Source organism: Primulina huaijiensis, chromosome 9 (assembly GCF_012295235.1).
Source record: "Primulina huaijiensis isolate GDHJ02 chromosome 9, ASM1229523v2, whole genome shotgun sequence".
Taxonomy (NCBI): domain Eukaryota; kingdom Viridiplantae; phylum Streptophyta; class Magnoliopsida; order Lamiales; family Gesneriaceae; genus Primulina; species Primulina huaijiensis.
Genome location: NC_133314.1, coordinates 3,957,977 through 4,030,065, shown reverse-complemented (window position 1 = coordinate 4,030,065; position 72,089 = coordinate 3,957,977). Strand labels below are relative to the sequence as shown.

Here is a 72,089-nt window from a genome sequence, read left to right as displayed (position 1 = left end):
TCAACAAATTCTACTTTTCTTTGCATTATATTTTGTTTAGTCTTTTGCATTGTTTGATAACACAAAACAAATTTAAAAGACCACTATGCATTGAGGTAAATTCTGAACTATATATTGTAAGTATGAATTTTTTTGGTAAGCATCAACGGCTTTGATCGGTATCGATATTTGTTAATCTTGATATTTGAATCTAATTCAACTTCAAAAACTAGCTTAAGATGAGAGAATTGTCCAAATCCATATATGCAATTTTCAGGCATTTTATCCAATCAATGTGAGACAACTAACATACATTCCTCACGCTCAGTAATGAATATCTGGAGCGTGATATTTACAAGTGGCCCAACTATGAGCAATACGAGTGGCTCAACTATGAGTAGTTTAACACATAACGATGAAACTTGGGTTCTAATACCGTGATAAGATTTAGACTTGGACCTAACTCAACATCAAAATCTAGCCCAAAAGCGAGCATTGTCTAAATCCATATATGCAACTTTCGAAAATTTTATCTAATCTATGTGAGACAACTAACAATATTCAACAACAAAATAAAGTGGCAATGAAAAAAATAGAGCAAAAAGTCTACTTTTTTGCCAAATAAAAATAATTTCCGAGACCAACCGATTAAAATATCAAACGGGTTTACTTTTGCTCAAGCTCAAATGCGAGATCCGCTCCTATGATACCAAATTAAATGTTTATTATTTAATTCCCAGTTTCACATTCTTGACTCTTTAATCCTGTGACAAAGATAAGCCCATGACACTTGAGATGGACTCACAACTAATGGACCAACAAAGAGAAGGATAATTGACAAAAAAATCCAGCCCAAATACTGACATGGATGAAGAATGCCTAATTCTTTCTCATCATTCGAGTTTTGCTCCCAGGATTTTGGCAGTGACTCAAAGAATGCCTAATTCTTTCTCATCAGTTTACAAGAAGATGAGAAGGTCGCTTGAGACTAGCATATGCTATGTTAACGTTGTTTTTCATTTGTAAGGACATGAAGATGTCAATTCATACATATGAGTGGTGATATGATGATGCACTGAACAACTTTCCAGAGGACTATCTAAGTGGTTCTCATTTATCGAGTGGAATAGTCCGCGTTTAATAGTTCGTGGTTTCACATATTTCCGAACAGGGACTAAGAAAATTGTATTTTTAGTTATATAATTTACATGTTTTTAATTTCCTATCTCCTTGTCATTTCGACGTTCTTTGTTCACTTATTTTGTATTTTCTTTCAATTTTATTTTTTCACCTGAGTGTTTACTTGACACCGAACAATTACGATGTGGCGTCGAAAAATTATAACTTTGACATCGGACATTGAAAAACATTGATAATATTTACAATGACACGTTCGCACTCGAGATGAAATATAACTAAAATTAATGAAAAAAATTTTAATTAATAGACGAACACTGTGAATTGACCGACTACATTGCCCAAATGAAAACCGTGTGAAAGGACCCAAAAAACAACCAGAAGGAGTGAATTGGTGACTAGCAGGTTTTGTACGGTTCCATTACCACACAATTTCGAATCGGTCCAATCATATCTGGTAACATCTCGACTCATATCCTAGACCTACCAACATTTTCTATAAACAGAGAACCAAAATTGGAAACATCTTCCCATTTTGTGGTTGGCTTTCAGTTCCCAAAATTAGAAATTGGAGCCAACATCATAAATTTTAATAAGTTTTAAGATTTTAATTAGTTGTACATACACAAATGAATTTATATTCCTGATTTACAAAAGTTAGTTTTGGTTCCTTCTTATTTCCCTTTTAATAAGGAAAAAAAAACATACTCATAATCTTTAATAATATATTTCATCGAGTAGGTTTAACCAAGTGCTGTCAAGTCCGAGTACTTCCAGCTATATTTTTCGGTAGCAACCACGCTACAACTAAGGCAACATTCTTCCCAATTGTGTAATCCTGTTCGAGCCAAGAAGTATCAAAGAAAATTGGGTCACATTAGAGTTACGATCGAGCCTACCTCGAGCAGCCATGTTCATGCAGCAACTAGCTAACATTTTAAGGCGTTATTCTACCGATAGATCAAGTACAAATGCCAACTCGAGGTTCTGTTAGAATCTCATCTGAGTTTTGTCCAAGTTCTACTAAGGTTTCCTCCAAGTTTCGATCAAGTTGCAAACTGCATGTTTGGACCAAGGGTAAGTAGGCTTATATATGTTTTAAAATAATATTTATATATAAAACTTTGATCGATTACTGTATTTTTTTTCTCAGTTTGTATTACACATTTTTTGTTATGCAACATTTGCTAAGTTTCATTCCGATTTGATCCGTCCATTTTGATAAAAAAAAATTTCATTCCAATGTGATACACCCATATGTCACGATCGACGGTTAGATATGTCGCAACTATTTCTGAACATTGAATGATTTACAGACGTATGGAAATCCAAAAATTCCTTTCACCCTCATCCTTTTGAGTATTCTTTTGCTGATTTGTGGTGTATCAAAATAGAGCAAAGTATTGTCGAAGTTCGGTCCAAGGAATTCGAGCCACGATCGAACCATGTTTGAGCCACTAGAAGCCCCTTGTGTAGGGTCATTTGCAACCAACTCTCTTCTCACGCTTTGACACAAGAAACTGTAATTGAGATTAAATAATATGTATGTGTTAAAATTTGATTGATTACTATATGTTTTACCTCATTTTGTATTACTGCATGTTTTTTATGCACATTTTTCTAAGTTCCGTTCCGATTTGATATGTCTGTTTTTCCCAGTTTGATACATTCTTTTCATCTGTACGTGTTAAATTTGATTGATTACTATATGTTTCACCTCATTTTGTATTACTGCATGTTTTTTTATGCACATTTTACTAATTTCCGTTCCGATTTGATATGTTTGTTTTTCCCAGTTTGATACATTATTTTCATCTTAATAAGATACATTGTTTGCCATGAGGGAAAGCCCCATCGGAAGCCCGTATGTTGGAAAAATAAATCCACTTGGTTTCAGACTTGGTACAAAGGCCCAGATGAAGTCCGTTTACATGAAAAGTCCCCAGAGAGAACCAAGACTAGGATAGCCCATGGTCATTATGATAAGATTTGCCTTCAATGTTATATGTGGTTCTGTTCTTATAAGATTCCATTCTGATAAGATTGTGTTCTATTTTGATCTGAATTTCTAATATGATAGTAATTAAGTTTTGAATTATTTCTACTATGTTTCAACTTCTGTTTTGCAATATAACCCTTTTAAAGTTATGTATATGTATAATATGTTGTTCTGGTATTAGATCGACCCCTCACTTTCTAAGTGTTTCTCAAAACACTCACCCTTCTTACTTTTCTCCCAATATAAGAACAAAGAACAAGTGGAAGAGGAAGAATAAAATCATTTTTGGGTTGGTGAAGAAATCCAGAAGGTGAAGATTAAGTCCTCTAGTTTAGGTTTCACTTGAAATTCGCTTCCGCATTTTGTACGTGAAGACAGATTGTGCAATCTTTTGGTTAAGAATTCTAAAAACAATTATATGTTATGAAATAGACTGATTTTGGCTATTTGCTACGAAGCTTATTGTTTTCGATGTATTTTGTTAAACAATGTCGGATGTCAATACGCTTCTTTCTCGGGGCGTGACATTTCATAAAAGAACATCGTTTTTACACAACTTAAATAATGCGAAGTTGTTCTTCCAAAGGAAATGTATAGAATGCGAAAGCGATTACAAATAAGTTATGAATCTTGGAGCGAGAAACCAGATCTTCCTATCTCTGGATTTCTTTACCAGGCCAGAAACTGATCTTGTTCCTCTCTTCCACCTGTTCTCCGCTTTTATCTGGTGAGAGAAGTAAGAGGGTATTTTTTGTGAAATACTCAGCAAGTGGATATCGATTGAATACCAAAATAACAAATTATGTATATACATATCTTTAAGAGAATTATGTAGCAAAATAGAAGTCGAAACAAAGTAGAAAAAATTCGGAACATAGCTCATATCAGACCAGCCAAACCACAATGGAACAAAATCATATCATAACATAATATTATTAGAACCGAATTTTATCATAACATAACCATATATAGGCAAATCTTATGACCATGGGCTATCCTGATTTTGGACTCTTTCTGGGGTCTTTTCCTGTAAACGGGATCTCTCTAGGGCTTTTTCCAGCATTCAGGCACCATCTGGGGCCTTTTCCTATAGAAAGACTCCATCTGAATCTTTTTCCTCACAGACTTTCCCTCACATCAAATGGATGTAACACGTTGGGAACAAAAGAACTTATCGAATTGGAATAAAACATACGGATCGAATCGATATGGAACTTAGCAAAGATGCATAACAAAACATGAAGTAATACAAAATGAGGTAAAACATAAAGTAATCGATCAAATTTTAACACATAAATATTATTTTAAACATATATAACCTCACTAGCCCTTAGTTCAAACGTGCGGTTCAAACATGGTTTAAACTTGGTCGAAACCTTGGCAGAACAGTACCTCAAGTTGGTATTTGGACGTGATCTGTGGGAAGAGTAAGGTCTTAAAATGTTAGCTAGTTTCTGTACGAACTCGGCTAGAAACAAACAAACACGACTGTTCGTGGTAGGCTCGATCGTAACTCGAATGTGAACCGATTTTCTTGGACCTTCTTGGCTCAAACAGGATTGCACAACCTGGTATAATGTTGCCTTGGTTGTTGTGTGATTGTTGTCAAAAAATACAGCTGGAAGTACTCGGACCTGGCAGCAATTGGTGCTCAATTTTTTTGCGGTGAGTCTATGGAGGATTTTTAGTGTGATATTCCACATCACAAGGTGCCTTATTTATAGGGCAAGGAATGGCCACAGAGCTGCCCCATTAACTCGATTATTTGGCCTCCAAAGCTTCCAAGTCTGATTGTCAAATTTCAGCCCTAACCAAATGTCATCTTGGTGTAATAAAAGACCACTTCTTGCACCATAATTGTGTCAAATTGTTATCTTCTCTCCAAGTTGCAACTTTCGCCTTCTTCGAACAACATGAATATGGCTTCTTTGGGACACAATTATGAAGCTAGAAGTAGCCTTTTAGTAAACCAAGATGACCTTTGGATGGGTATGAAATTTGACTATCATACTTGAAATCTTTGGAGGCCAAGTAATCGAGTAAACATGGAAGTTGTACAACCATTCTTTTCCCGATATATAAAGCACCTTGTCCTTTAGAATATCAACTAAAAAGCCACCATAGACCCACCAAAAAAAATCGAGCATCAAGTGCTACCAAAAAAAATCGAGCATCAGTGGCTTCTTTGGGCCAAGATCAGGATAGCTCGGGGTCATAATATTTGCCTATATATTGTTCTATTCTGATAAGATTTTGTCCTAATGAGATTTTTTTTCTGATATAATGTGGTTCCGGTGTGATTTAAATATCTAGTCTAATATGAGCTATGTTCTGAATCTCCGTTTCGACTTCTGTGTTGCGAAATAATTCTCCTAAACATGTGTATATGTATAATATGTTATTATGGTATTCAATCGACACTCACTTGCTTATTGTTTCACAAAACACTCGCACTCATTACCGCGTAACCCAAACATGCGTTACGACCGCGATGTGCGACTTGGTTGGGATTTTACGCCTACATCTTCTAATATTAAAGTTGTACACCTTTATCTGACCACTCTGCGAGACCATTACCTAAATAATATGATTAACGATCACAAAATAGAAGAGGACGTTTCACAATATTCTCGTTGTGTAACATTAATGATCATTGGTGGTTGTATGTTTTCGGATTTCGAAGGTTCTGCTGTGAAACTTATGTATTTGTAGATTATTGAGGACATTGAAAGGGTGAATACGTACAATTGGGGTTCTGCTGTGTTGGCATACCTTTATAGAGAGTTGTGCAACATATCCAGCTGTGGTACCTTCTAATGTATCAAGCTGTCACCTATAGATGCAAATTGCAAACAATTTACCGGAAGACATATTCTATTTATATAAATATATTCATTTTTTGTATTAAATATAGATGACATAATGCATTATGTCACAGACACGCCCTGGTCATATGCAGCCTCCACCGATGTGGACACAAAGTGAGGGTGAGCCTAGACCTTCAACTTCAAATATTACATACACTACTCCGCTTGTGGTTTCAAGCTTTCCATCATATGGTTATGGTTGCCAGTATTACACAGTTTTATAAAATGACTTTTGACCCTTTATGAATGAGAGTCGCCCTACATTAAATATATCGCCCATGCAATTTCAAGAATATTCAGAAACACAAAGATATGAGATTGGTGGGAACATGGCTGATATCAGTACATCTGCAACACAAACACGTACATAGGGAAATGATGAGGAGATGTTAGGTTGTGGACATAGAGTTATTATAAGATCTTCGTGTGGCGCCGTGGGGCATCGTTGCCATCATCATTGACAAATTGTTTCTAACTGCAAAATATCTTTTTGCGTGTTATTGTATCTTATTTTAATTTTTTTTATTTCAATATTATGTATCTGAGGCAAGATTTGATTAGATATTACTCGTATCATTATAGTTATCAGTTTTTTTTTATCGTTGGTCATAATTGAAGTTAAATGTCTACGATTTTTAACAAGTAACCCTAACTTTATATTCAAAATAGTATATGCAATCCATTAGTCACTTATTCAAAAAACATGTACTTTTTTATTACTTTAAATTATTATTACTTTATATAAAAAAACTATAGTTTTCAAATTGTAAAAAAAAAAACTTATATGAGAAATGTTGGGATAATTTTTGTAATAATGAAACATAACCATAATCAATAAATTATCAACATATGTATTTGTCATCATAACTCGATCTTCTCACGTTCACCTACATGCAATGGAGAACAATTATTTAGAAATATATAACTTTTTTTAAAAAATAATTAATTAAATCAATCACTTCAAACTTTATCAAGTAAAAACATTATACAATATGTCATTGTAGATCTTTTATCTCTCACGTTGTCTCTCCTTTGATGATGCTTAGTCCATCTCATTTCTTATGTGCATCTTGCTATCTCTACCAGCCTGCCTCATTTCTCGACGAACAGTATTGTATTGTAATTGGAATGTAGGTTCATCCCAATATTGTTCATTATGAACACGGTAAAATCTTTCATCATATGTGTTCACAAATTCGCTCCTTATAAACCATGGTTGTACTAGCTATGCAGGATATAATCCAAACAAGTTTGCTGCACAAATAACATGTGAAAGAGGAATTCCAAATATTCTCAATTTGTCACATGTGCAACCACGTGTAGAAATATTAACGACTTATATGTGATGTTGACGACCTGGTATTGCTCATGTCACAACGGATGTTGTTTGATCCATTTGGTCAAATTTTGCAACTCGATGTTCGATCGATTGACCACATCAAATTTTGAGTAAGCAAAATCAGACCATGGTTGATTTTTTCATCATTTTTTGACTTCTTGTTCGGCGTTGAATGAAATAGTGCACGCATCGTTCTAAGTTCAACTCCACTATTGCAGTTATAGTGAGACGTCGAGCCCCCGTCAATACACCATTAATACACTCGGACATGTTCATCGTCATTGTCCCTCGTCTCCATCTACCATCATGAGGCAATGACCATTTTTCTTTCTGGATGTTTGACAAATAAGCGAAAGCTGCTGCATTTTTTGTTTTTATTGCTTCCATTGTGGCATTAAAGTTTCCAATTGGTGTTACGTCTCTGCTTCCTAACATAAGTCCTTCAGATGAATGTTTTTGAATTTTTTGTCGAAATTAGAGCACACATGCCTCAAACAAAAACGATAGACACCACGAAAAGGTTTGAAGTCAGAGAGATCTTACGCTTCACTTGTTATACCCGCATGTCTATCAAATATAAGACACACCTCTCTGCAACCTATTGTAACACGTCGTGCAACAATACTTAGGAATCAATGCCAAGACTCATAATTTTCTTCATCAATAAGCACAAATGTTAGAGGCAAAACATGGTTATAGGCATCAAAAGTTATTGCTATGAGTAGTTTGTGCTTATATTTGGTGTACATATGGTACCATCTACACTGATTATATTGTGACAATGTCGAAAACCATCTGTACATGGTTTAAAGGCCCCAAATACAAAGTTCAAAATTTTAAGTAAATGATCGTACAGTCGAAAGTGCTTCCACTCTATAATTCCTAGTTTTACTTTGACAGAGCACCCATATATTTAGGAAGCAAAGATACAGAGCTTTCCCATGTGCCATAAACGATCTCCATTGCGTGTTTCAAACTCTGTCATTCCTTTGCATAAGGTATATCATCTCGTATTTGATTTAATGCTCTCTTGCACATACTTGATCTCGTATACATAATCACAATGCACGATTCCCAAAAATATGTTGGCTATCATGTTGACGTCAAGGTTGTGGTGATATATACCCACTTAGCTAGATATGCATGTGTGATCATCACCATACTTTGTAATCATGAAAATAGCATAATTTTTTGTTTTAATGATGTTCGAATTCCCCACCTACAATTGCCACCATCGGACCATTTCTTGAATTTGACCTTCCAAATTGTTGGGGAACTTTGGACAATGATATATATTCACGCCTCAAAACTCGAAATGAAAAATCCTTCCACGGAATCAATTAAATCATTTTTGCTCTTAAAAAACATTTTCAAAGCGAGCTCTGGCCCATCAAGAATGTAAAAATTTGTTCGTGATGCAGAAGGAAGACCAAATGAATCTGAAATTTGTTCGTCATATACTTCATTGAAAAATTGAGGAATTTCATGTAATTTTTTCTCCAGTGCATTAGGAAAGTTCTATGTAAGTGTTGATCCGGAGATCGGGACACATGACAATGTACCTTCATTTGCCTTGTCAACATGTTCATCAACTTCTCCATCAATTGATGGAGCATCCAAATCATCATCACTACTCATGACATGACGACAACTGTCCCCAAACAAATCCTCTTGCTCAGGCATGAATTATGTAATTGGGGCAGAAATATTTACAGCCTTAGTAGAACTAATCGAAAGGTCTAACATTTGTGGCATATTTTACATGACCTGGTGAATTTAAATCTCATTGATGTGTTCTATTCGACCACCATGGAACATCAACTTCTAAGGAAAGCGTGATATGATGATGTCAACCCCTTGAAGTAATCTCATTTTCGTGTTCTATTTGTCTCTCATGCATTATCTTCTTTGATGGGAGACGTGATATGGTGATCCCAAGGCCCAGTGTTGATACCAGAATATGTCTGAGTTGAATGTTCGTCAATGTGATATGTAGAAGGTCCTGCTTAATTTAAACCTATTATTTCCAAACCTTGCGTTATTACTGGCATGACTACCTCAAAATCGCACTTATGTTTTGTGACACTGGCGATGGTTCAACATACAAATACAAGAAATCCAGTATGGGCAAATCAAACATAAATTGTAGACTATCATGATCTGTTATATATACATGCTCTTCAATATACAAGACAATGCACTGTAAGAATATTTCGTTGATAATTTGATGTAGAATTTCGATGGGTTGATCCGTAGCATACAATGCACATATTTCACCAATTGGGAAAATGTAATAGACCGTGGAATTTTCATAGGCCTAGTTGTGGGGATATTATATCCAACCCTCTCATCTTCAATTATGACATAGCCACCTACGTAGAATAAGACTCTCACAATATCCATGTCTGGAGGAAAAACTAAGATATAATCTCATACAATCATAAAATGTTTTATTGTAAGTTTATTACAAATATATCATTTTAAAATATATATTTTATATTGGATTAAATTTCAATAATCATTTTATAATATTTTTATAATTATTTTATTACAATAAGTAATTTCAAATAAATTTAATAAATTAATATATTTTAAATAAAAAATTATATTTGTATTTATAATAATAAAAATACATTATAACTTATAATATAAAATTAATTTTTTTAACTTGTGTAATTATAATTTTTAGAGATATTAATTTTTTATATCAATTATTTTAAGAGTGAGAGTATTAATAAATTTACTAAACAAAATAAAACATAATGAATCGCCAAACATTGTCAATTTACAATATAAAGAGATATTTTTTAAAATAACCTTCTATAGAACCTCTTAATCAAACTTGACCTTAAAAATAAGTTAATTATTAAATTAGCATTCTAAGTATGTTAAATTGCAAACATATCCTTGCATAAAAAATATGTTAATTAGCATTTTTACTTTCTTTGTACTATTTTGCATGAAATAAATCTAAATTAGAAGATTATAGGTTTGACCAAATTTATAGCGTAATTATACACTATTTCATACTAAACATTTATACAAAGATTTTACAAAAGTGATTAAATATTTTAATATGTCATATGTACTAAGTACACTAATATTAACTCATCTGCATATTAAATACAATTTTGTATATTAAAATAATATAATTATATTTAAATACTAACACTGAAAAATATTTTAAAAAGCACAAACTTCTGTTTATTATTAGTTGTCTTATTATTATTACTATTATTATTTTATATCATGATTATTATTAAAAATATAATATTTAACAAAATTATAATTATTATATAATGCAAGCCAACAACATTATAATTTTATTAATACAACTATTATTAAAATAACTATTATTATTGTTATACCACAATTACAAAAAAAAAAATAATTACTGAAATTACCTTTTCAAAAGTCCTAAGTAAACAACGAACAATATTAAAACTTGAAATAAAAAAAAATTATTATCAAAAATATTACAAAAACAAAATAATTTCAATATTCAAAAAAAATATAATAAGTACCTTACATAAAATTAAAAAAATAAACTACGAAGAAAAAGAAATGATGAAACAATAAAAATTTAGAAGCTGCTTGTTGTTTGAAGAAATGTTAAAACAATTTTCTCCGTAATTCTGAATTACATATAATAATATTAAAAAAAATCAAAACAGATAATTAAAAATAAAAGTATTTCAATACAACGAATTAAGCTCCGCAATTTATATCACAAAAGTCATGCTGGTAATGTCTTCGCAATTTATAGTACAAAAACCATGTTGTGGATACGATCCGTTGCAGACTACCACGGATTCAAAAGGTTTCTTTTTTAAATAAAAATTATATTTTATTTTAATATAAATAAATAAATATTGTTGAATCCAGTAAAATCGGTGTTAGCTTATACTGGATTCTTACACATTCATAAATGTTTTCAAATTGCTATATTTTTATATATTGAATTTTCAATCATCTTTTAAATCAAATTTAAAAAGTTTTAGAACAAACTAAGAATTATCGAAAAAGATAATTTTTAGCTTGGCAATATTGTTTACCATGATTTAATTAGTTCCATCATATCATCAAATAATATTTGCATGATCGTAAATTTTTCTTCGCTTTAATTAATATATATTGTCCAATATGTTATAGTATTGTTTTCAAAGCTATGAGCGCATGCAGGCATTTACTCAAAACAGACGTAAAATTTATGTCATATGTTTAGTTTTCCGTATATTAATTTAGAGCATTTTACAAAGTTAATATAATGATATTTAATTGCTTGATAATTTAAGATCAGTTAACATATTATTGATGGACAAAAAATAATCGTCAGCATTATTGTGAAACTGATAAACAAATCCTTTCTCTTCCACATGAGAAGAAACCACCCAGCTATTCTGTGTCATCCAGCCGATGAATCTTCGTGCTTCAGATGACGGGACGAGTAAGAATCGTGAGCCAACGACTGCAACAAATATACAAAACTGAAGAACAAGAAAATAAAGAATACCAGATGGACCATGAACTAAGCTTAAGCAGCATAGGATTACTCGACATTGATCCGGCCAAAGAGTACACAGAAAACAGTGTTTAAAACATAAACTGAAACCAAGATGGGAACCAAGCACTCGGGTTCCTAGATATAAGAAACTAGAATAGTGTGCAACTACAAGCAAAACCGTAAATTAATCTCAATTTTTATATTGAACTACTACTGTTTCTTTTTAATATAAAAATGAATATTCATATTTGGCAAGATAATTAATCAAATAATTGAATTTAATTAATTCGATTACCTCACAAATCATAGTTTATGTTTTTTCACTTGATCATTAGGATTGAAATAAAGAAATTACGCTCAAATAGGTTGGAAAAACAACTGGAACTGAAAAGGTATTCTCCAACTAAGAATTTGACGAACTGAAACAGCTTAAAACCATGTTTCAAGTGCATCACAGAGGAAATTTTTGAAAAATCTATATGATACGATCATACTCTGTATGTTTGGCATCCATAATTACTAAAGAAGCAAGATACATTGACAATTTGACATGTATGAGTAATTTGGAATCTAGATGCTGAATGATATGGCTTATTGGCGTGAGATACTAAGGTGTTTGCAAATGTTTTAAAAATGTGAATATGGATTTTTCTTTTATAAATTTTTGCAAATTTGTAAAGGAAAAATTCATAATCATTCTTTTTTGAGCATTTACAAACACTACCTAAAACTAATATTCTACAATTAGAACAATTCATATATCATAGAATGTGCGTTTTAAAACTATTAAATATTAATGAAATAAATATCCGAGAATTTATAAAGAAAATAAATTCATACTAGATTGTCTTTCCCTGTGTGCTCTCTGCTCAATACTCGTACAAGGGTGCCTTAGACTTTAACATCGTCATGGCACACACTTCTAGAATGGCAGCAAGGTACAGTCCATTGCACCTTGAGACTCTATTAGTTATAAATCTAAGAGGTGTTCCATACCAAAAAGCTTGCTTATTGGATGATGTAACCTTTTGAATTTATAAATCACTCTTTATTAGTTTAATATATCAATTTGGAAAATTGTAACATTGCTGACCACTTGAAAAACCGACCACGGCAACTCATTCTAGACGACTTTCACTCACCTTTTCTGATGGTAACCCTTTTCTAGGTCATCTCTTCCGCTACGACGACTCTCAACGAGAAAATCAATGTTAAGTTATAAACGATGGAACACATTTTGGATTTATAAGTCACTCTTTGTTAGTTTAATATATCAATGTGAGACGATTGTAACAGACTCTTGGCATGTACGAGCTCCCGATAGATCCATGATTAACAAATAACGAGAAAATCAGAACTTAAATACCTGTTCGTGGGCCCGGAAATACATGAATGGCGTGTATTGGAGAAAGTTAGAAACCCTAGATGTATAAATATCAGCATACCTGCAGTTTGACAAGTAACTAATTTAGTGGGTACACAGCATATACGGTCTTTCTAACTACTACCATATAAAACCAAATGACACATACTTCTCAATTTGCCTCATTAAGTGACTTTTGTCCCACAGACCTGCTCTTGATAGATAACCCCACCTGAAATTAGATAAGAGTCATTGGTTCAAAACCTGAGTGCAAAATTTGAGACAATAGACATACATCCCTTCAACTTAAAGGCATTGGCAAGCTTGCACGGAGACAGAGACAGAACAAGCAAGATACAACATCTTGGGCAACTTCACCAAGGTTAGTCCAGATCGATTCATGTTTTAGATACTACATGCCAATATCAGAATGGTAAACCAATTCCTAAGTACGTTCAGTGTTCCAGTAAAACAAATTGTGGTTTGAACAGAGAGAGGTAGTAGTTACAAGCTTTAGAACACCTTTTATTAAAGAGCTCCCCATCCCCTTCCAGCATTGGACCGATTTTATCATCCAGTCTTTGCATAACAATGAGTAGCTTCTGAATGCTTTCAGTTAGGTCTTTGTCGTCCATATGAGTGGCAGCGAGAGTCTGACGCGAAAAAAACATTCTATTGTTAAAGTTGCAGACATATTACTCAGGAGAGAAGGCATGTGCATGAGATTCAGTTATTTCTAATCCATTATCATCATTTTGATCCAGTTGAACGGAAAAACCCTTACAATTACTCTAGGAAATGATTTTCAAGTTCGTTCTACCAACAAAAAGTAATAATTACTAGAAAAATTAATTAAAAGAACCTGGCAGGTAAAAAGGTTAGCATAATATCACTTCTTAAATGCAACAGCCTGATTACCGTAAAATTACCTGAGCAGGCCGTCCTGTACTTCGTCTCTGCAAAGCAAGGCGAAGTTGATTAAAGATGTCTCCCACAATCTCTTTCTGATTTATGAGTTCTATCAACATGGCACGATGACTTCGACTATTAATTAAAGCATTATACTGAAACAGAAAAGTCAAATCATCAAAATATGTATGATGACAGTAAACAATGTTATTTTGTGTATTTACAAGATCAGAATGCATGAATTTCAAATATTCTCCTAAGAAGAAAACGAGCTTTCAGAATTGAGAAAACATAGCCTCCATTTTCATTTTCCTTCCCAAAATTTTACACAAACACCATCGTTTTATTTTAAGCCCCCTTGCCCAAACATATTTTTCCTCTTTTTCACATCTCCAAACATGATAAGCACTTTTAATTTAACATTTTATCCATTTCCAAAAAAAGTCATAACCCATAATATAATATTTTAAATTTTAAAATAATTTTGCACAATGATGCAACATTGTACTACATATTCTGACACAACTTAATGTGCACTGTGAAAAAATGTTCCCAAAAGCATTAGAGAAATTTCAATGTTCCAATGAAGAGAAGGAAAAAATCAAATGCAGATATTTTATCATTGTCGGTCATAGAACAAGATAAATCAGTTAGAATCCTTTTGTAGTCGCATGGCTTCAACTTGGTATTTGGTAATAAAGGGCAACACACAAACCTCCTCTTCTAGTTCCCGACAAATTAGAGCGGTACGCCATCGAAGATGAACTTTAGATTGGCTGACGTCTGTATATATATGATCACCAACATATAAGATTTCATCACCATGTACGCCGAGTGAATTTTCAACCATCTGCGCACTTCCTCCAGAGTATAAACCCCCTACAGGTAAAACAATCAAAACGAATCGGTGAATTGACTAATTCTAACTTCATATGACGAATTCCCTCAAGAGTTATATTCGATGAATTACTAAATGCATAATTTCGTTTGTTGTCCTCAAGAAGGGATTGAGTTTTATAGGTAATGAGAACCAGATAGTTTGGTTCATAACATAGTCAATAATGTTAGGCAACCACACCAAAGATACTAACTCAGAAAGTTCACTACTTAAAGAATCAAGCGTCAGAAATTAACACGATATAATGTTGCATCATCATACAAAATCATTTAAAATTATAATGTTGCATCATCATTCAAAATCATTTGGCTGAGAGCATTATATACTTAGAGTAGCATTTTGTCCTGTGGTTTAATAGTTCTGAATGTAACAAGATGGATGATGCTTGGGGATGTACTAACTAACTACTAATCATGTTTGTGTGCTAGTAGTTTCAACTTTTTGTACCATTTGTATTTTACCTTTGTTCAAAAGTATTTCTGAGGGTGAGGGGTGGGGTATCGAAGGAGTGTAGTGAAGTGCTATTGATGGTGAAGCTGGAGATGAATTGGAGAGACATTTTTCAGATGAGGAGATAAAAAGGGTGTTTGAGAGTGATATATCGAAGGCTTTAGATCTAGATGGCTTCACAATTGCATCTTACCAAGAATGCTGGGATACTGTCAAAAGAGATTGTTGAAAGTTTTCGATGAATTTTTTAAGGGGATGTTGTAAATAGTATCACCAATGAGACGCACATTTGCCTAATGCCGAAAAAACAAGTCGTGGTTAAGGTTAAGGATTTTAGGCCTATCAGTTTGATAACTAGTCTGTATAAGATTATTTCTAAAGTCTTATCGACAAGATTGAAGAAAGTTCTAAATACCACCATAGGAGAAAATCAATGTGCTTTCATCGAAGCGAGACGGGTTATTGATTGTTGTCTTAGAGCCAATGAAGTGGTGGAGGAAAAGTGATGCAAAAAGAAGAAAATGTGGGTGTTTAAGGTAGATTTGGAGAAGGCCTATGATTACATGGACTGGAATTATTTGGAGTTTATTTTACAAAAGAAAGAATTTGGAAAGAAATAGAGAAAGTGGATAAAGGGATGCTCTCAACTGTTCTTTTTTCAATCCTTAGACCAAGAGGAAAATTTAAGAGGGGAGAGAGGTCTGAGGCAAGGGGATCCACTTTCCCGTTTCCTGTTTAATCTCGTAATTGATGTGTCGGGTAGATTGGTGGATAAGGCTAAGACAATGAACCAGATCCAGGGAATGGAAGTTGGTAGAGATAAAGTTGAGGTATCACACATACAATTTGCGGACGATACACTATTTTTTTTTTTATTATTAAGAATGAGAGTTATATGCGCTGTTTGATGGAGATTCTGAACTCCGCATATCGGGATTAAAGATCAATTCAGAAAACAGCGCATTTTTGGGAATCAACTGTACAGAAGCAGAAATGGAAGACCAGAGAAATTGGGTGTGGCAGGGAGGAGTGGCCTATTAAATATCTAGGGGTTCCATCGGGTGGTAATTCTTTGATAACCGTTTTTTGAGAACCTGTCGTGTCTAAGATGTCGAAGAAGTTAGCGAGATGGAAGAAAGCCTTTTTATCAAGGGGGAAAAGGGTCGATTAACTTTGATTTCTACAGTTTTGAATGTCCTTTCAATGTGCTCCATGTCTCTTTTTGAGGTACCAAAAGGGGTTGCGGACGGAGTAGATGGAGATTCCCATTGTCATTTGGTCACGTGGGAAAATGTTTGCAAACCGAAAGAAAGAGGGGGACTTGGGTATTGGGAACATTTGCTTGAGAAATAAAGCACTTTTGGCGAAATGATGGTGGAGATGCTCAGTCGAGGGAAAGCGGTTATGGAAGAAGATTATTGTGATCAAATATGGGATGTAAGAAAATGGATGGGATGCGAGTTTAGCAAGAAATGTTACATTCAGAAGCCCGTGGAAATTTATTTCTCGAACTTACCCGGCTTTTATCAATTAGTGAGGCCAATGGCTAAAGGACCGAATATCATTAGATTTTGGGGGGATGATTGTGGGGAGATTAATCTTTTAAAGACCTCTATCCATCTTTATTTCAGATTTCTTCATTCTATTTTACCAGCGTCATTTTCAATTCTGGGATAGTCTAATGGTCTATTAAGAGGAGGGACAGCGAGGGTAGATGACAATTCGCGTTCCGCGAGAGAAATTTCCAAAGAGGCTGAGGTGGAGAACAATGTGTGCTGAAAGGGAGATCAATGGAGCTTATGCAGATGGTAAATGTTGGGAAGGGGTTACGAAATTGACTGGTCTCTTACGTAGAGAACTTAACAGATTAAAGTCCTGAATAAACTACGAGAGAGGTTCGACCTCGAAGGGTTCCAATGCATTGTTATGAAAATTTGCTCTTGGAATATCAGAGGAGGAAGGACAGTGAGAAGGAGAGAATTAGTTCGGACTGTCACACATAATGAAAAACTGGATATAGTGGTGCTTTTGGAAACCAAAAACGAACAGGTGGACAAACGGTTCGTTGCAAGTGTGTGGAAGTCAAGATTTGTTGATTAAGTATGCCTATCATCGGTTGGCAGATCTGGAGGTATTCTGGTGATGTGGGATCCTAGAGTGGTGGTAATCAGTAATAATAATTTGATAGGGGAATTTTCGGTTTCGATTGAATTCGTTGGAATAAAGAGATCAAATGGTGGTTCTCAGCCATTTACGGACCGGTTAAGCCAAGAGACAGAGTTATTCTGGGATGAATTAGCAGGATTGAATTCTATCTGTGGTGACAAATGGTGCCTGAGAGGTGACTTTAATGTGGTCAGAAACAAGGGAGAAAAGATGAACAACCTCTCAAACACCACGAGCATGTCGTGTTTTGACAGTTTGATAGGTGAATTGGAACTTCATGACCCCCACTATTGAACGCAAAGTACACGTGGTCAAATTTTAGGGCTGATCCGATTTAATGCCGCTTAGACAGATATCTCATTTCCAGGGGCTGGAGGGACATCTTCCCCACATTCAGACAAACGGTGCTACCCAAAATTACATCGGACCACTGTCCAGTGATGCTTGATACCACTAAGTTGATTTGGGGTCCTACTCCATTTAGATTTGAGAATGCGTGGCTGTTACACATTAAGTTTAAAGATTTAGTTCAGTCATGGTGGAACAATGGGGCTACTCAAGGGTGGGAAGGATATAAGTTTATGAAGAAACTTAAAGAGATTAAAGTTGAGGTACCTAAATGGAACAGAGAGGTATTCGGAGACGTAGGTGTCAGATACAAGGAGTTGACCAGTAAGCTAAATCAGCTGGATGAGTTAGAGATTGGGGAAGTTTGGTCTGAAATTCTAAACTAGGAAAAAAGGGACGTTAGGTGTGAACTGGAAAATTTGTCGTTTAGAAGATTTCAAATGGAAAGTCAAAAAGCAAAAGTTAGATGGCTGAGGGAAGGGGATCAAAACTCAAAATTTTTCCATTCGTTACTGAATAGCTGAAAGAACAAATCAATGATAGATAAAGTGGAGTTGGAGGATGGGTATGTGGTTATTGAGGAGAGCCAGATTGAAGAGAAAATTATTAGCTTCTATAGGAATCTGTATAGAAAATCGAACGGGGAAGGGGGGGACTTTGATGGGAAATGGGGGCTTTCATGGCTTGGAATGGAGTCCTTTAGATAGGCTTGAAGCGGAGGGGTTGGCGACACCATTTTCAGAGGATGAGATTAAAAAAACGGTGTTTGATACCGATGGATCCAAAGCTCTCGGGCCGGACGGGTTCACATTGGCTTTCTTTCAAAAGAGTTGGGATACTGTCAAAGCGGATTTAATGAAGGTGTTTGCTGAATTTTTTGAAGGTGGCATTGTTAATGGCATCACGAACGAAACCTACATTTGCCTAATCCCAAAGAAACAAGAAGCGAATAATCAATGACTTTAGACCAATTAGTTTAACAACGAGCATGTATAAGATCTTGGCCAAAGTCTTGACAAATACGCTGAAGAAAGTCTTGAGTAATACAATAGCGGAGAACCAGTGTGCTTTTATTAAAAGAAGACAGATTCTGGATTGTTGCCTTATTGCGAATGAAATTGTGGAGGAATATTGACGGAGGAAAAAGAAAGGCTGGCTGCTTAAAGTTGACTTGGAAAAGGCATACGACAACGTCGATTGGAGATTTCTGGATTTTGTGTTAAAAAAGAAAGGGTTTGGAGATAGATGGAGGAGGTGGATTAAGGGGTGCGTTTCTAATGTTTCTTTCTCGATCTTTATCAACGGAAGGCCGTGAGGAAAATTTAATGGGGAGAGAGGCCTCAGACAAGGGGATCCATTATCCCCTTTCCTTTTTAACCTAGTCGTCGATGGTTTGGGGCGGTTGGTAGACAAGGCCAAGGCAGTGAACGAAGTAAGACTGTAAGAGGGCTCGAAGAAGGGAGAGAAAAAATTGAAATTTCGCATATCCAATTTGCGGATGATACCTTGTTCTATGTTCAGTCAGAGAGGCATGTGATGACACTAGTGGAAATAATCAACTCTTTCGGTCTTAAATCGGGCTTGAAAATTAATCTGGAAAAAAGTGTTGTGTTGGGACTGAATTTTTCGGAAAAGGAAGTCGATTGATTGGCATTGGCAATTGGGTGCAAAAAAGATAATTGGCCGATTAAGTACCTCGGGGTTTCTTTGGGAGGTAATCCTACGACTTTACACTTCTGGGAACCCGTGGTATCCAAAATGTCCAAAAAACTAACAAGTTGGAAAAAGTCGTTTCTCTCAAGGGGGGTCGACTTACTTTGATAAAGTCGGTGTTAAGTCCGATGCCACCTTACTTCATGTCTCTCTTTAAAGTGCCAATTCAGGTGGCCAAAATAATGGAAAAAATGATGAGGGATTTCTTGTGGGACGGAGCAGACGGGGAGACGCATTGCCATGTTGTTGGGTGGGATCAAGTGTGTAAACCGAAGGACAGGGGAGGCCTGGGATTGGAGAATATTTGTTTGAGGAACAAGGCACTTCTCGGAAAATAGTGGTGGAGATGTTCAGTGGAAATGGAGACATTGTGGAAAAGAGTAATCAAGAACATTTATGGTCTTCAAGATAATGGGTGGGATGTGGGTTGGCTACGATCTCGACATTCAGAAGCCCTTGGAAATTCATCTCTCGTTCTCACCCGGCTTTTCATCGATTGATTAGGGCGATGCTAAAAGAGGGTAATATCAATCGTTTTTGGGAGGATGTTTGGGTGGTTTCATCGTTTAAAGACCGATTTCCATCTCTGTTTCAGATATGCACCTTAACCATTAAATCGATCCGTAACTTTGTAGATGTTGTCGATATCAGAGTCAATTCTACTTTCCAATGGGATGTGCAGTTTAGAAGAGATTTTGATGAGGTCGAAGTAGGTGAGTTCACTAATCTTTTAGGGGTCTTAGAGGCAGTTAAGTTGGAGTTGGGTAAGGAGGATTTTAGAGTTTGGCTGGGGGATTCCTCCGGATTGTTTTCTATTCGATCTTTCTACGACTTTTTTTTCCCTTCCCTTTAGTCTCCTACTATTATATTATCTGGAAAGTATTTATCCCGCAAAAGGTTCAAGTTTTCTCGTGGATTGTGGCTTTGGGGAAACGGCCCACTTGTTACTCGGTGCAAGGTGGTCTGCATGTGTCTTATGCCCAGCTTATGTCGAAAGCAAGAGGAGAATCAAGACCATCTATTGATGCATTGTTCTTTCTCGAGTGGTATTTGGATAAAAGTGTTGCAAGAGTTGGGTTTTCAATGGACTTTTCCGAGTAAAGCAGAGGACATGTTTATTATGGAGCCAGGATTTCCCACCAGGGGAAGATTTACGAGCTTTTGGTATATGGTAATCCATTGCATCTTTTGGTCAATATGGTTGGAAAGGAACAACAGAATATTTGCAAATTTGTCGGAGTCCATGGACGACGTCTAGGAGAAGATCAAATTCAGAGTGGCGTATTGGACGACTAAACTGCCAGAGTTTAATCACTTATTTATTTCAGACTTAGTTAGGGATTAGAAATTTATATGGTCATGATGATAGTGTGGTAGTGTTTTTTCGACCTCCCTTGTAACACGTTTTGCGGATTACTCATCCGCTTCTATTGTAAACCCCACTATTATTATAATAAAGATTAGTTTTCTATAAAAAAAAAAATATTCTTGTGGTCTGTGGTTCTGGGAAAATTGCCAACTTGATATGCATTGCAAAAGAGATGGCCTTCTTGTGCACTATGTCCGAATTGGTGCATACTTTGCCAGAACGAGGAGGAGACTCGGGATCATATGCTTGTGCATTGTCCATTCACGACTAGTATTTGGGCCAAAGCTCTGGAGGAGTTGGGTTTGGCGTGGGTTGCTCCAAGATCAGCACGTGAATTGTTTGTTTTAGATATTGGTCGTGATATTGGCAAGAGAGGTAGTATTTTTTGGAGTGTGGCAATTCATTGTATCTTTTGGTCAATCTGGATGGAGTGAAACGACGAGATTTTCGATGATACAGAAGAATCAGCGAAGAATGTTGGGAAAAGATCATATTCAGGGCTTCAATTTGGATTAGAAGCATTCAGAATTTAAGAATTTCTCGATATTAGATCTAGTTACGGATTAACGTTTATATGTTGTTGATGTAATCAGAGTTTTAACTATTTTTGACATACCTACGGATATCTTGTCCGCCCTTTGTAACTATTATCTTTTATTATCCTAATATAATATTGTTTCTCATAAAAAATAAAGAATTTCTTTTGTTCTATTTGTGCTTATTTTATCTTGTCTCAGCCACTCATTTAGTTGAGAGAGCATTTTGATCCACTTGCATAAGTCAAGTCTAATTTCGTTTCTTATGCCATACTCTCAATTATGTTCAAGCTAAAGCATTATATGACGATGTTTTGGCGATAAGTTTGCGGAATCCAGGCTTTAACTTACCGTTTTTCCGTGAGCTAAATCGTTATGTTAAGAGCTTAGCGATCAGCAATGCACAGTGGACAAAACCTGTTTCTACCATTTCCACTCTCTGGTAAAGGTGAGGGAGGCATCACACAATCTATTGTTCAATCCCCAGAAGAGGCAGTCAAATCAACAAGATTTTTTCCGGGATTAGCAACAATGGCAGGAATCAATATGAAATCTTCCATTCAGAGAGAGAACATTTAGCTTCAAAAGTTACAAATACAAATAAATTGTATATTACCAAAATCGAGAATATCGTGATTTTTGAAACTAAATATTACGCAGATGGTTTTAGTTGTGGACAAAGGCTCCGTTTGGACAAGCATTTTAGAAACGTTTTTAGTGTTTTATAAGTGAAAAACTAAAAATATATCTTTGGACAAAATTTTTGTAAAAATTTTATGAAAATAATTTTAAAAAGATTGTTCTCCAAGAATACTTTTTATAGAACAATTGAGATATGTGGGACAAATAATGGGTCAAATGGGTAATAAATGGTCAAGTTGTAAATGAGTCATTTCTTTTTGAAATCGTTTGTCTCAAATCTACAGGCCTAAACTATTGAAACCCTTATTTTTTATTCTCACTCCTTTTCATTCCCAACCGGCCGTCGCTGCCGCCAAACCCTTAATACTGAAGTGGGATTTACCAGAGTGTCCACGATTTCGATTAACATTTAGCTCTCTCACCTTTGGAATGGTTTAGGTGAAATTGAGATTCTGTAATTTCAAATGGCTTTTGGATAATGTACTTAATTCTGGATGCATTTGCATCTGATCTTCAGATTTTTTTTCCGAGTAAAATGACGTCTTGCAGGGCGTAAGCAAAGGCGTGGTGGTCAAGAATACAAGAGAAACGATGCAAGATCAAAGGGCAGCCGGCAGATTTTGTTGTGTGTGTAGGCCGATTCCTCCATTTAAGTGGTTCTCGCTTCTCTTTGTTCCTGTTCATAACTGATGACAGATCCAACGAAGACATGTTCGAGGCTATAGCAATTTCGGTTGCCAACCGAGTATTGCCTGCTGTAGCAGCACTGCAACAGTACTCACCTGCACCGTTGGCCAGAAACCAAATATGGCGAAATATTATCTAGACGATATGTTGGAAGTCATCAAAATGCTTCAGGGCCTTTCAGCCGCCGCATCAGCACAGAATCCAGAATCAGCTCGAAACACAGTGGATAAAAAGCGAGCTTGAAGCCAGAAGCAAATCAAAACGAGAATTTGTATGTTTTAAATTTTATACATTTAATTGTGCATCAAATGAGAAAAAGGAAAAGAAAAATGAAATATTATTATACATTATGTCTTTTTGTTTTTGACATTATAGATGTTTTAAATGAGAATTTGTATGTTTTGAATTTTATACATTTAATTGTGCATTATACGAGAAAAAAGAAAGAAAAATGAATCAATCACAAACAAACAAAAAATGGCAAAAAAAATAAAAAAAACCTTTCAATCACAAACAAGAAAAAAATGAGAAAAAAGAAAATCACGATTAAAGGTTTTTATAGAATAATTGTCCACCTTTTTAATTATTTGTAACATAAAAGCGTTATTTTTAAATAGTTGTCCAAACAACTTTTTAACTGTAAAAACGTTTTTATAGGATGGTTGTTCAAACACATATTTATTCTTAAAACAACTTTTAAAACTTTTTACAAAATTTAAAAAAACAATTTATACAAACGTTTTATAAATACTTTTCCAAACAGAACCATATTGTTTTTTATGTTATGTTTTCACTAACATTATTGTATTGAGTTGATAACCAATTAGTTAGAGTCAAGAAGACTCAGATTGACTTTTTTTTTTTGAGAAGAAACTAATATTATTAATGAAATAAGTATTACATAATAAGCGGATGAGTAATCCGCACAATCAATAACCAATAAAAAACCATTACAGTGATACTATTATGCCAAAACAAATTTCCAATCCCTAACCAAATCTGAAACAGACACATGACTGAAATCTTTGACATTAGTTGTCCAAGTAGCCACCCTGAACTTTATCTTCTCCCAAACTTGGGCTTCGTCATCGTACTGTTCTTTGAAAATTCTGTTATTTCTCTCTAACCATATAGACCAAAACGTGCAGTGGACGATCAAATACCAGAAGATTGTCGTCTTTCTGCTCCAAACTCCCCCTGGCTCAATAACAAACGCACATGCTGCCCTCTGTGGTAGGACGTAAGTGAAACCCAATTCAAGCTGAATTTTAGTCCAAATTCCTCTTGCAAAAGAGCAGTGAAGCAACATATGGTCCTGATTTTCTTCTTCATTCCGGCACAACGTGCACCAATGCGGGCTCAACACACAATTCGGCCACCTTCTCTGCACTGAATCACAAGTTGGTAATTTTCCCAATGCAACAATCCACGAAAAAATTTGAACCTTTTTAGGGACAGGTACTTTCCAGATTTTTGCGTGGTAGGCGAATGACGGGAAAGAGTTAAATGGAAAGAAAGAATTGTAAAAAGCTTTGACAGAGAAAACACCTGAAGAATCCCCCAACCACTCTCTGAAATCTCCCACTCCCAACTCTAATCTAACCGATTCTAAAACTCCTAGAAGCTCAGCAAACTCACCCACTTCTACCTCATTTAAATCTCTTCTAAAACGCACATCCCATTGAAGTGAAGGACCGCTAAAGTCAGATGCGAAGAAAGTATTTATTGGTTTATTAATTGAGGTACAAATCTGAAAGATAGATGGAAAACGCTCTTGGAACGATTGAGACCCTCCCCCCACACATCTTCCCAAAAACTAATGATATTACCTCCTTTTACTACCCCTCCCACAATTTGTTGAAACTCCGGGTAAGAACGAGAGATGTATTTCCAAGGGCTTCTAAAAGTCGAATTCTTTGCTAACCCTGCATCCCACCCATTATCTTGGACTCCATAGATGCTTGTTATTACCTTTTTCCACAACGACTCCCTTTCCACTGACCCTCTCCACCACCATTTCCCCAATAATGCTCTGTTTCTCAAACAAATATTTCCCAGTCCCAGTCCTCCCCTATCCTTTGGTCTGCTCACCTGCGCCCACCCAACAACATGACAATGCTTGTCTCCATCTGAGCCGTCCCACAGAAAATCCCTCATTATTTTTTCCATGTGCTTCTCCACCCGTCTTGGAACTCTAAATAGAGACATGTAGTATGATGGCATTGCACTCAACACTGACTTTATTAACGTCAAACGACCACCCCTGGATAGAAATGATTTTTTCCATGAGGCCAATTTCCTTGCCATTTTCGATAAGACTGGTTCCCAGAAAATCAATTTCGTAGGATGACCACCGAGTGGTGCTCCTAAATACTTGATCGGCCAAATATCTCTTCTACATCCAATAGCCTGAGACACAGCAACAACTGCCTCTTCCGAGTGATTAATCCCCAACACAACACTTTTCTCCCAATTAACTTTCAATCCTGATTTAGTCCCAAAACACGTAAGCATATTTGCAAAGGCCATTACGTGTCTCTCAGTCTGAACCAAAAACAAAGTATCGTCGGCAAACTGAATATGTGAAATCTCCAATTTCCCCCTCCCTACCTCTAGTCTTCTAACCTCATCCAGACTCTTGGCCTTATCTACCATTCTTCCCAAAGCATCAACAACCAAATTAAAGAGAAAAGGGGATAATGGATCACCCTGTCTAAGTCCTCTTTCCCCTTTGAATTTTCCCCTCGGCCTTCCGTTAATGAATATCGAAAAAGAGACATTTGAGACACACGCCATCATCCACCTCCTCCATCTCACACCAAATCCTTTCATTTGCAGCACATAATCCATAAATCCTCAATCGACATTATCATAAGCTTTTTCCAAATCAACTTTGAATACCCACCCTTTCTTACGTTTCCGTCGATAATCCTCAATCACCTCATTCGCAATGAGACAACAATCAAGTATCTGTCTTCCCTTAATGAAAGCACACTGGTTCTCCGCTACAGTACTTGACAAAACCTTTTTCAATCTGTTAGTCAATACCTTAGCCATGATTTTATACAAGCTCGTCGTCAAGCTAATCGGTCTAAAGTCCTTGATCTTATAAGCTTCTTGTTTTTTAGGAATCAAGCATATATACGTTTCATTTGTGATACCATTAACCACCCCACCATCATGAAATTCATCGAACACTTTAAATAAAGCATCTTTAACCGTATCCCAATTATGTTGGAAAAAAGCCAATGTAAACCCGTCAGGCCCTGGTGATTTCGCTTCATCACAATCAAACACCGCTCTTTTTATCTCTTCACCCGAAAACTTAAGTTCCAGCTCGTCCGACTAGCTCAATTCTATGGAACACCATTCCACCCCTTCGATCTCTCCCCCCACAACTCCTTCTGGTTTCCTGTACAAGTTTATGTAGAAATTGATGATGTGATCCTCGATTTGTCTTTCATTTGTAATCAATGTCCCATCATCCAATTCAATTTTATCTATTATTGCCTAATTCCTTCTATTTGTCAATAAGGAGTGAAAGAATTTCGAATTCTGATCCCCTTCCTTTAGCCACTTTAGTTTTGCTCTTTGGTTTTCCATTTGAAATTTCTTAAAAGACAAATTTTCCAGTTCACACTTAGCTTCCCTTCTTTCATCATTCAAAGATTCCGACCAAACTCCCTCGGCCTCGATCTCATCCAAACTCTTTATCCTTTCTGTCAACTCTTTGTATCTAACACCAACAGCCCCAAAAACCTCTCTGCTCCATTTCAAAACTTCCACTTTAATTCCTTTAAGCTTATTCATGAATTTATACCCTTCCCACCCCTGGCAAACCGCATTGTCCCACCACATCCTAACCAAATCCTTGAAATTATGTTGGGACAGCCAAACGTTTTCAAATCTGAACGGAGTAGGTCCCCACCGCAACTTAGAAGTCACGGGCCAGTGGTCTGAGGTAATTCGTGGTAAGACCATTTGCCTGAAATTCGGAAATAAAGCTCTCCACCCCTCGAAGAACAGAAATCTGTCTAACCGGCAACAAATCGGCTGTGCCCTTAGGTTTGACCATGTATACTTAGCATTCAAAAGTGGAGGATCGTGTAATCCCAGCTCCTCGATCAATCTGTCAAAACACAACATGCTAGCTGTGTTGGATGTACTGTTCAGTTTCTCTCCCGTATTTCTTACCACATTAAAATCCCCTCCCATACACCAATTATCACCACAGATAGAACTCAGGCCTGCTAATTCGTCCCAAAAATTCTCTCTTTCTCTTGGTTTCACTGGACCGTATATGGCTGAAAACCACCAATTTGTATCTTCACTCCCACAAATCTCAATGGACACTGAGAAATCCCCTATCAGATTATTGCTCACAACAACCACTCTCGGATCCCACATGACTAGAATTCCCCCCGCAGTTCCAACCGATGGTAGAAAAACCCAATCAACAAATCTAGATTTCCACAAACTGGCAACGAAACGATTATCCACCTGTTGTTGCTTAGTTTCCCAAATCACCACTAAATCCGGAGCTTCCTTGCGAACCACCGTACGAACCAACTCTCTCCTTTTTGCCGCACCTCCTCCCCTTATATTCCAAGCACAAATCTTCATAACACAAAGATTGATCCCTTCGAGGTCGATCCTCTTTCATAGTTAATTTCACACTTCAATCTGTTAAGTTCTCTTTTTAATATCCCAATTGATTTCTTCACCCCAGACCGACTTGCATTTTCTGTACTCCCTCCCCCAGTATCATCAACACATATACTTTTGTCCAAATTAGCCTTGTTGGAAATCTGTCCCTCGGAACCCGGCGATTCAAACCCCCTGACTTCACCCCCCCTAAAAAACCACTAGACATCCCCAAGACTGAGAAGGACGAAGGTGGTAACAGACAGTTTAGTGAGAAAGGATGATTAAGAAAAGATGAATGAAAACCTGCTAGTACATGCCCCGCATCAGTTTGTTCATTAATTGGTGGACACGCTGGAATTGGTTCAGCATGGTGCGATGAATCTTTCATCGGTGAGAACAGCCCCTTCATTACCGAATCTTCCTCAACTGATTTAAAAGACTCTTCTGATCGGTAAGAGTGCTGGCTTTCAGAATCAGAAATTTCAAGCTCATTCTCGAAAGAATCATCCTGCGAGTCATCAAAATCTGGGTCTTCTCTATCATCACAATCGTGGCCCCCCTGCTCCCAGCAATCTTTGTTTGTAAAAATTCCTTCAGCACAATTCCCGTCCTCGACAATTCCCACCTTTCCTTTACTTTTCCGGATATACACTTTCCCATAGGAAGGCACCCATGGATAACTGCTTTTCGTGATACCCGATCGATTTTGATCCACGGCAACATCTTTACTCATAGAGTGTATTGGTGAATTTCTGAAATTTTCGACTTCTTTTGGAACAACATTCCGTAATATCTTGAAGACCTTTCCCCCCAACTTTGAATCTACTGGTTGGTTCTCTGCAACAAAGCTTTGTTCCTGATTCTTTATCGAATTGATTTCCTGCGTAGTTGAATTCTCCTGCGTAACAGGATTTGTTATTTCATGATGATCATTCCCAATTGTAGCCTCAATATCCTGCGTGGCCACATTTTGCATTAAAGTAGTATTCGCATCTTCCCGACCTCCAGTAGGCCGATACTTGGGCTCCTCCTTCTGCATCCTATTCCTTTCCAAATTTGTGTTACCCCATCCCGCCATTGTTTTCTTGCCGTTTACTAGTACTTGTGCATATGTTTGGCGCTCGTAGTGTTCGTAAACTTTGGAGTCAAACGAATCTACCCGAATTCCAATCTCTCTGCTCCCCTCCTCAACTGGAATAATCAATTTGTTATTAATAAATCCTCCAGCCGTACCCTTCACCTTAATCTTGGCTACCTTAAGATCGCGGAAATGCTCTGTATCCTTGCTAATATCCAGCAACCCTCCACATTGATCCCCAATAATTGTAAAGGTGTCTCTGGACCATAAATTCCAAGGTAGCCCCGATATGCTAAGCCAGCTATTACAACATCTTTCTACCGCATCTACTGAGTTGATATTCTGTCTCCATGCCTCAAACATCAAGGAAATCCCACCATCGAAGAATCCTCTACGCAGCTTTAAGAAATATGAGAACTCTTCTGAGTTCGATGGCCACCACACCGCTTTATTTGCTTGGAACGGAAACAATTCGACTACTTTGTTTGGTGAATTCCTGAGGATTGTTTGAATGCGATCCCAAGAAATATTAACCCTATCTTTTGTAACAATAAGTGCTTCATTCCACTTCAATTCCTTTATAGCCCTGTCAGTGTCCTCTTTAACTGCCATTGAACCTCGTTCACGTTTCCTTTGCATTGATCTATCATCGTAATTCTTTGTGAGTCTTCTCAATGTATTGTACTCATGACTACGTTCATGCTGTATATCTCGGTTACAGTGATTACCTGACAGAAGCTTGCCCATAGTAACCGATATGTTCTTCCATCCCCCTGATTTAAATCCACTCGGCACAATTGTGATCTGTTTTCTGCCTCTCGATCCATATTTGTTAACCTCAACAAAACTATCACGATTGTTAGTGAATCTTTGTACCGTGAAAACCGCATTCCTTCCTCTAAAACGATAGAACTCAGCGCCTGACCCGGAGTTGTCTGTGAAATCCTTGAATCTTAAGCTTAACCACCATGCCTCCTCCCGATCGAAATCCAACATGTAGCTCGCTCTCCTAGTTCTTTCAGCCCACCATACCGATCTGCCCCCATTACCCAACCTCAAGGTGAAAACTTTTTGTTCAATCTTAATCACTTCATCCCTACTAGGCAACCCAGACTCCAAACCCCTTCTGATTGGAAAGTTCATAACGACCTACCCACCGCTTCTCTGACCTAAATCCGCCGGAACGAGAGACACCTTAGCCTGATAAACGCACACCCAACAGAGAACCCCCGGCGATTGCGTTACGAAAGAAAAAGCTAGGACGATAGCTCTGCAAAATGATACCAAATACCTGTGGTGGATGTCGGAATCAAATAACCTTAATAACGAGGAGAACGGAATAGGCTGGAAAAATGAAAGTGAACCGTTGCTTCGAGAATGAAACAAAGGAAGGGCATTTTCGTATGATATCGTCTAGGTAAACTAGAAAAACTTAGAATGAGCTGGCCGCCGACGGCCGTCGGCCGGCGTCGGAAACGGAGGTAAGCGCTCGGAATCAGTCAGGAAAAGAGGATGATGATAAAACAGTTGAAGAAGCCGGTTGCTCGATTTTTGAAAATGGGAGAGAGCATTTTCAAAATTTTATCTCACTAGAAACGCTGGGTTTTTATTTACTCAGATTGACATTGTAATTTGTATAGCAGCGTATCCAGCTTTGATTGGAAGTGTGGTAACTAAAACAAACTAAGAGTTACTGACATATAATATGTGTGGCATTGACTTTAAAAGTTCGTTGAAATCAAAGATTTAGCAAAGTTCTTCCTAATTGAAAGAAGAAAGGACATAAAGGGTTACTCCGTTTCAAACCTCGATAAAATTTGTCTTACTGTTTTATTCTTTGTTGCATTTTTGCTCATATAAGACATTACTATTTAGCATTTCACACCATATTATGGCTAATTTGAGTAGCATTGTTTGCGTTAAAACTTTTAAAGAAAACAATTGCTATTCCTGCATTGAGGTAAAGACCAGCTTTAAAAATCACTGCAAGCGAAAAAATGCAATAATATCTTCACCCTTCATTTAGATCATTTCAGAAAGCTCCACAGGGGGCAAACCCTATGTAATCGAGAATCTTTCGATGCTTTGACCCCAGCGATGGAACTCAGATTTTTTCTACCTAACAACCAGGACCAACACCTTGTGATCAAGATTCTTTCAATGCCTAGAACCCACTCATGGAACTCATAGGAGACACAAAACTTCCCTGCCAAAACTAAAATGTGACACACTGGGATTAAAAAACAGAGAGAGAGAGAGAGAGAATCACCAATTACCAATTGGTTTCATTCATATGTTAAAGGTGACCTTAACTGGCTAGTTCGCACCAAGGAATGTTATTCTTAGTTTGCTTCTGGATTCCATTAAAAACTATATTCATGTAAGTCTACATATGCTTGTACAGGAATGTCTAGGCTTATATTTCACCCTCACACCCCAAAAAAAAACCACAAAGAAATACCAGGTAAATTGAATCATCAGAATTTAATATCACGGATCAAGAAAGCATTCAATAGAATTAAAGGATTAACACACTAAGTATGATCACCTGGACGAGCTTTGAAACATGGGCGCATGAGACCTTCACCAGTCACCACTTCATACATTGGGTGTGACATCTGAAAAAACTCAGGCTTCCTTGCAGAGACTATCACCTATAAAGACAACCAGTCACATCGTTACAACACTCTACAATGATTCATTTCAACTAGTTACATTGAATGATGAAAACAATAAACAATACTGCTTGAAGAACATCGTAACTAATTTTCTATGTGAAGGAACATTCACCACTTCAAGTTTCTGAGTTATGTCATAGACGGTATCACAACACTTTGACCAAAGGCAAAAAGACACAAATTGAAGCTGGTACATTCTGCAGTCAATTCAGGTACAGTTTCAATAGGTACTCTCACCACGTCAAACAGGTCTCTCCAGCTGATATCATTTGGAAGAAATCTGTTGAAAGAATGCAGCATCATTTTGTCGGTGTAATGGTAGTCTGAGTTGGTAATAAGCAAGAGTCTTTTGCCAGCCTGATAGAAAAAAGCAAATAATTTAACAAGCAATTCTCCTTTAATTCCAAATAAAATGTACTACTTTGGTCTTTTTTACGTAAAAAGACTCATTCATTTACTAAAAAGTATTATTTTATAAAGTTCTATTGCTTGAAAAGTAACAAGATAATAACTACTTGCGTAAAGGCATCAAAATTTCCACGTCATTGATCGTCTAATATTTTTTGGGAGGGTTGATTTCTGTCCATCGAGTTCAGTAGCAAGAAGTTCTTAATTCCTTCAATATGATTATGACAAAGAATTACCAAATATGCTGGTGGATTATACATTAGAGATAATCGAGCAATAACCATGCTGGACCCAAAAGTAGTCCAAAGAAAATCAAAAGTACCTCTTTCTGATCTAATAGTGCCAAAGGTAGCTCGGGATCAGGTTCCACAAAGAGTTCAGGCTTGGACATAATCTCATTCTGTGGGTTTGCCATTGGATTAAACGATGCTTGGTGCAACTCCAAATTTGAAAGTTGACGATATAAAGAAGGAATACCTTCAGCTGGCCTTCAACATGTGCCCTGAAGAGTGCTTTCTCAACTGCCTAAATCCAATAGCGACAGTGTGAGACTGTGAGCAAAGAAATTTTTTTCCAAATTCAGATTCCATGCGATGTTTTCAAGAACAAACCTTGTAAAGCCCTTTATAATCAAGTGGTCCAATATCGGCTGCTATAGCTCCTTCATCCAATCTATCTACCATCTGAATTTGAAGACAAACAATGAAGAGTTAAGTGGCCATTTATCTAATCTATCAGCCTTCAAATTTGCAACATAATCCAATGAAGGTTTAAGTAGTCATGAAAGCCAACACGTTAGGATAATATGTAAACCTCAGAGAGAAAATTTTAAGTTAAACTAAAAGTTCACTATCTCCATTAGTTTTGATTTCCAAACAATGAAAAAGAAATTTAGAAGATACTTCATCTACTCCACAGGAAAAAGACTGAAAATAGTTGCTTGTCAGAAATTTTTGAAAACGCCTCCAAAACTGTAAAAATATATGTTATTTTTACCAATCAAGAATGATAACTTAAGGCATAATTCTATACGCCGTTATAAAATGAGGGACTAAGTGAGGATTAAGTGAGGATTAAGCATGAAGCATGACAAAATAAGTTATGATTTGGTCAAAAGGGGTCAATCTACGTTTGAACGCGTTAAGCGCACATAACACCAAAAAGAGGCAATTTTTTAGTTTCAACTTTCAAATTGGATTTAAATATTAACAAATTCAAAATATTTCATTCAATAAAAACCCAAATAAAAAAATCGAAAAAAATTCCAAATTAAAAAACTCGATTAGAAGTCCCAAATAAAAAACCCAACAAAAAATCCTTCCTGTTTTCTCGTTCCACTCATAAAAATCCTTCAATTCAAATGAAAAAAATCTAAAAGATAATCAACATCAAAAGAAAAATTCATTGTCTGCCATCATTCGGTCATAAATTTATTTTTTTTATTTTTTTTTTAGAAGAAACATATTTTATTAATAATAGATTAAGTAAGAGTACAATAGTGGACTAGTGGTCCACTGTCGTCATGAAACGAACGACATCAAATGAGTCCTAATGATACATATATTCCCAATTTCTCAGTAAATCTAAAATCGAAACATTCTGAAAATCGTGATGATTGCTAATCCACATTGCAATGTTGATCTTTATTTTGTCCCAGCAATTCTGTGTAGATTCTTCTTTTTCCTCGAAAATTCTTCTATTCCTTTCCAGCCATACCGTCCAGCATATGCAATGAACTACCACGTTCCAAAAAATCCTTCCCCTTGTACCAGTTAGATGTCCCAAATCCATGTAAAATAAATCATTGGTGGACTTTGGCATCACCCATATCAACCGAAGCTCTTGCAAAGCTCTAGACCACAATGATGTTGTGAATGGACAATGAATGAGCATATGATCCTGAGTCTCTATTTCATTTCTACATAGTACACACCAGTTTGGGCACAAAGCAATTGTTGGCCATCTTTTTTGAATCATCTCCGAGGTCGGTAGCTTACCCAAAGATACTGACCAAGAAAATAGCTGGATCTTTTTTGGAACTGGAAATTTCCAAATAAAATGGAACAATGGAAAAACTAGAAAACGAGTATGTTGGAAGAAAGACTCATAGAAGGATCTAACTGAGAAAATACCCGAAGAATCCCCTCGCCACCGTAGAAAATCATCTACCCCTTCGACCAACCTTACCGAATCTAAAATCCCTAATAACTCGGATAACTGAACAATAACTTCATCCCTCACAGCCCTTCTAAAATGAAAATCCCAAGATTGGGTAGACGTGATATTATCAAAACGAACAAAATATGATATAGGCAGATTGTGAATTGATGATAACTGAAATAATGCTAGAAAAAGATCTTTAAAAGAAGAATCACCCACCATCTATCCTCCCAAAACCTAAACTTATTACCTCCTCTCACCTGAATTAAGACTCTCTGTTTAAAAGTTGGGTATACTCGGGAAATGAACTTCCATGGGCACCTGAACGTGACGTTTATTGCCAAACCTGCATCCCACCCATTTTCTTGTAACCCATATTTACTCACAATTATTTTCTTCCACAAAAAATCTCCACCACCACTTACCCAGCAAGGACTTGTTTCTCAATATAATATTCCCAACACCCAATCTTCTTTTGTCCTTCGGTTTACACACATGATCCCACGCAACCAAGTGGCAATGAACATCTCCATCCGCTCCGTCCCATAAAAAGTTTTTTGAAATCTTCTCCATTGATTCCGCTACACCTTTAGGCACTCTAAATAAAGACATATAATATATCGGAATAGAATTCAAAACCGATAATATCAATGTCAATCTCCCACCTTTTGACAAAAAAGCTTTCTTCCAACTTGCCAATTTTTTCGACATCTTTGCCACAATCAAGTTTGGGGCCATTATAATGTCATTCAAGTATTGAAGGACCAAGGAAAGAGCCTCCAGACCGAAGCAGGTGCGCCCCAGCGGCCATTTCCGCCAGCCACAGCACGCCAGCGGTTAAAAAGAGCAACCCCAGCGCGCCTCTGTGCGAGAACAGTGAGCCTCAGCGACCACAAGCACCCGCCCCGGCGCGCTGCGTTGCAGAATTCAACATGAAAACCCTAACTTACGCTTTTTGTTGTATTTTTACCATTTTTATATTTAAACAAGTTGTAAAAACATTATTAGATAGATTATTGATCATTATTGACTTGTTTTGTGAGTTTTTTTTCTCACAACAAGAAAGCTTCGGCTTTGTTTTACACTTTTGTGTGTTTTTATAAAATCAAACTTATCAATCATACTTTATGGTGTTTGTCGATTGTTCTTCACTCAAATTGTCAAAGACGAATTCTTTGAAGGTTTGCTTGAGATCAGTTGTTTAACTGTGTTATTTGTTACTAAACCGCGTGATTTAAGGACGAATACTCGTTACTTGTTTTCAAATATTAAAGATCGTGGTTAAAGAAATCTTGTTGTTCATTGAATCGAGGGCGCAACAGGGTCTAGTTCGCGTTTGTTTTTCTTGGGTAACCGGATTCGCATCAACTATTTTCAACTAAATTGCGAGAGGCCATCTAAAATATTACAGTATCCATGTACTAAATGGACACCACATTGTCGGTTTTTGGGATAGAGCTTGGGAGAAAACAAATGTTTTCCATTGTATTTCCAACTTTTCCGGTACATGATATATAAAGAAGAAATAATCATAAGTTATCCTAATCTAGAAGAATTCAAAAAATATTCTAATCTAGAAGAATTCAAAATAACTTAATCTAAAAGAGTTTAAAATACAATCAAAGATAAACCACTATCTTATCTACCGAGTAGTTAATAATCCATTATCTACTTGTTAAATAATATACTATATTATTCAACACTCCCCCTCGAACTGGGTCATATAAGTTGATCATGCCAAGCTTGAAACTTAAATCTTCATAAATGGGCCTGTGAAATGCTTTCGTAAGGATATCTGCAACTTGCAATTGGGTAGGAGTGTAACCGAGGTCTATCATCCCCTTTTCAATCTTCTCACTAATGAAATGTCGATCAACCTCAACGTGTTTTGTTCTGTCATGATGGACTGGATTTTTTGAGTTGCTAATGGCAGCTTGATTATCGCACAATACTTCTATAGGATGACCACCTTCCACTTTTAATTCATCGAGAAGTCTCTTGAGCCATATTCCTTCACAAATTCCGTTAGACAATCTACGGAACTCTGCTTCAGCAGTACTACGAGCTACCACAGGTTGCTTCTTGCTCCGCCATGTTACCAAGTTCCCCCATACAAATGCGCAATATCCTGACATGGAACGTCTGTCTGTAGGAGATCCAGCCCAATCAGCATCACTATACACTTTGATTTTTCGGATAGATGATTTCCTAAGGAGTAGTCCTTTGCCAGGTGTCCCTTTCAGATATCTCAACACTCGATATGCAGCATCCAAGTGTTCTTCTGTCGGAGTATTCATGAATTGACTGATAACACTAACCACAAATCCAATATACGGCCTAGGGATGGCAACTTTCCCCACGGGTTTGGGGCCCCGCGGGGAAAACCCGAATCGGGGATGGGGATCCCCGATTTTTTCGGGTTTGGGTTTGGGTTCGGGTTCGGGTTCGGGTTCGGAGATTTTTTTAAATCCCCGATGTAGTTCGGGCCGGTATGGGATTACTATCCCCATCCCCGAAATCCCCGAACCCGCCCCGAAAATAATATCAATAATTAAATAATAGTATTATTAGTATTAATAATATAATAATAATATTATTTTTTATAATATTAATAATATTAATATTAATAATATTGATATTGATATTAATATTAATATTATCTCTAATAATAATAGATAATAATAAGTTTTGGTTTGAGAAAATCTCCGAATCCATCATTGTCTTGCCATATTAATATTTTTGAAACGGGGATGGGGACGGATATGGGAAGTTGATCCCCGAAGTTTCGGGTTTGGGGATTCCCCGAACCCGAAAAGCGGGGATGGGGGCGGGTATGGGGGTGGGGATGGAATTCGGGGATAGGGATGGGAATGGCAAACCCGCCCCCGCCCCGGCCCATTGCCATCCCAAATACGGCCGTGTATGTGCTAGGTATATAAGTTTGCCAACTAGTCGTTGATATCTCCCTTTATCAACAGGAGGACTGTCATTTTTAATGTCTATCTTGGTGTTTGGATCCATCGGAGTACCCACAGGTTTGCACCCTAACATACCAGTTTCTTTCAGTAAGTCAAGAACATATTTTCGTTGTGAAATTGAGATTCCCAGAGACGATCTTGCCACTACCATTCCCAAAAAATACTTTAGAGGGCCAAGGTCTTTTATTTCAAATTCTTTCGAGAGAATCAGTTTCACGCGGGCCATTTCGTCTGTATGATTTCCTGTAAGTACAATGTCATCCACGTGCACTTTAATGGTATCAATCTTCCCTTTTTTAGAGTGTTTCACAAATAATGTGTGATCAGATTGACAATGAGTGTAGCCATGTATCTTCAACACGTTGGTAAATCGATGGAACCAGGCTCTAAGTGATTGTTTAAGCCCATATAGTGACTTTCTCAATCTGCACACCTTATTTTTTGTATCTGTTGATTCAAAGCCTGTAGGAATGTTCATGTAAACTTCTTCTTCAAGGTCACCATTGAGAAATGCATTATTAACATATTTTTTTTTGATAGGAAACAAACTTTATTATAATATTGGATTATGTTACAGTAGAGGCGGATGAGTAATCCGCAAGAGTTTTACAAGATAAATCCTTAAAGCACTACTCTATGACACCATCACATGGATTCATGACCATAAAAATTTCCAATCCCTAGCTACGCCGGAAATACACAGGTGATTGTAGTCTGGCAATTGCGTCACCCAGTTGGCAACTCTGAGCTTTATCTTCTCCCAAACTTGTTCTGCAGACTCCGACAAATCTTCAAATATTCTGTGATTTCTTTCCAACCATGTTGACCAAAATGTGCAATGTACTATCACATACCAGACTGTAGATGACTTTCTCCCACTGTGAAAGCCTGGTTAAATAATGAATAGATCTTGAGCCTTCCTTGGAAATGCCCATAGAAATCCCAGCTCTTTTAAGGCTTTCATCCAAATAGCACCGGAGAAGGAGCAATGTAGGAGTAAATGATCTTGATTTTCCTCTTGCTTTCGGCATAGACAACACCAATGCGGGCTTAATACGCAGTCAGGCCATCTTCTTTGCACTGATTCGCATGTTGGTAATTTCCCCAGGGCCACGATCCAAGAGAAAATCTGAACCTTTTGTGGGACGTGTACTTTCCAGATATTATTAAAGTATGAGAATAAAGGAAATTGTGATAATGGAAAGAATGAGTTGTAAAAAGATCTAACAGAGAACAAACCGGAGTTATCTCCTTCCCAGACTCTAAAATCCTCAATCCTAGACAGTCAGTATTTCAGTTGGGATGTGAGGTTTAGAAGAGATTTGAACGACGTCGAGTTACTTGAGTTCATTTCTCTTTTAGGAGTTCTAGAGAGGGTAAGGTTAGAGTTTTCTTAAATTATGATGAGGTTGCACTTGCATCCGTTCTATAACATCTTTCGCGCTTATATCTTGCGAATTAACAGTGCCACTTCCCCATGAAAGTTGCAAATCTTCAAGTTCACTCTTGCACCAAAGATTTGCCTCCGTTGCATCATCAAGATTTGCAGTATTTTGTAAATCAAAAATGGCAAGAGTGCTTTTTAATTGCTTCAACAGCCTCAATTCCTTGAGCCCCAAGTTATCAACGCCACCCAAAACGATTTTCGGTAATGTCTGGAGGTGTATCAGCACACCAATTTCAACTGTCATTTCTTTTAGTTGATCAGTATCAGAGATGTCAAGATGGCGCAAGTTAGATAGATCCCCCAAGATCGACGGCAGGTCATGGATGAAACGACATTTACTTATACACAAAATTTCCAAACAAAGGAGATCACTTACGGAAGGTGGTAACATTAGAATTAGTGTCCCGGATAGGTTGAGGTGCAGTAAAACTATCAACTTGCAAACGGAACTCGGCAGCTAAGTGATGGAATAGCTGCTTAAAGATAAAGTTCTCAAGCTGCGCAATCTCGGTAACAATTCGACTAAAATCCTGGTGGACAAGAGGGAATGAGAAGATGGATTTTGTACTGGCATTGCCAAGAACGTTCTCAAACCCTTAACTTGTCCGAAGCTTTCAAAATCATGGAAAACTTCATATTCATGGCAAAGAAAAGAAGCATGACAAGTCTTTTGGGTAAATGGTACTTATGTGCGGTGCCCAATTTCTCTTCCAAATAGCAGCACATCCTTCCCGAAACAAAATTAGCTAATTCTCCATCACAAATTTTGAATCCCTGTCACTTTTTCTTTGGAAAAAGGATCTTGATAGCAGCTAGCTGAAGTACGCAGGACCCAAGTCTTCCTTTCTTCTTTGTTCATTTGGAACATCGAGAAAACCTTCTCCCATCCACAAAAGTACAAGCTCATTCTGATCAAATCATAATCCTTCGGCCAAACAGAGTAATATGCAAATGGATTCCTCAAATGTGAAGGAAAATGGTGAAAACTCAATCTTAACATAGGAATGATGTTTTCTTGGGGTAAACTCCATATCTTGCTATCATGGGCGTCTTTCCATTCGCTTTCACTATACTTAGGGCGCAAAATTCCACCAAGTAACTGTAAGAATGTAATGCTATAGCTAGTTATATTGATCGTATTGATTGTACATTGGGTATATATACAAGTATAGAAGTGATTATTGGGCACCAAACTACGTAAAAATCAATTAAAACATATTCTATGATTGATTGCATATAAACAGAGATTGAATTGCCTAAGATAATGCTGAGAACTTAAAATTGACATATGCAAGACTGATTTATCAACCTCGAATACCGATAAGATTATTGACAACTGATTTTATAAAACTCATTTTACATTAGCTTTGCTGTCAACGATAAGTCTTTACACTTTTTCCCTAATCTTTGACCAACATCTCATAAATGCGAATTATCCTGAAAAGATATCTGAGAATGTTGAGCAAGTAGGCATTGACAATCTTCATCGGTTAGTAACTATGATTGCGAGCTGTAACTATGATTTTGCTTCCCGACAACCCAAACATCAAAAGGCTGCACAGAGTATGCCACTCGTCGTAGTTTCCGTTCTCCTGCAGGTCTTCTTCAACTTCGTCTTCTCCTGCATGTCTTCTTAAAGCATAGCTAAATTCATGTCTCCAGTACCACTCATTTTAGTAATCGAATTATAAATCTTTCTGGTAATCTTCAATACATCAAACTCCTGGGAGACATGAACCCAAACCCTTACCGTCAAAGTTTTCCTTGACGTCTATGTCATTATAAAACAGCTGAGCAAGAGTCGATTTCCCAATACCGCCCATTCCAACAATTTAAATGACATTAAAATTCTGACAGCTGTAACTATATGATTGCGAGCAGTCAGAATTTTAGCGTCATTCCAATTGTTGGAATGCGCGATATTGGAAAATTGACTATTGCCCAGCTGCTTTATAATGATTTAGACGTCAAGGAAAACTTTGGTGTGAGGGTTTGGGTTCATGTCTCCCAGGAGTTTGATGTATTGAAGATCACCAGAAAGATTTATAATTCGATTACTAAAATTAGTGGTACTAGAGACACGGATTTAGTTATGCTTCAAGAAGACATGCAAGAGAAGTTGAAGAAGATTAAATTTTTCATTGTTTTAGATGATGTCTGGAATGAGAAATATGACGAATGACATACTCTGTGCAGCCCTTTGAAGTTTGGGCTGCCGGGAAGCAAAATCAGTGTTAAAGCTCGCAATCATGTTGTTGAATCAGTGGTTGGCTCTGCTCAATCAACCTACCACTTGAAGTTACTAACCGATGAAGATTGTCGATGCCTACTAACTCAACAGTCTTATATATATTTCCAAAATAATTCGCATTTACGAGAAATTGGTCAATGATTAGTGAAAAAGCGTAAAGGGTTAGCGTTGGCAGCAAAGGTAATGTAAAATGAATTTTATAAAATAAATTTAAGGTTGATCAATCGGTCTTGCATCTATCTATTTTAAGTTCTCGGCACTATCTTAGACAATTCAATCTATGTTAATATGCGTTCAATAATATAATATTTTTAATTGATTCTTACGTAGTTTTGTGTTCAATCATCACTTCTATACTTTTATATATATCCAACGTACAATCAATATACTGCTAAACTGTTAATCAAACTCATTGAAAGTTTCTCCAGACTTCATTTTGACATTATCAAACTTCTGGTTGGCAATGATCAGTTTGTTTTCTTTGGTTTGATCATTTCCAATATCTAGCTCTGATAGAAAAGGTAAGCTCATTGGAGCAACACTTAAAATTAACATATGCAAGACTGATTGATCAACCTCGAATACCGGTAAGATTAATGATAACTGATTTTATAAAATTCATTTTACATTACCTTTGCTGTCACCGGTAAGCCTTTACACTTTTTCCGTAATCCTTGACCAACTTCTCATAAATGCGAATTATCCTGAAAAGATATCTGAGAATGTTGAGCCAGTAGGCATTGAAAATCTTTATCGGTTAGTAACTTCAACTGGTAGGCAGATTGAGCACAGCCTACCACCGATTCAACAATATGATTGCGAGCTGTAACTATGATTTGCTTCCCGACAGCCCAAACTTCAAAAGGCTGCACAGAGTATGCCACTCGTCGTAGTTTCCATTCTAGACATTATCTAAAACAATGAAAAACTTAATCTATTCAACTTCTCCTGCAGGTCTTCTTAAAGCATAGCTAAATTCATGTCTTCAGTACCACTCATTTTAGTAATCGAATTATAAATCTTTCTGGTAATCTTCAATACATCAAACTCCTGGGAGACATGAACCCAAACCCTTACCGTCAAAGTTTTCCTTGACGTCTATGTCATTATAAAACAGCTGAGCAAGAGTCGATTTCCCAATACCGCCCATTCCAACAATTTAAATGACATTAAAATTCTGACAGCTGTAACTATATGATTGCGAGCAGTCAGAATTTTAGCGTCATTCCAATTGTTGGAATGCGCGATATTGGAAAATTGACTATTGCCCAGCTGCTTTATAATGATTTAGACGTCAAGGAAAACTTTGGTGTGAGGGTTTGGGTTCATGTCTCCCAGGAGTTTGATGTATTGAAGATCACCAGAAAGATTTATAATTCGATTACTAAAATGAGTGGTACTAGAGACACGGATTTAGTTATGCTTCAAGAAGACCTGCAAGAGAAGTTAAAGAAGATTAAATTTTTCATTGTTTTAGATGATGTCTGGAATGAGAAATATGACGAATGACATACTCTGTGCAGCCCTTTGAAGTTTGGGCTGCCGGGAAGCAAAATCAGTGTTAAAGCTCGCAATCATGTTGTTGAATCAGTGGTTGGCTCTGCTCAATCAACCTACCACTTGAAGTTACTAACCGATGAAGATTGTCGATGCCTACTAACTCAACAGTCTTATATATATTTCCAAAATAATTCGCATTTACGAGAAATTGGTCAATGATTAGTGAAAAAGCGTAAAAGGTTAGTCAATACCATAAGTTTGTGTATACCCTTTAGCCACAAGTCTTGCTTTGAACTGCTCTATACTTCCATCGGACTTATGTTTGATTGTGAAGATCCATTTACATCCAACAGGTTTCTTTCCAGCTAGGAGATCAGCGATGTGCCATGTATGATTCTTCTCCAGTGCTCTGATTTCATCATAAACAGCAGCCTTACAGTTCGGATGACTGAGAGCTTCATTAATGTCCCTTGGAACCTGAATCTGGTCTATAGTGGAAAGAAAAGCACGATATACAGGAGAAAAGTGTTTAAGTGATACAAAATCACCTATAGGATGCATTGTACATGTTTGGACGCCCTTCCTCACAGCAATTGGTCTATCATCAGGTTCAATGTACTCAGTCACTAGAGTATCGGGATCAGACGTACCTTGTGTGGTTTTTTCTGAATTTGACAGCGGAGAATAGTCATGGACAAGTTGATTTTGTACAGGCTGTGTAGGTTTTAAGAATATAATTCTCTTGTTTTATTGAAGGAAAAGCCGCAGCTTATATAGTACAGGAGAGAAAAAGAAACTGAAACAAAAACCTAGTAAAAATAGGATCTGTCTAACAACCAACTAGATAAGATGACAACTAATAATTAAATAAATAAATCAATAATGGAAGAAAACCCTAATAATTCTAACACTCCCCCTCAAGTTGGTGCATAAATGTCAAACATGCCCAACTTGCTTACAAGGCCCTCGAACACATGTTTGAACAGGCCCTTTGTGAAGATATCAGCCACCTGTGCTGAGGAAGGTACAAACGGTGTGCAGATCAGACCTTGATCCAGTTTCTCCTTTATGAAGTGCCTGTCCACTTCAATATGTTTGGTTCGGTCATGCTGAACTGGATTGTGAGCTATACTAATCGCCGCCTTATTGTCACAATATAATCTGATCGGTAATGTAAACTCAAGCCTCAAATCTTTCATAACACGTTGAGCCCACAAAACTTCAGTTATCCCATTAGCCATTGCCCTAAACTCAGCCTCTGCACTACTACGAGCTACCACACTCTGCTTTTTACTTCTCCACGTGACTAGATTTCCCCATAGAAACGTGCAGTAACCCGATGTAGACTTCCTATCTGTCACAGAACCAGCCCAATCAGCATCGGTATATACCTCAATATTCCTGCTGCCACTCTTCTTGAAACAAAGTCCTTTGCCCGGGCATCCTTTCAGGTACCTTAAGATCCTATTTGCTGCTTCAAGATGATCTCTAGACGGCGCGTGCATAAACTGACTGACAAGGCTAACCGCAAAAGCTATGTCGGGTCGAGTATGAGAGAGGTAAATCAGTTTGCCAACTAGCCTCTGATACTGATGCACATCGGCCGGAGATTTGCAGCTCATCTCGCCAAGTTTCTTGTTTGCATCAATAGGAGTATCTACTGGTTTACACCCACTCATACCAGTTTCCTCCAGAAGATCGAGTATATACTTGCGCTGAGAAACAACAAGTCCTTTCTTAGATCGTGCGAATTCCATGGCCAGAAAGTACTTTAGTCCTCCTAGGTCTTTGATCTCGAATTCTTTGGATAGTCTAGTTTTTAGTGAACTCATTTCCTCAATGTCATCACCTGTGAGAATAATATCATCCACATAGACAATTAAAATTGAGACTCTTGACCCTGAGAACTTCATGAACATAGTATGATCGGATTGAGCTTGTAGGTATCCTTGATCCAGAACAAAACTTGTGAATCTGCCAAACCATGCCCTTGGGGACTGTTTAAGTCCATATAGGGCCTTTTGTAGCTTGCATACCTTAGTCCCGAAGTTAGTTTCAAAGCCGGGAGGGGGATCCATGAACACTTCCTCGTCTAGGTTACCATTTAGGAAGGCATTCTTTACATCAAGCTGCTGTAAAGGTCAGTCCAGATTGACTACAATTGACAACAAGATCTGAACTGTATTCATCATAGCAACTGGAGCAAATGTCTCTGAATAATCAATACCGTAGGTCTGAGTGAACCCCTTTGCAACCAGCCGTGCCTTGTACCTCTCAAGGCTTCCATCAGCATTGAACTTGGGTGTAAAAACCCACTTGCATCCTACGGTTGTTTTTCCTTTAGGCAGACTCTCCATTGCCCACGTCTGATTCTTCTCAAGGGCACCAATCTCCTCATAAACAGCTTTCTTCCACTCAGGACTTTCTAGGGCTTCTTGTATATTTTTTGGTATGTGTACAGAGGAAACATTTCCTGAAAAGGTTGAGAATTTTGGGGACAATCTATTGTAGGTAACAAAGTTAGATACAGGGTATTTAGCACAAGACCTTTTTTCTTTTCTAAGGGCAATTGGGAGATCAAGGGGGTTTGAGACCTTACCTTCAGGAGATGGCTCTTGGTCAGATGCTTGAGAATGAAGAGGTACGGTGTCTCTAACTTCTTGATTTGGAAATCTTCTCTGGTAGACTTGATCGTAGAATTTTCCCTGTTGATTATTGATTTTACTAATCGGAGAACTCTGAGAATTAGTTTGACCATTAGGTCCAATGTCATTATTATGCAGTTTATCCGTGTTAGGAGTCGATGGGGAAATAGGCGATTCCTCAACCAGATTTATAGGGTTTTGTTCTAGAGTGTTAGTTGTCCCCTTATTATGTTCAGAAGAGGAGTCATTACTCAGTATATTTTTATTATTTTGGTTTGAAATAGTAGAAGGAAACATTTCCAACATTTCCGAACCTCTTAACATTTCCGAATCTTCAACACCTCTTAACTTCCCCTGAAGATGAGTCCCAAAATATGATCTATCTTCAAAAAACGCTACATCGAAAGAAGTATACATTTTTTTGGACATTGGATCAAAACACTTATAACCCTTTTGAGTAGAGCCATACCCTACAAACACGCATTTTTTTGCCTTAGGATCTAACTTACTCATGTTTCGATCCAAATTTCTTACAAAAACAGTACAACCAAACGTGCGCAAGGTGAGGGGATTTGAAAACAATTTAGAGTTTGGAAAGTGTTCCTTAAGTTTATCAAGAGGAGTCTGAAAATTTAACACCTTAGAAGGTAACCTATTCATCAAATATACTGCAGTCAAGACTGCTTCTCCCCACAAGTATTTAGGAACCTTATTGGTGAATAGGAGTGCACGAGTTATTTCCAAAATGTGCCTATTTTTTCTCTCAGCCACACCATTCTGTTGTGGACTATCAGGGCATGAACTTTGTTGAACAATACCTTTCTCTTTAAAAAATTGTCCTAAAATTTCCCTAAAATACTCTCCTCCATTGTCATTTCTTAACATTTGCACATTTGTTTGAAACTGAGTATTAATCATATGGTTGAAGTGTTTAAAAACAGTCTCCACTTCTGATTTTTCTTTCAATAAAAACACCCAACATGCACGAGTATGATCATCTATGAACGTTACAAACCATCTTTTACCAAAACAGCTAGTGACACGAGAAGGACCCCAAACATCACTATGAATTAGTGAGAAGGGTCTGCTCGGTTGATAGTGTCTTGGAGGATAAAAGGATCTATGATGTTTTGCCAAGGCACAAATTTCACATTTAAATATAGAGGGATTTTTATTCAAAAATAACTTGGGAAACAAATGTTGCATATAATGGAAACTAGGATGTCCTAAACGGAAATGCCATAAATAAATCTCATTATTCGGATCAATAAAAGTAGTTTTCAACCCGGAAAAAACTTGAGCAAGTTTACAAGATTCGGTTTCACCATCAAGAATATAGAGACCACCGTATTCTCTAGCATTGCCAATCATCTTCCCCGAGGCCACATCCTGAGGCCACAATGAGAATCATTAAATTTAGCTTGGCATTGAAGGTCACGGGTTAGTTTACTTATTGAGATAAGGCTACATGACAATTTAGGGACATGGAGAACATTTAGCAGGGTTATGGTGGATGACAGTTTAATGTCTCCCATTCCTGCAATAGGAGTGAAGGAGCCATCTGCAATTCTAACTTTTCTATTCCCTGCACATGGTTTATAGGTAGAAAAAAATGTAGGGGACCCGGTCATATGGTCAGTTGCACCTGAATCTATGATCCAGGTACAATCAGGCTGAGAACACAAGAGAGACATACCAGGGACTTTACCATTTTGAGCAAGGGTACAATTGGAAGGTGTTGGGTTCGATGGTTGAAGTAACCTGAGAAGCTGATCTATCTGGTCCTTAGTGAACGAACACTGTCCAGAGTTGGTTGATGTCCCTTGTGTTGGTTCAGAAGTAGTTTGCAGGGCTCTCTCAGGACGTTTCTTCCAGTCGGCGGGCTTTCCATGAAGCTTCCAACATGTCTCACGAGTATGCCATGACTTTTTGCAATGGTCACACCATGGCTTCTTCTTCTTGTCGAGGTTGTATCCTGGATCAGTACCGCGGGACACAAGAGCAGATGTATCATTCGCAGACCCTCCATTAGTCTCATGTATCACCTGGTTATTCATAACCTTTTTTCTGCTTTCTTCTTGGCGAATCTCAGAGAAAACTTCTCTGATTGATGGAAGAGGTCTTCGGCCAAGTATTCTCCCCTTGACTTCATCCAAGTCTTGACTCATTCCAGCCAAGAATACATAGACACGATCATTCTCTTCCCTCTTCTTCTGCCTCGCAAAGTCCTCCTTGCTCTCCCACACATCATCATAATGTTGGTCTAGCTCCTGCCACAGGGCCACCATCTCGTTGTAGTAGATTGTAACCTCCCTATCATTTTGCTTCAAGTTCCAGAGTTTTGTTTTTAACTCAAAAATCTGGGAAGAATTCTCAGAGTCAGAATAGGTCTCTCTGACTGAATCCCACACCTCTTTCGCGGTCTTCATAAACATGTGGGGTTTGGCAATGGAAAGTTCCATTGAATTGAGAAGCCATGCCATGACCAGAGAGTTCTCCGACCTCCATGTCTTGAAGGTTGGCTCTGTCTCTGCAGGTCTGGCTGTTTCTCCAGTCAGATATCCTAGTTTTCCTCGTCCATCAACTGCCAACTTCACTGATTGAGACCACTCCAGAAAATTCTGACCATTTAACCGATGGACAGTAATTTGAATCGAGTTAGACGTCATGTCGTGTATAGAGGTAGGAGCAGTATTTCCTGAGGTTACCTCTATCTCAGATGTTAATCCGAATGAGCCAAAGGTTACACCTTTATTGCCAGCGTTTGCTGCCATGAAAGAGAATTAAAGGCGCTCTGATACCATGTAGGTTTTAAGAATATAATTCTCTTGTTTTATTGAAGGAAAAGCCGCAGCTTATATAGTACAGGGGAGAGAAAGAAACTGAAACAAAAACCTAGTAAAAATAGGATCTGCCTAACAACCAACTAGATAAGATGACAACTAATAATTAAATAAATAAATCAATAATGGAAGAAAACCCTAATAATTCTAACAGGCTGTACATTCTTTTGATGATGTATCCTTCGGGAATAGACATGAGTTAGTGGCATGATTATATTTTTTTCAGCTTGCTCATTGATGGATGGACAAGATGGCTCGGGGATCGGATGTTGTGGGTTCCCAATGTAGTGCTTCATCGTTTGAAGTCTCCCCTTGAACTGATGTATTGGGATAGAATTATGCAGATTCAAAAAAGGCAACATCCATGGAAGAGTAAAAAATTTTTGTGACGGGAGAATAGCACTCGTACCCTTTCTGGTTAGGAGAATAACCAAGAAATATGCACTTGACAGCGCGTGGTTCAAGTTTGCCGTGATTATGGGAGTGGATGTGAACAAAGCATGAGCAACCAAAAAACTTACGGGGAATCTCGTGAAGAAGATGTGAGTTGGGAAAAAATTTCTGGAAGCATTGGATGGGGGTTTGAAAATTTAGGACTCGAGAGGGCATCCGATTAATGAGGTAAGTGGCTGAGAGGATGGCATCACCCCAGTGGGACTCTGGGACATTCATAGTGAAAAGAAGTGATCGAGCAACTTCAAGGAGGTGACAATTTTTTCGCTCAGGCACTCCGTTTTGTTGGGGTGTATCAACGCAAGAACTTTGGTGAATAATCTCATGTGTTTGCAAGTAACCCCCCAAAACAGAATTGAAGTAGTCCCTTGCTCTGTCTGTTCGTAAAATTTGAATATGGGTAGAAAATTGTGTCTGAAATCTGAATCATGGTGTGGAAATGTTTGAAAATCTGTGAAGTCTCTAGTTTATCTTTCATCAAGAACACCCACGAAAGACGTGTATGATCATCGACAAATAAAATAAACCAGCGAGTGCCACTCATATTGTTTACATTTGAGGGACCCCAAATATCACTGTGTATAAGAGAAAATGGTTTTGATGGTTTGTAACGATTAGGCGTGAAAGTTGTACGAGTATGTTTAGATAATTGACAAATATCGCATTTAAGCGAATGCGGATTTTTATTATTAAACAAAAAAGGAAACAACTTGCGAAGATACCAAAAATTTGGATGGCCTAATCGATAATACCACAATAATATATCACTATCCTTGTTCAACGTTGAAATAGAATGAGAGCAGAAAAGCTAAGAAGGACTTGGGTTTGGGGAACTCTTGGAAACATTCATATTGAGAAGATACAATCCAGCACAAAGATCAGCACTGCCAATCTTCCTCCCCGATGCCGAATCCTGGAAAACACACGAATCAACAAAGAACTTAGCTATGCATCTGAGATCATTACTGAGCTTACTTACAGACAACAGATTACATGCAAGATCTGGTACAAACAAAACTGTACGAAGGTGAATATCATCAGTCAATTAAATTGATCCATAACCAGCAACTCTAGATAATGATTCGTTTGCAATTTGGACTGTATTCGAAGCATTACAATGGCTAAAGGACTGAAAATAGTTCATATTTCCAGTCATGTGGTCAGACGCACCCGAGTCTACTATCCAAGATGACAGTTCATGTTGGGCAATTGAAGCAAATGAGAAAATACCTATGTGAGCCATATTACTAGTGCCAGTGAGGAAGGGAGAAGTGGCAAAAGTATTCTGACCAATCAGTTTTTGGAGTAGTTCGAGTTGTTCTTTGGTGAAAAGCTGTTGAGGTTGCTGATCTACAGGATGTTCTTTTGTTACTGCTGCATTGGCTCGTCTTTCACGTTCTGGCTTCCAATCCACAGGCTTCCCATGGATTTTCCAACATGTTTCCAGTGTATGAGTGGGTTTCCGGCATTTGGAGCACAATGGACGACCTGTCTTCATCTGGGTTTGTGGGGGTCGCATTGCACCAAAATCATCGGCAGGGGAGAACGAATGATTCTGCGTAGCTAGTGCAGAACTATCGACGGACAGTGGAGGAACTAGAGGACCCAACTTGACTTTTCTGCAGCTTTCCTCGTGACGCACTTCTGAAAAAACAGCCCAAAGACCAGGGAGAGGTTTTGTGCCCAATATCCATCCGCGCACTTCATCCAGTGTAGTGTTGAGGCCCGATAAAAATTTGAAGATGCGTTTCCTTTCCACAATCACTCGATATAAACCACCATCATCAGGGCACTTCCACTCATGAGTCTCGAGTAGGTCAATCTGTTGCCATAGTCGAGTGAGGGAATTAAAATACACCGTATCAGTGCAGTCAACTTGACGGAGGTCCTGAAGGTTGCTTTCAACAGCGAATAATTCTGATGTATTATCCTTGGATGAATATGTATCACGGTCGGCCTCCCATATGTCTTTGGCAGTGGTATAGAAGAGAAAATTCACTTATTTCAGTCGTCTTGGAGTTGATCAACCAAGACATTACCATATAATTTTCGGAATTCCAGGCCCTAAACTTGGAGTGGGATTTTTCAGGTCGATTCGACGTACCGGTGATGAATTCATCTTTTCCTCTTCCACGGATGAGCATCATTATAGATTGTGACCATTGTAGGTAGTTTTGCCCATTAAATTTGTGGCAAGTGATCGGGATAGAGGAGGTATCGGCGGCCGCAAGAGTGATGGGCACTAATGGAGTTGCGGAGCTGGAAGCTGAAGATTTGAATGAAGAAGCCATGCCGAAATTTTTTTTTTTTTTTTTTGTTAGTGCTCTGATACCATGTCGGTTTTTGGGATAGATCTTGAGAGAAAACAAATGTTTTCCATTGTATTTCCAACCTTTCCAGTACATGATATATAAAGAAGAAATAATCATAAGCTATCCTAATCTAGAAGAATCCAAAATATCTTAATCTAAAAGAGTTTAAAATACAATCAAAGATAAATCACTATCTTATCTACTAAGTAGATAATAATCCATTATCTACTTGTTAAATAATATACTATATTATTCAATAAACATAATTCTCAGGCACACTAGTAAAATCTATATCTAATATCACCACAAAACCAGGCAGATATTTTGTTGGATTTCGGAAATATGTAAAGGTTCAAAAATATGTATAGAATTATTTTGGGTCAATATCTAGAGTTAATATAGGTAATTTCATAAATCTGATCCATCATATGCCAATAACTACAGTAGACACTCTTCGCAGTTAAGAGGATATTCCAAAGGCATATGTAACGTAGATTTATTTAGTTCGGAACATTTTTCTGTGCATTTAGCAGTTCATATTAATGGGAGGTAAAATAAAAGAAGGAAAAAAAATCACTCTTCTCAAAGAATAAAAGAAATGAAAGACTGTGCTGATAAATGCAATATTTTATTTACTTCCCTAGAAATTACAAATAAAACAATAGTGCTTAAATGCAAAAATTATGTACCTGCATATAAGCCACCGCCTCCGAAACAGAGAATAATGTGTTGAGAAACTCCCACTGGCTCTGCTTGCGCAAATCCACAAGTTCTCTCCCATACATCTCACTTTATGCATAGAAAGTCAATGTGTTCTAGTGAAATATATCTCAAACTTTGTCAATAGTGCACATCCAATGAGGGTATAGGAAACCTAAACTACCGAAATTGCTAATGAATGTCTAAATGAAAGAGTGAAAGCATAAGTTACGCAAAGAAAAGTGTAGCATATTGTTTGCCAAAATCTCCCTCGCCTGTCCGGTTTTTGGAGCTATGTGTAGTCATTCACTTTCAACGTTTAAAAGCCAGATAAGTAAGGCTTCAGACGCACCTCACTGTTTGGGTTGACAACATTTTTGTGCCATGCATAGCGCGCTTAACATATCCAAATCGATCTGCTTTAACTAAATTTCCTCTCTCTTTGTCCATCACTAGACCCCTAATGACCTACGAGATTAAAGAAGCAGGAGACTCGTAGAATCATATGGAGAAAGAATACAGCACTACGTTATGCAACAGATGTATATCATACCAGATCTGGGTCAAATGCAAGTCCATCAACAGGGAACCCCATATTTCTCAAATTGTCCATGCAATAGTCATAAGCCCTCCCCTCCCATGCCTGCAAGCATATATATCATTCCATGGTTCAAATTCTTCGTGGAAGCAGCACGTGAATTGTATGCAATCCACAAAATGTTAGAAAGAAGTAAATATAGTGCATGAAAAGTTCAAACACTTCTGGAGTAGCTTATAGATACAATTTGAGAAACTAAGCTTAAGCTAGCTTCTGGTGCAAGGACAATTTTTTTACGCAATATCATCTTGACACATGGATATATAAAAATCCTTCCCAGTCAAGAAGGCACATATGATAATCAGGTTTCTAAGTTTAATCTATCTCATGCCAGCATATATTTAAGCTTATGAAAGCCATTTCCAGACAAGACGACCTAGATGGTAATCTTGCTTCTAAGTTATATATCTTATGTAAGCATATAGTTAAGCCAGGCAAAATAACTCTACATGGGATTGTTGAATGAGGAAATGAAGGCAAAAGCGAAAGAATTATATTTCTGATTTGATCAGGTAAGAAATAGCAGAATCTTTGATTACCATCACATTATAATGCATTAATGTGTAGTCCATATCGTATCCAATTACACTAATTGATCTTAGATTCAATGTCCGACTACAAAATATGCCGCGGGGAGAATGTCTAGCAGAAAATGGATCCTGCATAAAGATTAAATAAAACTAAAGTTAAAAGAGTCAGCACAATAAACAAGTAAAACAGCAGTTTTGAATGTTGAAGCTCAAATTGGGAAAAATGGATTTTTGGCAACCCACGAGCTTGAGTTTTGAAACAAGCTATATATTTGCTTGATAATCTTGAAGACTGAAACCCATGGCATCAGATGCAAAAATATTAAGGGTAAAGCAAAACCATCTGTCTAAAGATGTAACATAATTAAAATGCAAAGCTAAGAGTTCAATCAGCAAAATCATAGGAGTGAGCAGAGATGGGAGGGTGGGGGGTGAACTCCACGATCTCTTATTTCGAAGCACTGGTTTCGGAGTGAAAGCATTCTCCGTTACTGGTCTGGTGATGGCAAGCTCACATGCAGATTAGGTGCCGAAAAGTCACAAATTTATTATTCAGCATCACAAACAGCGTAAAATGAACCAATGTACCAAACAAATCGATTTAAAAATAGGATTTTGTTCAGTCTCAAAAATAAATAAACAAAAGGATTTTATGGACCATCAAGAATAAATGATGATATAGAGTGGACTCTGGAGTATAGATAAGCAAGAACGCACGGGAATGCCCAAGTGATTAATCAAGTGCTCTGCTTCTTGAGCTTCCACTTTGGCCACCTCCTCGATGGGGCCTTCTTCCAAACTCGACTCTCCGTCGTCAAGCCCTGCAGACAACCAGGACAATGAAGACTCCTACACGCATGAACACATCTTTAAACAGCAAAGACAAACCAAACAAATGCATAGACGAAATGGGGTACCAAAATTAAGGTTTAGGTCGCCTCTGGTGCTCTGACCAAGATAGTCGAAACCAGACTTGCTCACAGAAAACACGTCCGAGGCGGTGCATCGGCAAACCATTGCAGAACGAGGAAGGGTGACGACTGAGGGTTGTCGGAGAAGCACAACGCTCTCACTCCTCTTTCCGACGGGTAAACTTGCATAGGTAGCGGCGTCGATGGCTTTGGCCGCCATTCCAGCACTTAGATTCCGCTCCCAACAATCAAAACTCATAGAAAACAGCAAATGATGCGAAGCAGATGATGAACATAAATGAAACTGGGAAGAGTGGGGATTAGCGCGTGGCTGGATTTGCTCCTGAAAAGCATAAATTTTAGTCTAATAACATGCCTTGGCTGCCATTTTCCTTTTTCAAAACAAAATTAATCAATACTTTAAATTAATTTTTTCAATTCTTTGTGAGCATGTGACATAAATTTCTCCTGGTAAATAAAAAGGTCTGAATTCGATCAAAGTGATCGCTGTGTATTTAAAAAATTTACAATTACAAGTGATTTCCTTTCAAAATATAGATGAAAAGTTTTTCATATCACTCCGAACATATTTTCGTAAAGTGGAACCAAGAATCACTTTAAATCATAGCCATGTTTTTGTGTCCAAGAAATTCGAATAACTTTTATTTGACGATGATAAAACTCGACTTAGGATTTTGTAAATTGTAATTTTTGTCTGGTGACGTAGTCAAAAATATTTTTTCTGATGAGCAAAATGTGTTTAAATATTAATTCGAACTTCATAGAATAGAAATAATAGAAACCAAAGAAGAATACCAAATTTTTATAAATATTCATTTGAATTTCACATTATAGAAATAAAAATAAAAAGAAGGTAAAGAAACATACTTAATTCTTATTTAAGCCGTATTTTGCGATTTTTCAATATATCAAACTTTTTTATGATAAATTATATATCAATACCCAGAGTAACATTGCTCACTATATAAATAATCATGGCATTGGCTAGAAGGTCATTTTCTATTTTATTACGAAGTGGCGTCTTAATGAGTTTCATCCCTGAAAAAGATCGTTTTATAGTTGACGTAGAAACTGGAAGAGTCAAAACAGATCGAATAAACCTATCAATCAAAGGATATTGTTAGAATTAAGGGTTTCGGAGTTTGACAAATAAAGTATTGAAGTTTGTAGAACTGATTATCTCAACTGAAACCAGTGAACTGAAGCTATTCAAACTAAAGTTGTTCAAACTGAGGTCATCTGAACTGAATATTAATAAGTTAAATGATCGGATGCAATCGAACTAAACAAAGTTAACTGAATATGTACAGTCAACTGAACTATCAGTTAAAACTGAATAGGACGCCTTAAGTCAATTTAACTGATCAGTCATATAGTCAGTTCAACTGATCAGTCAGCAGTTTGACACGTCATCAATTAGCTCAGCTGTCAACCGACAAAACGTATGCATCAGACTGCAACTAACAAAAAGAGCGCCGCATAGCAGACTTCAATATTGTACTATTGTCAGAAGAATGTTGACACATTCAGAAAGGACAAATCAACATATAAATATTAATTAATGCATTCAATGTTACCATTGGAAGCAAAGCCTATAAATAGTTGAGAAATTCAATGAGAAGTAAGTTTTTGATTTCCGGATTTGAGAACATTTGAAAGATTCAATTATACACGATCAGTTGCGATATTCATACAGAAAAGCTCACACTTCATAGATTTATTCATAGCATTCAGGCTATCATTTGAGCAAGATTACTAGCACATTACATCGATATATTCGATCTTCTTAGATCAGTTGTGCTACGAAAGAAAATCAGTCGTGTACTGATAAGTTGTAAGAAACTAAGAGTTTCAGTTTGACAATGTTTAAGTCCAAACTGAAGTGGTTATTACAGTTTTTGTAATCAATCAAAGTCTTTTAGTGGAAACATATCTTTGTGATAGAAGGGGTGACGTAGGAGCATTTGAAGTCTCCGAACATCAAAAAAATATTTGTGTTGAGTATTCAATCTATCAGTTAGTTTATTTCCGCATTTAAAATATTAACTGACTGATATTAACCACAAGATTCTTGAATTCCGTTTATCACTAAACTGACTCACTATTTTTAAAAATAGCCAAAAATCTTAAAGTGTTTATTCAACCCCCCTCTAAACACTTTGACCCGTCAAACCGATCCTAACAAGTGGTATCAGAGCAGTTTCAATCTTGTTTCTGAATATTTTTTGTTTATACGCCTGATCACCATGTCTTCATTCAACAAAATCCATATGTTCTCAAGAGAGGAATTTGATGACTGGAAAATCACACAAGATGTTGATATGTGGTACGTTATAACTGACGGACCTACGGAGATCATGAAATCAACACAGCTATTGCTATAACTGATGGGGCACCTCACCGCATTGAAAAACCATGAAAAGAATGGACAACTGAAGACAAGAGGAAAGCAAACTAAAACAATGTAGCGAAGGATATTCTGTATAAAACATTGGACAAAATTACTTTCAGCAAAATCAAAATGTGCAAAACAGCCAAAGAAATCTGAGAAAAACTAATTCAGTTGTGCGAGGGCAATGAGCAAACAAAGTAAAACAAACTCTCAGTCGCAGTACAAAAGTTTGATAATATCAAGATGAAGACTGAAGAATCAATGAATGAGTTTGAGAAACGAGTTAGCAGTATTATCAATGAACTGAATGCACTGGGGATGGTGTATTCAAATAAAAAAAATTGCACTGAAGGTTATTCGATCTTCCCAAAGAATGGGATGTGAAAACAATGGCAATGAGAGAATCCAAATATCTCAACAAAGTGAAATTACACGATCTATTTGCAAATCTCAAGACATACGAATTTGAACTACAGACGAGAGAGGGAGAACCATCAACTCCACCAGTTACAACTGCTCTCAGTGCCTTAAAACTTGAACCAACTGGTTCAGTTGAAAAATCTGCAGATCAGCTGAACAATGATGTCATGTCATTATTCATCAAGAAGTTTGGAAAATTTATGAGAAAGAATCAGAGATCTTTCCAAAGACACTCTCACAAGAATATCTCCAAGGAGGAACCAAATGCTTGCTACAACTGTGGCAAGACTAGAAACTTTATTGATGACCGTCCTAAGCCAAAGAAGGATAATCGACGTTCAACTGAAAAAGAAAAGAAATCATAATGGAGAAGAAGAGCTAAGGATGATAAGATATCATTCAAAAAGAAGCATAAAGCCCTATTAGCTGAAGAAAACAAGTCCAAGTGGGCAGAAACTGATAGTGATGAATCAGAATCTGAGAACTCAATCAGCTCCAGCGATGAAGAAGAAGAAAAATGCTTGATGACTAATGATACAGAATTGGAATCAAGAAGCGAGCATGTATTTGATTTCAGTTCAACTGATTTTACACGAGAAGAACTTATTTCCACACTACACGACATGGTTAATGAGTATCACAAACTTGCTCTCTCATTTGAGAAGGCTAAAACAAAGCAAACTGAAACCCAAGATAATAAAACTGAAACTGATGAATCAGTTGAACTGTTGAGTCTAAAAAGAGAGATTGTTGAGCAAAAAGCTGGAATGAGTGAGAACCAATTTGTGATTCAGCAGCTGAAACTTGAAAATTCAAGACAAACTGATATGATTCAAGCTTGGAATAATGCATCAGTCACATTGACTGAAATGCAATATTTACAAAAATCAATTACTGACAAAACTAGTTTAGGCTTTAATAGCCAAGATGAATCTTCAATTAGTGGCACCAAGCCAGAACTGAAAATGTGCAAATGGAAGTATATTCACTTTGTAAAATCAGTTATGGTACATGAACAATCAGAGCCAAGTAAACCAGTTGAACAAACGATTGACAATAAGAACAAAGCTAAGATGTATAGAATCGGATATAGTCATTCGAGTTCAAATGATTCACGAAGCTGGTCACCTAAATGATTCAGCTATGAAAATCAGAACTCTTTGAATGCTTATTATAATCGTAAGCCTGTTCAGAAAAGATATTGGATGAACAACCAGGTGAACAAAGCTAAAACGCATATTGTCTCATCTGCACACAACACATCAAGCACACACAAACCGAGAAAAACTATATGGAACACAGCAACTAGAAAGTATGTTAGACTAGTCCAAGTCTGGGTTTCTAAAGGACTGATCAGTTTAGGACTCAAATAGATGTGGGTACCAGAATTATTCATTGTGTGTGACTGCAGGTGACAGGTACATCAACTAAAGATTCAATCTGGTACCTGGACAGCGAATGCTCAAGACTCATGACAGGGGATGCTGATTTGTTATCTTAACTGGTCAAATATTATAGTCCAAAAATCAGTTTTGGAGATGACTCTAAAGGTATAACCGTGGGTAAGGATAAGCTTATCCATGGTAACATTATTATTGATGATGTTCTATTGTTGATAATTTAAAATATAATCTGATTAGCATCAGTCAGTTGTGTGATAATAATTTTTCAGCTCAGTTCAACAAGCACACCTGCACAGTTAAGAACTCAACCGATAATATCATCATGATTGGAAATCGATGTGGTCACACTTACAAAGTAAGTTGGACTGATCAACTTAATGAACCAGTTTGTCTTGTAGCTTCTAATTCATCCAAGAACTTATTATGGCATAAAAGGTTGAACCAATTGAATTTCAAATCCATTGTTCATCTGAGTAGTCATGATCTTGTAACTCGTCTGTCTAATATTGTATTTTAAAAAAATAAAATATGTCCAGCATGTCAGTTTGGTAAACAAGTAAGATCTTTTTTAAAAAACAAAAGGAGTAAATCTTCATCCAGATGCTTAGAATTGATGCATATGGATCTGTTTGATCTTATACCAGTAATGAGTTTAGAGGGAATGAAATACACCCTAGTGATTGTTGATAATTTTTCAATATTTACTTGGGTTATTTTTCTCAAATCAAAAGACCAAACTGTTGCACAACTGATTAAACTTTTCAAAAGACTTTTAAATGATAAATCGATTGGGATTGACAGAATAAGGTCTGATCGAGGGACTAAATTTGTCAATCAAAATCTTTATCTATTTTTAGAAAAATCTGGAATCAAGCATGAGTTTTCAAACACCTCAGCAAAATAGTGTAGCTAAAAGAAGAAATCAAACTCTTAAAGAAGCGGCCAGAACAATGCTTGCTGATTCCGGTATATCTCAGAGATTTTGGGCAGAAGCAGTAAATATTGCATGTTATACTCAGGACAGATCAATGATTAATAAAAATCATTTAAAAACGTCATATGAGATCTGGCATGGAAAGAAAAACGTGGTGTCTTACTTCAAAATATTGGTTGCAAATGCTTTATTCATAATAATGGCAAAAATCATTTAACAGCATTTGACGCTAAATCATATGAAGGAATTTTCCTTGGATATTCATCAGTTAGCAAGGCTTATAGAGTTTTCAATAAGCGTACTTTAAGTGTAGAAGAATCAATGCATGTTGTATTTGATGAATCTGCTCTAACTGATAAACCAAATGATCCAGTTGAGCTGACTGAACGCTTAACAGAAATCAGCTTGGAGGATGATAGTGAAGAAGAAGTTCACATCAATCGAAACATCTTTCAAACACCTGAACCTGAAGTGGTGGATCAAACAGCTGAACAGGAAACTGTTCCGATCAATCAAGTTGTGGAACAACGCGATGATATTCAAATACTAACTGAATCTGTTGCAGCTGATGCTGAAGGAAATGTTCAGTTACAAACTAGAACTGTTACGCAAACTGATCCAACCAGTTCCAACTACAGATGGAGTAAATCACATCCACAAGACTTGATGATAGGTAATTCATCTGATCCAGTAAGAACTAGAAATCAAACGTTTAATTTATTTGTATACTCTGCATTTGTTTCTCAATTTGAACCTAAGAAAACTGATGAAGCTCTAGTTGATCCAAACTGGATAAATTCTATGCAAGATGAGCTAAATCAGTTTACCCATAACAATATCTGGACTTGAGTTCCAAGACCACTTTCAAAGTCAATTATAAGTACAAAATGGGCATACATAAACAAACTGAACGAAGATAGTTTAGTTGTGCGCAACGAAGCAAAGTTGGTTGCACAAGGATACAGATAAAAGGAAGGAATCGATTATGACAAAACTTATGCACAAGTTGCTCGACTGGAAGCAATAAGAGTATTCCTAGCCTACGCCTCTTTCAAGAACTTCAAAGTATACCAGATGTATGTCAAAAGCGCAGTTCTCAATGGTCATTTACAGGAAGAAGTTTATGTTGAACAACCATCGGGATTTGTGAATCATTCATTTCCTGATCATGTTTATCATCTCAACAAAGTATTATATGGTCTCAAACAGCTCCCCGAGCTTGGTACGAGACATTATCAAAATTCCTCGCTTATCATGATTTTATTATTGGAACAGTTGATACAACATTATTCAAATTTACAACGAAATATCATACTTTATTTGTACAAATTTATGTTGATATTATTTTTGGGTCAACTAACCCCAAATTATGCAAGAAATTTGCTAAGTTGATGCAATATAAATTCGAAATGAGTATGATGAGTGAAATGACATTCTTTCTTGGTCTGCAAGTGAAGCAAATGGAAACTGGTACATTTATCAGTCAAACTAAATATACGAAAGAACTGCTTAAGAAGTTTGGTATGGAAACATGTTCAGCTGCAAATACTTCCATGAGTTCATCAATTAAATTAGATAAAGATGAAGGAGGAATATCAGTTGAGATGACACTCTACATAGGTTTAATAGGTTCCTTACTTTACCTAATTGCTAGCCGTCCTGATTTTGTGTTTGGTGTCTCCATGTGTGCTAGAGTTCAAGTAAATCCTAAACAATCGCAGTTTTCAGCTGCCAAACGAATATTGAAATATCTTAAAGGCACACAAAATGTGGGTTTATAGTATGCTAAAGACTCGTCTTTCAATTTAGTTGGCTATTCATATGCAGATCATGCAGGATGTAAACTTGATCAAAAAATTACTAGTGGATCATGTCAGTTTCTGGGAGACATACTGATTTTCTGGTTCAGCAAGAAGCAAACATCTATCGCAACTTTCACAACAAAAGCAAAATATCTAGCTGCTGGAAGCTGTTGCGCTCAACTGCTCTGGATTCAGCAACAAATGAGAGATTATGGTGTCATCGTAGAGGATTCACCAATCTTTTGTGACAACACTAGCACAATTGCTATTACATATAATCCATTTCTTCACTCCAGAACAAAGCATATTTATGTCAGGCTCACTTCATCAAAGATCATGTTCTCTAGAAGGACATCAGACTGGAATACATCTCAACTGACCAAGAAGCAGCGGATATATTCACAAAGCCACTACCAAAGACTAAGTTTTCTTACTTTAGAAATATTTTAGGGCCTATTGATTTATCTTAATGCTTAATTTAACGAGAACATCGAATTATAGCTAGTTAACTTATAAGACATTTATCAGTTAGTCCCGAACTTAACTGACTCAGTTTCCAACTAATCAATCAGTTCTCGATCAAACTGATCTTATCATATACGTTAGCTGATAATCGATTCAGTTAAGATTCTATAACAAGTTTTGTGACTTTTAAGGTTACTTCATTAATTATACCATTAATTTAATATTATTAGAAATTTTGTTTCAAGTAGTTCAATCGATTTACTTTCTATATTTACATGTGAAGTAAAAGCCATTTATTTGAATTAACTTTGGACCGCCACATGTACAAAAATTTGAACAGTCACAAACATATATATATTTGTGCCGCCCTATCTCAGTTTACTTTATCCATTCTCTAAAATCTCAAGCACTCAAAACTCAGAGCAATATTTTTCGCAGAAATATCTACGCAAATGGCAAGCCAAATCCCAGCTTTCATTCTTAATGCTATGGCAATTGATTTTGAATCCGTCTTATCTGTGTCGGATGAATCTGTTCGCAGCGTATTTCTGAAGATAGAAGCTGCGGGTCTGGAGAAATTCTTGGGAATGGCAAGCCAGGTTATTTATCCAGAGGAAATTCAAGAAGTTTATGTTAACATCATAGTTTCTGATGACAGAAAGATCTCCATGACTGTCAACAATCAGACGCTGACTATAGATGAAAAATTCTTCAGCAATCTTTTCCAACTACCAACTGAAGGTCTGCCACACTTCTCTGAAGTCATAATAGCTGACATCGAAGAAATGCAGACTTTGATATCTGCTGATGGAAAGAAGATCAAGGTATTTGACCCAAAGAAGGAACTGAAACCAGAGAACAGTTGCTGGCTGATATTGTTGCCAAAGGCGTTCTAGCCAAGGCAAGTGCCTTTGCTGCCCTTACTTTGGAGAAATTTCAAATCATGACTGCAATCATGAAGGGCACAGAGTTGAACTGGTCAGCAATCATCTTCAACATTCTAAAGAATATGATTCAATCTTCAAAGCAGTTGAATGGGTTCGCACTGCAGCTCAGTTACTTGTTGAAGAGCTCTGGTCTCATCAGTGATTCTGCAGAAAAGATGTCCAAATTCAAGGTGTTCGACGCCAAGAATGTGCAACCAGGCAGGACGAAGCTGGACATCTCCCCAGCTAAATTTGTGAAAATCAAGATCAAAATCGGGATGATGGCAGCTCCGAAGTCTGTGAAGATTGCAAAGGCCAAGGCTGTGGCTCGCCAACTGACAACCAAGAGAAAACTGGTTGTCCATGATAGTGATTCGGAGAAAACACCATCTCCGAAAATCATGAAGAAACCAAGGTCTCAGAAGACCAAACCAGCTGTTCTTGAAACCATTCCAGCTATCAGACTGATGTCTACTAGAGCTGACGTACCCAAAGCTGCCTAAACAATTCAGTCAGTTCCAGTTTCACAATCAGCTGAAATACCTCAAATGAAAAAACCAGCTGATCACCCTCCAAAAATCATCACCAAATCTGGCGAAACATTGAAGCATGTATGTCTCCGCTCACCTCCCACAACAGTGATCTGACCTACTGTTCTCCAATAACACGACCCAAAGGCGTGGTGATTCACGAGAAAGTGGATGCAACTGCTTCAGGGCTAACTATTTCTCATGCTCTGACTGATCCCAAAGGCAAGGGCAAATTGATTGATGATTCAGGCCAACCAATTCTGTTCAGACTCACATCGATATCATCTGGAATGACATTAACGAGTTTGCTGAATCAGAATTAGAGAATTTTGATGAATGGGTTCAATTCAAAACTATAGTATTTGCGAGACGCCTGAAGAAGAAGTCAATTCTGAAGAAATATATTGCTTTGGAGACTATGGTGTTGAAGACAGTCAAGGCTATCACAATTGCACAAGCCTTGAAAAGAAAGTTTATTTCTTTGATTAGATGACGATGAAAAGGCTAGCTGAAGTGACTGCGGAACTGAAGCAGAACTATAACCCAACTGGTCCAACTGCCTATGCTAACAGGGCAGTATTTCAACAACTGAAAACAGATCTTATTTCTCTTCAAATGAAGATAAAGCTTTGGGAGATGAATCAGCAGTTGTATATACCAGTTGAGACCAGCAGCTGAGAAGGTCCAACCAACTAAAGCTCAGTCTGAACCAGTCCAGGAGCAAGCTGCAAAACAAAGTTCTGAGCAATTGATTGATTCTGGTCCAGAGATGATTCAACCATCCACCTCTTCTGCACCTCCAAGATATTCAAGATCATCTCTTAATAATTTTTCCCAAAAGTTTTTAGAACTAACCCTCCATATGCAGGGAATTCCTTCATCAGTATGACCAAATTCAGGCCGTCATCTCCATATCCATAGAATTCCAAATTCCATAAAGAATAGACATAAAGTCTTTCCATTAATCCAAGATTCTGAAAATAATTTTTAATACTTGGAGAAACATTTAACCAAGTATTCATTGTTTTATAAAAACCTGTGGCAAAATTTTTGCTGATGGTCCGAATATTTTCCACCAAGTCATAAACCAGTTAGGAACTGGATAATGAAAAACATTTTTACATATTTTCAAAAACCAATTATGTTTTCTTTTTTTCATTTTCGTAATATAAAGTTTTATTAAAACTTTCAATATAATCCCAAAAATTGAATTTAAAATTCATTTGATGACATTGAGAATAAAATTCCTTCTCAACAAGTGGAGATATACCCCATTCTTCAATAAATATGATCTTTTTTATAATAAATTTTGAAAAGTTATAACTTCTTTTTTGTTGAGTATTACTCTACAAGTGAGTTATTTCAACAATTTTAGTGGATAATAGAAAATTTTCATAAAATCTTTTTTGTTTATAAAAATCATATACATATGATGTATTAGTTAAATATCTTTACATGATAATCCATGGAGTTTTTTCCCATTGGGAATCTTTTTCGTCTATGAGAAGTAGAGGTGTTTAAACTTCGGATAAAACCGAAAAAACCGAAAATCCAAACCGAAAAAACCGAACACCGAACCGAACCAAAAGCCGAATTTTGTAATTCGGATATAAATGTTAAAACCGAAGTTTATTTGGTTCGGTTTCGGATTATATATGTCAAAACCGAACAAACTGAAAAAACCGAAATTTCATTAAATTAATAATTTTTTTATATTTTTATTTATATTATATATTTTGATATGATATTTAGTGAATGAAAAACTATTTTGAACAATTTTTAGTTGATTGTTGTTTGTTTAATTAATTTAGACCTTATATTTAAATATTTTACTAAGAAAACATACAGAAAGTTAACATATTATATTTTACAATATATTTATATTATTAATTTAAATAATTATACCAAAACCGAATTAACCAATAACCGAACCGTTTTGGTAGAAAACCGAACCAAACCGAAGAAAAATGGTTCGGATATCGGATTATATATTTCTAAAACCAAAAACCGAAAAAACCGAAATAAAAAACCGAAAACCGAACCGAACCGAACCGACCGATGAACACTCCTAATGAGAAGTATAAGATCACGATATTTAGTCTCTGTATATAACGATGAATCATTTTCTTCTTCTTTAATAATATTAACATATGATGTTGTATAAGTATCAGAATTATTTTTCTTTTTATTTTTCAAGAATTCTTGAAATTCCTTATATAAAGGATCATCAATATCCATAGTATTATTGGATGAAGAATTGGTAATGTTCTGAGCTATTAGCCTTTGTGTACCATGCTGAATAATAATATTAGGGGGTTTTCCCCTACCACCTATTCTTCTATGAGATGAATCACCTCTATCTCTTTGATACATACCTGAAATCATGATAAATATTCTCTAGTTAAGAAATCAGGTAAATGATTATCTTTACTTTTGTATAAATGATTTCAAAATCAAAGAGAGCTAAATGAGACTGCCATATTGTAAACATTTGTTTAGAAACATCATGTTTAAATTTTTTAATAAACATAAATTTTTGCAGATTTGCAATAAGTTTTTATAATAAACTTTGGATTACATAAATCATCTTGAAATCTTAAAATACATATAACAATAGCTAAAATTTGTTTTACTATTGTAGAATAATTTTTCTTATTATTCCATTTTCCAGAATAAAATCGAATAAGATATCCTTGTTTTGTTTTGGGATTATTTGTTTTAAAATTCCTCAAAAACCTATATCAGAAGCATCAGTTTCTACAATTTTATCCCATTGGGGATTTGTAAGCATGAGAGAGGAAGATTTTTAACATTTTCTTTAACATTTTTAATGGCTTCGATATGTTTATTTGTCCATGATAAATGTTTTTTCTTTAATTTATCATATAAGATAGCTGAATCTTTAATAAGATTTTTAATATAAGTTGAAATATAATTTAAACTTCCTAAAAATATTTATGACTGAGTTTTATCAGTTATAATATTAGGAAATTTTGAATCAAATTTAATACTTCTTTGAATAGGAATTATCTTTCTTTTTTCAATCGTATGTCCTAGAAATCTAATATTAGTTTGAAATAAAATCATTTTAGATTTTGATATAACAATATCATTTTTAATAATAATATTTTTAAACATATCTAGATGCTTAAAATGTGTTTCGATATCATTTGAAAATACTAGAATATCATCAATATAGACAATTATAAAATTGCTATAGGAATAAAAAATATCATTCATAATTTGTTGAATTTTTCAATGGGCATTTTTTTAAGCCAAATGACATTACTGTCCATTCATAATGTTCTATTGGAACATTAAGCAATTTTATATCTATCAGATTCTTTTATTTGAATTTGCCAAAATCTCGATTTTAAATCGAATTTTGAAAATATAATAGCATTAACAAGTCTATCTAATAAATCTTTTTTCTTAGTAATAGGATGCCTAATCTATTTTAAAACCTTATTAAGAGGTTTATAATTTATGGTTAAACGAGGAACTCCTCTTTCCTGCTCAAAATGTTTATTAACATAGAAATCAGTACATGACCAAGGAGATTGAGAAGGTTTTATTAAACTTTTTTCTAGTAAAAAATTATTCATTTTTACATAATTATATATATTCAGAATTCTTTTGACAAGGACGAGCTTTGATAAGAATATTTTTTTTCCTCAAAATTTTCTTCATATGGAAAAGAAATAATATATTTCTTACGGTTCCAAAAAGCATTTGGAAGATCATTGCATATATCTAATAAAAATTTATTATAAATAAATTAATCTTTTCCTGTAATTTAGGATTTTGCAATTTATCATTTATAGTCAAAAGTTTTACTTCTTCTTTTAAAAAATTAATCTGAAAAATTTTTCTATCAAATTTTTATTGTAATTCATTTAAGATTATGTGAACATGTTTAGATATAAACTGAAAGAAAATAGGGTTACCTTAAAAGGTTCCCATAATATATGTTTTATCAACATAAGTTAAAGGATAAATTTGATAAATAAAAGAAAATCCAAATATAAGTTGGCTAGAAATATCTTTAGCTAATAAAAACTGGTTAAAATACAATTTTTATTTTTGCAAATATATTCTTTTGGCAATTTATAGTTTATTTTTAAAGGTTCTCCTCTAGCATAAGAAAGAGAATGAGTAGTTTCATGAAAATATTTTGTAGGAATTAATCCTTCTTGTATGACATTTAAATCTGCACCACTATCAATCCTTATTGAATCCATTATTATTTTAAATAATGTTTTTTGAGATTTTTATCTATGTCTAATTTATTAATTTTTGTTTTAGCCCAACATTGATTGGCATAATATCCAGGTTTTTTACATTGTTTACAAGTAATAAAATTGTTTTTATATTTTTCTACTTTCCGTGATTCACGACTTTCTTTTCTTTTCTTTTTTCTATCTTTTTGTCTATCTGACAAATGTCTTTTCTTTTTATAAAGTTTATCTTCTTTATTTTTAATTTTTTTCTTACCTTTATTGGGTAAATCCATACTAAATTGATCACAAAATTTACCTAGTTGTTTTTTCTCAAGTAAATTCTGTCTTTTGATTTGATTATTTAATTTTAATTCATTACAAAGAGCTAAACCTTCTTGGATACAAGTACTTATTAACTTACCATAAGTATAATTTTCATATGGAACATATATGTCATCTTTTCTTAATACTTTTCTTATTCTTTCACCAAAAAGAAAAGGTAGATCATCTATAAATTTAGCTTTATAAAGACTATTATTACAGTCTGATATATCATAAATATGAGATAAAAATATATCTTTGTACCATGTAAAATCAGTTAGAGTTTTACATTTTAAATTACTTAATAAAGTACGAATTTGTTCATCGTTATATGTGAATGCACAAGTAAAATATTCAATCATTGTCATTATAAGAGAATAAACAGCATTCTCTTTATGAATATTATTCTTAGTTTTTATTGAGTTAATAATTTCATCTTTATGAGACTAATTTAAATTATTATCTCACAAACATTTAAGTTGACCAGTGAAACATGTCGTAATCATTTTAACAATATTTTTATCATTATTGCCTGAAGTTTTACACATATTACTATACATAAGTATTCTGTTAGCAGTATTATAAATTTGTTTATCACTAAAACCATCAATATTTCATTCATAAATATGTTTCCCATTAAAACTATTAGAGAAATTGTATTCTTGTTCTTCAAAAAGAACATCCATAGGGGTAGGTCTATCATAATAATATTTGATTTGGGAAGGTTTATCTGCCCATTTTATTTTATTAATTTCTTCATCAGAAATTTTTTTTATTTTCGAACTCTTCATTAAAAGTATTTAAATTAAGATTTTTAAATTTTTCTTCTAATAATTTTTCTATATCAGAAATAGTAAATTTAAATTTAAAATCTTTTATTTCTGAAAAGGATTGGATAGAAGAGGATGCAATAGAAACAATATTAGTTTTTTCTCTAGTTTTTATATGAACATCATGTTTAATCTGATTTATAACCATAGTAATTTTATATATGCGATCTTTGAGAGAAAAAATTTCTTCTTCTATTATTGTAAGATACAAATTTGTATAATTTTGTTTTTCAAGTATTTGATTAATATGTTTAACAGTAATCTATAACATATCGTTATCAAATAATTTTGAAAAAGCAGTAAAATTTAAAACTTTATTATTTTTTTCAATAATAAAATATTGTTGAGGAGGATAAACAGATTTTTGAATATGTCCAAAATAAAGTTTATAATTTCTTTCAAGAACGGAAATATAATCAATAATAAATATTTTAAAAAATCAAGGAACAAAATATATTAATTTATTTTGGTTTTCACAGAATTTATAAAATTTTGTAATAATATAATCAAATTCTTTTTCAGAGAAACTTTTAAAATATCATTCTCTCAAAGATTCTCATTTGGGTTGATAAAATTATATATTGATCATCCATCTAGCACGAGATCTTTTAGTAAAATAAATTTTTAATTTTTTATCCATTAAATATTGAAATTCATTTTTGAAATTGTATCAGTTTCCTTAACTTTTTGAAAATTACTTTGATGAATTGATTAATGATTAAATCTTTTACTGTATCTGTTACAGAAGATCCTATCTCTTCTCTTATTTGAGACTCTAGAAATTTGTGGAATATTCTCCGTATAATCTAAAGGTGAAATAAAAGAATGACTAGATCTTGATCTAACATAGACAGAAGATGGTAACAATCTTTTTTGTTTATTATTGAACTGTATTTGAACAGATCCTTCATTAGTTTGTATTACTTGTTGTAAATCTATTTTTATTATAGGATTTTCTAGAAACAGCTTGTTCAATTATCAAGTCTGTAAATTCAATTTCTTGCCGTTTTATAGATCAACGAGTTGTAATATTAGATCTATTGAAATTAGTTTCTATAAGAATCTTTTCATTTAATTTTTTTATCTATTATTTTACACATAGGATTTAGCGTAAATAATGGTTTATAATAAATACGATAACAGATACATATTACTTCTGTTCTAGGAGTATAATTATAACCATGTGTTTTAATATTTAATGTTAAAGAATCTAGTATGTTTATATCAGATAAAGATAAAGATAAAGATAAATTGAGATAAAAATCAAAATATACCGACCATGAGCGAGACTAGATTGAATTATTCCTATAAGGGATTGTTTCCAATTTAACTTTCTTCCATCTTTTAAGGCAGCTATAAAGCTTTCTGGTAAACTTTCTAAAGTTAAAGGTCTAAAAGTTATTTGTATTAATCCAATATGAATAAATATATAATTTTTCCTATAAAGTGAGATATCTTTATTGTTTATTAATCTAATAACTATTTATTCATTATGAAGAGGTACTGATGATTCTGTAGTTTTAACTATATGTTTGAAACCATTTCTTTCAAAAGTTCCTAATTTATAAATCATTTTTGAACAGTTTCTCTCATGCTTACAAATACCCAGTTGATAAAATTGTAGAAACTGATGCTTCTGATATAGGTTTTAGAGGAATTTTAAAACAAATCGATCCCAAAACAAAACAAGAATATCTTATTTGATTTTATTCTGAAAAATGAAATAATGCACAGAAAAATTATTCTACAGTTGCAAAAGAAATTTTAGCCATTGTTAGATGTATTTTAAAATTTCAAGATGATTTATATAATAAAAAGTTTATTATAAAAACTGATTGTAAATATGCAAAATTTATGTTTATGAAATATTTTAGACATGATGTTTCTAAACAAATGTTTGCAAGATGGCAGGCTCATTTAGCTCCCTTTAATTTCGAAATCATTTATAAAAAAAATAAAGATAATCATCTACCTGATTTCTTAATCAGAGAATATTTATCATGATTTCAGGTATTTATCAAAGAGGTAGAGGTGATTCTTCTCATAGAAGAAGAGGTGGTAGGGGAAAACCCCCTAATATTATTGCTCAGCATGGTTCACAAAAGCTAATAGCTCAGAACATTTCCAGTTCTTCATCCAGTAATACTATGGATATTGATAATCCTTTATATAAGGAATTTCAAGATTTCTTGGAAAATAAACAGAAAAATAATTCTGATACTTATACAACATCATATGTTAATATTATTAAAGAAGAAGAAAATGATTCAGCGTTATATACAGAGACTAAATATCGTGATCTCATACTTCTCATAGAAGTAAAAGATTCCCAATGAGAAAAAACTCCATGGACTATCATGTAAATATATTTAACCAATACATCATATGTATATGTTTCTTATAAACAAAAAAGATTTTATGAAAATCTTCTATTATCCACTAAAATTGTTGAAATAACTCACTTGTACAGTAATACTTAACAAAAAAAAGTTATAATTTTTCAAAATTTATTATAAAAGATCATATCTATTGAAGAATATGGTATATATCCACTTGTTGAGAAGGAATTTTATTCTCAATGTCATCAAATGAATTTTAAATTCAATTTTTGGGATTATATTGAAAGTTTTAATAAAACTTTATATTACGAAAATGAAAAAAGAAAACATAATTGATTTTTGAAAATATGTGAAAATGATTTTCATTATCCAGTTCCTAACTGGTTTATGACTTGGTAGAAAATATTCGGACCATCAGCAAAAATTTTGCCAGAGGTTTTTATAAACCAATGAATACTTGGTTAAATGTTTCTCCAAATATTAAAAATTATTTTCAGAATCTTGGATTGATGAAAAGACTTTATGTCTATTCTTTATGAAATTTGAAATTCTATGGATATGGAGATGGCGGCCTGAATTTGGTCTTACTGATGAAGGAATTGCCTGGATATGGAGGGTTAGTTCTACACAATTTTGGGAAAAATTATTAAGAGATGCTTTGAAACAGGAAAGTCTTATGACTTTGAAACAATTCAACAAATGGAAGAAAAAATTCTTTCATATCAAAAAGATTATGCAATGCAACAAGAAAAAGAATCTTTGAGTCCTTTCAAGATCCACACTCAGAAATATTCTGAAATATATTTAAAAGAAAAGATGATCGATGTATACATTGAAGAGATGAAAAAAGATCTTTATAAGAATATTGGATGTTCATATGCTAAATCCGATAAATCAATGACATCCGAATAAAGTGACAATCAATTATTCATCTAATGAATATGCATGATGCCCAAGATCCAGAGGAAGATATTCCAAAATGCTCCAATATTGATAATATTTTTGAAAAATTGAAGAATTCATTGAAGGATAATATTACCGATGACTCTTGAAGATAATTCATGATGGAAAATGATGTTAAAGACAAAAGATAGTGGAATATCATTATTTTTTACTTTGGTGACCTTGTCACTATTTACTTTTATAAAGTATTGAACTATTTGCTTTTATAAAGCATTGTACTTTTTATTTTTAATTAGAATCTGGGGTTTTATATCCGGATCTTCCTTCTATATATAGATTGAATCGTGCTTTTAGAAAGACATGGTTAAGTTTGCTCTCCTCTATTCTCTCTCTGTAAACAACTCTTCTTAAGAAATCAAATAAAACTTCAAGTTCTTGATACAAACTTGTAAGTTTACATTATTATTTTTATTTACTATTTATAATTTTTATATTCCATAGATTAGCCTGAATGACAGGCTAAATCATTCGTGCTAAATCATTATCTTACTATGACATGGTCTATATTTATTTGTAACTTAGAATTTTAATGAGATAATAAAAGATTCATTTGAGTTCTGGAATTTTGATTTAATATAAAGGTTTTTGGTTAACACATAAGGTAAAAAAATAAACCAGGAAATGGTAAACATAAGGTTCAAGTTTAACCAGGGAATAAAAAATTCATGTTGTAGCCCTTCAGCCTGCTTAGCCGAGAGATGACATTTATGAGTGATATTTTTATGAATTTATGTTTCTGAGGTGAACCTCGGTAGAATCCTCTGTTGTTTAATTTCTTTGGTATATCTCTTATAAATCTTTTTATGTTTTTATAAAAGTTCCATAGATGAACTTTATATTAATAATTATTCCAAGACTTAAATGTGTCTTTTTATCAGCTCAATTTGAATCCAAGCCCCAGATGGTATCAGAGCCATGAAAATAGTTTTGGTTTATGATTTAGCATTTTTATTTAGTGAATATTTTCGGTATGAAAGAAACTGTTCAAAACAGTTTGAATGAAGAATACGATTTAACCGAGAATTTAGATTTATTAAATAAATGGACTATTCCTAACATAGAATCTAAAATGATTTATAAGTTAGTAACCTGTGAAAGAATTGGTTTCAAACAAGTAGTTAAAACTACAGAATCATCAGTACCTCTTCATAATGAAGAAATTGTTATTAGATTATTAAACAATAAAAATATCTCTCCTTATAGGAAAAATTATAGATTTATTCATATTGGATTAATACAAATAGCTTTTAGACCTTTAACTTTAGAAAGTTTACCAGAAAATTTTATAACTTTGGAAACAATCTCTTATGAGAATATTCAATCTAGTCTGGCTCATGGTCCAGTAAATTTTGATGTTTATCTCAATTTATCTTTATCTTTATCTGATATAAACATACTAGATTCTTTAACATTAAAAGTTAAAACACATGATTATAATTATACTTCGGCAACAGAAGTAATATGTATCTGTTATCGTAT

General features: G+C 35.5%; 1 protein-coding gene across 1 annotated transcript; it reads right to left on the bottom strand.

Annotated features, from left to right (window-relative positions):
* Window positions 1-11,580: 11,580 nt before the first annotated feature.
* Window positions 11,581-53,414, bottom strand: LOC140984430 (uncharacterized). Its single transcript, XM_073451836.1, has 17 exons — window positions 53,051-53,414; window positions 52,851-52,954; window positions 52,143-52,262; window positions 51,559-51,648; window positions 51,358-51,473; window positions 50,996-51,095; window positions 32,329-32,400; window positions 32,195-32,242; window positions 32,040-32,117; window positions 31,547-31,666; window positions 31,180-31,285; window positions 14,813-14,976; window positions 14,118-14,252; window positions 13,711-13,841; window positions 13,358-13,420; window positions 13,192-13,270; window positions 11,581-11,789 (listed from the first exon to the last, which is right to left on the bottom strand). The coding sequence occupies exons 1-17, from the start codon at window positions 53,301-53,303 to the stop codon at window positions 11,727-11,729; spliced, it is 1,842 nt and encodes a 613-aa protein (XP_073307937.1). The 5' UTR covers window positions 53,304-53,414; the 3' UTR covers window positions 11,581-11,726.
* Between the last annotated feature and the right edge of the window lie 18,675 nt (window positions 53,415-72,089).

Excerpts from the sequence above, each read along its gene's own strand:
- LOC140984430 (XM_073451836.1), bottom strand. The coding sequence starts at position 53,303 with ATGAGTTTTGATTGTTGGGAGCGGAATCTAAGTGCTGGAATGGCGGCC. Across the intron at positions 14,253-14,812 it reads GTCGGGAACTAGAAGAGGAG|TATAATGCTTTAATTAATAG; the intron begins GTTTGTGTGTTG and ends TTTCTGTTTCAG. Across the intron at positions 11,790-13,191 it reads ATTTCCGGGCCCACGAACAG|TCGTTGGCTCACGATTCTTA; the intron begins GTATTTAAGTTC and ends TATTTGTTGCAG.